This window comes from Heterocephalus glaber, unplaced genomic scaffold (assembly GCF_053883595.1).
Source record: "Heterocephalus glaber isolate CG9 unplaced genomic scaffold, H.glaber_assembly_v1.0 deba00001497, whole genome shotgun sequence".
NCBI lineage: Eukaryota > Metazoa > Chordata > Mammalia > Rodentia > Bathyergidae > Heterocephalus > Heterocephalus glaber.
The window spans coordinates 69,384,790-69,445,628 of record NW_028258320.1 but is presented as its reverse complement, the minus strand read 5'-3'; the positions used below and the strand labels follow the sequence as shown (position 1 = coordinate 69,445,628).

At 39.3% G+C, this 60,839-nt stretch overlaps 1 protein-coding gene and 1 pseudogene across 7 annotated transcripts; one reads left to right on the top strand and one right to left on the bottom strand.

Moving 5' to 3' along the window:
• Positions 1-17,708: 17,708 nt before the first annotated feature.
• LOC147825743 (uncharacterized) lies at positions 17,709-22,431 on the bottom strand (annotated as a pseudogene). Its single transcript, XR_015440463.1, has 3 exons — positions 20,740-22,431; positions 20,379-20,468; positions 17,709-19,330 (listed from the first exon to the last, which is right to left on the bottom strand). The product of XR_015440463.1 is annotated as an uncharacterized LOC147825743 (transcript).
• On the top strand, positions 21,112-60,603 carry Fhip2a (FHF complex subunit HOOK interacting protein 2A). 6 transcript variants are annotated; one of them, XM_021253374.2, is made up of 18 exons: positions 24,944-26,015; positions 28,376-28,454; positions 32,435-32,610; positions 32,955-33,124; positions 35,802-35,906; positions 36,353-36,475; positions 41,351-41,638; positions 41,817-42,013; positions 43,229-43,343; positions 43,821-43,897; positions 43,988-44,180; positions 44,366-44,535; positions 44,891-45,034; positions 46,796-46,886; positions 49,381-49,524; positions 56,730-56,870; positions 57,200-57,303; positions 57,398-60,603. In XM_021253374.2, the coding sequence occupies exons 3-18, from the start codon at positions 32,547-32,549 to the stop codon at positions 57,501-57,503; spliced, it is 2,232 nt and encodes a 743-aa protein (XP_021109033.1). In that variant the 5' UTR covers positions 24,944-26,015; positions 28,376-28,454; positions 32,435-32,546; the 3' UTR covers positions 57,504-60,603. The 6 variants fall into 6 exon arrangements, with proteins under 6 accessions (XP_021109032.1, XP_004838926.1, XP_004838927.1 ...); XM_021253376.2 differs by lacking the exon at positions 32,435-32,610 and adding an exon at positions 31,863-32,148 and having other exon boundaries at positions 24,945-26,015; XM_021253373.2 differs by lacking the exons at positions 24,944-26,015; positions 32,435-32,610 and adding an exon at positions 21,112-21,258 and having other exon boundaries at positions 56,751-56,870.
• Positions 60,604-60,839: the final 236 nt, after the last annotated feature.

Sequence of the window (60,839 nt, the reverse complement as noted above, 5' to 3'; positions counted from 1 at the left end):
CTGTGTCCTTGTGCTGTTCTTAACAATCCTCGCCCGTGGCTTACTTTCACTTGCAATGTGTCTTTAGTATTGTAATTAACCCTTGGCTCCCCACAAGTCAGTACTTAGAATTTCGCCCCGCACACTTCCTATTCTCCACCAGTTACATTAACTCCTTGTAGGCCACCGGCTCCCGACAATTCCTTTTATAATAGCATCCAAAAAAATGAAATATCTAGGAGTCAATCTGACAAAGGAAGCAAAAGACCTCTACACTGAAAACTACAGCACCTTGAAAAAGAAGATTGAGAAGGACATAAGAAAATGGAAAAACATCCCTTGTTCCTGGATAAGAAGAACCAATATAGTGAAAATCACCATACTTCCAACACTACTATATAGATTTAATGCAATGCCGATTGAAATTCCAACAATATATTTCACAGAAGGAGAGAAAACAATCCAAAAAATTTTTGGAACCAGAAGAGACCTAGAATAGCAAAAGAAATTTTAGGCAACAGAGATATGGCTGGGGATATTACAATCCCCAACTTGAAACTATACTACAAAGCTACTGTGATAAAAACAGCATGGTATTGGCAAAGAAACAGACCTAAGGATCAGTGGAATAGATTAGAAGATGCAGAAACAACTATAGATATGCTCAGCCACCTCATCTTTGACAAAGGAGCCAACCATACTCATTGGAGAAAAGATAGCCTATTAAATAAATAGTGTTGGAAAAACTGGATTTCAACCTGCCAAAGATTCAAACTTGACCCATGCCTATCACCATGCACTAAATTAAGATCAAAGTGGATTAAAGATTTAAATATTAGGACAGAAACACTAAATTTGCTGGGAGATAAGTTAGGTAGAACTCTTGAAGACATTGGTATAGGAAAAGATTTTATGAATAAAACCTCAGTGGCATGGGAACTAGCACAAAGAATCAACAACTGGGACCTCATCTTATTAAAAAGCTTCTGCACTCCAAGAGAAAAGAGACCAAAAACAGAGCTAAGAGACAACCTACAATGTGGGAAAAAATTTTCAGCAACTGTACCTTAGACCAAGGACTACTATCTAGAATATATAAAGAACTGAAAAAAATCAGACCCCCCAAATTCAAAGACCCAATTCAAAAATGGGCATCTGAAATGAACAGACATTTCTCAGACAAAGATGGAAAAGCAGCAAATAAATATACGAAAAAATGTTCAACATCACTGGTTATTCGAGAGATGCAGATGAAAACAACACTGAGATTCCACCTCACCCCACAAAGAATGGCTGCTATTAAGAAATCATCTAATAACAAATGCTAGTGGGGGTGTGGGGAGAAAGGAACCCTTCTCCATTGTTGGTAGGAGTGCAGACTGGTGCAATCACTGTGGAAATCAGTATGGAGATACCTCAAAGAACTAGTCTTAGAGGTCCCATTCGACCCAGGTATCCCCCTGCTGGGTATCTTCCCAAAAGAATTAAAAGAATCTTACCACAGCAATATATGTGCACCCATGTTTATGGTGGCACAGTTCATAATAGCAAAAGCTTGGAAACAGCCCAAGTGCCCATCAACTAGAAACTGGATAAAGAAGATGGGTTTTTTTTTATATAAAATGGAGTACTACTTAGCCATAAAGAATGAGAAACTACAGACATTTATAGCTAAATGGATGCATATTGAGGCCATCCTCTTAATTGAAATAAATAGGATACACATGTGTAAATACTGAATAGTTTCTCTAGTGTGAGAAACTGAAAGTGTAATTAAGGATACACATGGATGAAATTGCCTAATAACATATTTCTTGGATTGTGTTTCCATTGTGTGTCATATGACTGTATCGAAATCTAAATTAAGGAGAAGTTTGGCTTATGTGGAGTCTGCTAACTAACTGGAGTTTTTTTCCCAGATCATTATTTGTTCAATGTTGGTTTTGGGGAACTTTCTGAAACAAATCACATCCTCTGGTGTCTTGTTGGTGCTTGAGATGCTTTTTTAAGTTATATGGAAAAATGTTTAAGTGCTCTTCAGTTTTGTTTTGGTTGCATTCTACTGTATTTGAATATTATTATAGTTTTTTTCCCCCTTGCATTGTTCTTCTTTGAGTGATTTTAATTTTGTGTGTGTGTGTATGTTTGATAATAAAGTTATTTAATAAAAAAAAAACTTACCAACTAAGAAAAGCCCGGGTCCTGATGGCTTCACTGCTGAATTCTACAAGACATTTTGAGACTAATTACTGCCACTACTGTTTAAACTTTTCAATGAAATTGAAAGGGAATCAATACTCCCAAACTCATTCCTGGAAGCAAGCATCACCTTGATCCCCAAAGCAGAGAAAGACTCAACTGAAAAAGGGAACTATAGGCCAATCTCACTAATGAACATAGATGCAAAAATCCTTAACAAGATACTGGCAAATAGAATGAAGAAGGTCATACACACTGAGCAAGTGGGATTCATCCCACGGATGCAGGGATGGTTCAACATATGCAAATCAATAAATGTGATACAGTATATCAATAGAGCCAAAGACAAAAACCATATGATCATCTCAATACATACAGAAAGAGCATTTGACAAAATCCTACATGCATTTATGATAAAAACTCTCCAAAAAATTGGAATAGAGAGTCTCTCCCTCAATCTGATAAAAGCCATCTATGAAAAACCAACAGCCAATATCATACTAAATGGTCAAAAACTGAAATCCTTCATACTAAAATCAGGAACAAGGCAAGGATGTCCACTATCACCACTCCTGTTCAATATAGTTTTGGAAACATTAGCCACAGCAATTAGACAAGAGAAAGAAATAAAAAGAATATAGGAAACAAAGAAGTGAAATTCTCATTATTTGCAGATGACATGATACTCTATACAGAAGACCTTAAGAACTCCACCAAAAGTCTTCTAGACTTAATGAGCAAATTCATTAAAGTAGCTGGATAAAAGGTCAACCCACAAAAATCAATAGCTTTTTTTTTTTACATGAAAAACGGACTCACTGAAAGAGAGAGGCAATCAATTCCTTTCACAATAGCATCCAAAAAATTGAAATACCTAGGAATCAACCTAACAAAAGAAATCAAAGACCTCTTCTCTGAAAACTATAGCACTCTGAAAAGAGAGATTGAAGAGGATATCAGAAAATGGAAAGACATCCCTTGCCCCTGGGTAGGAAGAAGCAACATAGTGAAAATGGCCATACTTCCAAAACTGCTACATAGATTCAATGCAATCCCAATTAAAATCTCAGTAGCATACTTCACAGACTGGGAGAAAACAATCCAAAATTCATTTGGAACAAGAAGAGACCTAGAATAGCAAAAGCAATTCTAGGCAATAAAGACAAGATAGGGGGTATCACAACCCCCAACTTGAAACTATACTACAAAGCTACTGTGATAAAAACAGCATGGTACCGGCAAAGAAACAGACCTGAGGACCAGTGGAACAGATTAGAAGATGCACAGACAACTCCAGACACATTCAGCCACCTCATCTTTGAGAAAGGAGCGAAACACCCTCACTGGAGGAAAGATAGCCTCTTTAATAAATGGTGCTGGAAAAATTGGGTTTCAATTTGCCAACTAGACCTATATCTCTCACCATGCACTAAACTAAAATCAAAATGGATGAAAGATCTAAATATTAACACAGAAACACTAAACCAGCTAGAAGAGAAGTTAGGTAGAACTGTTGAAGACATCGGTGTAGGAAAAGATTTTATGAACAAAACCTCAGTTGCCTGTGAACTACCACAAACAATCAACAAGTGGGATCTTTTTTTTTTTTTTTTTTGGTACCAGGGATAGAACTCGGGTCCTTGCGCTTGTCCAGCAGGCGGCGAAACCACTGAGCTAAATCCCCAGCCCATGGGATCTCTTCTTATTAAAAAGCTTCTGAGCCGGGGATTTAGCTCAGTGTTTCCATTGCCTGCTGCACAAGCGCAAAGACCCGAGTTCGATCTCCGGTACCAAAAAACAAAACAAAACAAAACAAAAAAAGCTTCTGCACAGCAATAGAAACCACCAACAGTGTTAAAAGACAACCCACAATGTGGGAAAAATTTTCACCAGCTGTCCCTCAGACAAAGGTCTACTATCTAGAATCTATAAAGAACTTAAAAAAATCAGACCTCCCCAATTTAAAGACCCAATCCAAAAATGGGCACCTGAAATGAACAGACATTTCTCAGACAGAGAAGTAGAAATAGCAAATAAACATATGAAAAAATGTTCAACATCACTGGTCATTTGTGAGATGCAAATGAAAACAACGCTGAGATTCCACCTCACTCCAGAAAGAATGGCTGCTATCATGAAATCAGCCAATAACAAATGCTGTCGGGCTGTGGGGAAAGAGGAACCCTGCTCCACTGCTGGTGGGAGTGTCGACTGGTGCAACCACTGTGGAAATCAGTATGGAGATACCTCAAAGAACTAGGATTGGAAGTCCCATTTGACCCAGCTATTCCCCTGCTGGGTATCTTCCCCAAAGAATTAAAGGAATCATACCACAGTGATATATGTGGACCCATGTTCATAGCACCACAATTTGTAATAGCTAAAACTTGGAGGTAGCCCAATTGCCCATCAACTGGAGACTGGATAAAGAAAATGTTGTTTTTTAATAGAATGGAGTACTACTCAGCCATAAAGAATGAGAAGTTAGAGACATTTATAGCTAAATGGATGCACATTGAGGTGATACTCTTAAGTGAAATACATAGGACACACATGTGTAAATACCGACTAGTTTCTCTAGTGTGAGAAACTGAAAGTGTAAATAAGGACTAAAAGGTATAATAGATAATGTAAAACAGGAAGAAAAGGTGCAAAGGGGAAGGGGAAGTGGACAGGGTAGGGAAAAAGAAAGAAGGAAATGGAATTAACATGAGAAAAAAAATGGAAACAAAGTCTTTGTAAATAGGGAGGGGCAGAGGGGTTGAAGGGAGGTCTGGGCAAGGGTGAAAAATAAGAACCAAGAGAGACTATGTAAAGGTGCAAATTTCCAATGATGAAAGTCATTATATTGTATACCTTAAATGTACCAATAAAATTAATTTTAAAAAAATAAATAAATTTTGTTGAATGAATAGATACAGTCTTTAAAAAAACTATTTGTAGGATTATTTAAAAAATCAAAGGAATTTACGAACAAATTTGCTTAGGAACATCTGAGGACACAAATTTATATTTTCCTCATTTTATGATTATGAAAGCTGAAATTTTGTGATACAAAATTTCAGTTGCCTACTGATCACTAACCTTTTAAATACAAACTATGAAATGGTATTTTTTTCACGGACCAGTTTAACCCATGCTTAATTAGCTGGACTGCAGCCGGGAATGTGCTAAAATGTCAAGGAAGTGAAGATTATCTGTGGCTCTTAGGAGTTTAAGTGGTATGAGGTAATTTTCGGCAAGTCTATTTTTTTTCAAGTATAGTGAGAAAAATAGAGGAAAACATTCAAACCTCTCCCAACTACTGGGGCTATATGACAGGAAATTAGCATGCTGACTGTAATTAGGAGTCATTGGACATATATCTGAATTTTTGTGAGATTTGAGGAAATAAGAACTGTGAACACCTTTGACATTAATTTTTTTTTAATGGATGTTCTGGTGAAACCTAGCCCTGCTCTCCTACTTTTCTAGTTATAATCTTAAGGAAATAAAAATTTAAAACATGATATAATTGCATTTTTGAACAACAGAGACAAAATTATGTTAAAGGGTCACAGCAACTTTCTTTGACACAGTCATGTGCATACAAATTGCAGACTCTGTAGCACAGAAATCGAAGCCACAAAATGCCTTTTTGGCAATCTGCCCTTCTCTGAATATTACATTTAGAGGTAAGAGGCAGAAACACAGACACTGCATCCTGTCATTGATTCACTGCACAGGAAGGTCAGATTTATATTGAAGCATTAAATGGCATAACTAACACCAGGCACTCTACATCATTCCTGTCAAATGGTTAAAAGAAGCCAAGCACAAATTACATTTCTTGTTTTACCATTAAGCTATTGCACAAATTTGAGTATATCAATCCTCCCAGAAATTCTGGCAAAACGCCATAAATATGCTTTATAAATGCTTATGTCTTCCTCTCTGGTAGGGACACAGAAAATATTTACCCTGTGGAATCTTTTCCTATATTTGTTTCCATGAGGAAACATGGCTCAGTTTTCTTTTTATTTTCCCTATGACAAATCAAAACTATGATCTATTGAACATTCTCAGGTAGTTATTAACAACTCCTGAATGCACATGTGTGCAGTCCTAAGAAATCCAAGACATATAGGATATGGTGTATGCGCTGGGCTAGAACATTCACTTCCAAGTCAGGAGTCCTATGTTCTCACTTCTAATTGGCTACTAACTAGCTTTATCACTTTGCATAAATTAGAAAACTTCTCAGTATTATTGATGTATTGCTGCTTAACAAATTACTCCAAGCACAATGGCTTTAAACAACAAACACATATGATATTGCTGTTTCTGCAGGTTAGGAGTTCAGTCGCGTCTACCGGTCTAGATCAAGGATTCTCAAGAAGTTACAATGGAGTTGGCAGCTAGAATTCCATCATCTGAAGGCTGGACTGGGCTGGAGAATCTGCTTCTAGACTCACTCATATAGATGTTGGCAAGAGGACTCAGTTCCTTGCCCTACGGGCCCCTTATGGCATGGCAACTCACTTCCCCCAAAGTGGCCAAGCAAGAGTGAGAAAGAACTAGTCAAGGGCTGCTATAGCCTTTACAATCTGATCTTAGATGCAACACACTATCGGTGCTGCTGAGTTCTACCTTGCATGAAAATTGACTGTGATGTTCTACGGGAGAACACATTGCAGGAGTGTGAATACCGCTGGGCAGGAACATGGGGGTGGGCATCTTGGAGGCTGCCTCCATGCTCTTTTCCTCAGTTTTCTTATCTATAGAGTGAGGTCTTTGACACACCTGATTCCAGCTTACCAGCCATCTTTCAGATGTAGTAAAAATTTCTACTCCCTTTAGCTTTCAGCCTTTTGACTGTACCAACCACCACACCTCCTTGTTGCTGTAGACTTCTTGAACACCATACCCTACCTTCTCACTGTGCTGTGATTTGGCACCTGGTTTACAGTTGTCCTCCTCACAACAAGTCCTGACATCACCCTAGTACCTCCATGTCCTCACAGGTGACCCATCCCACCCAAAGGCTTTAGGTTCCTTGACCTCCTCCTATCCAGTGCCTTTCTCATCCATTCCATCTCATCATGCATCCCCATACCAACATCCTGAATCTGTCATCATCAAAACTGTTTAACTTCATAAACAGTAAATTCAATCTCTTATTCTCTCACATCTTCCTATTCTTCCAGGTATCTAAACAGCTAGTCCCTAGAGATGAATCCCCAGACTGTTGAACTCCCAGAAAATGGTCACATCTACATTTTCTGTATCAATTCCCTCCTGTCTTCACTTTACCTACACTTCAAATTAGACTTCAAAGTCCATCACGTGACCTACTTTCTGAATAACTCAGTGCCTTAATCTCACAACCCTTTCACACCTGCCTGGAAAAACCCTGGTCCTGACTGATTTCAAGTGATGACCTTGTATCTTCTCTACTGTCTACAACTAAGTTACTAAAGGCTGCTGCAGAAAATCATCTAACTGTATAGATTGCTTACATGGTGGGTCAGCCAGCTTGTTATCACTGTGATGAAATACCTGAGAAAAATAACTTAAAGGAGGAAAGTTTCATTTGGGCTCAAGATTTCAGATGTTTCAGTTCATGGTGAGCTGATCCCATTGTTTCTAGGCCCGTGGCAAGACACGTGTCATGGCAAAAGACCATAGCCCATGGTGGAGGAAATTGGTCAGTTGAGCAGTGGGACCGGGGGCGGGGGGGCACAGGGACAAGATATCAAGATATAGTTCTCAAGCTGACATTCCCATGACCCACCTCTTTCAACTCCACCTCACCTCCTAAGTTTCCAATCCTTCTCAGTCATGCTAAACCCACCGATAAAATTAGAACTCTGAGGATCCAGTCGCCTTTCATGGCACCACCTCTGAACACTGCTGCGTTAGGGATCAACTCTTCAACACTCGAGGTTTTAGGGGACATTTCAGATCCAAACCATAACACAGAGTCATCAAATTGTGAAGCTGCCTATTAGTTCCCATTGAATGTTGTTTCTCTTTCTCCCCCCACCCTGTTTTCTTCCTCCCTTGCTCCCTCCCACAAAGGCTTTCCTACAAAGGCTATTTCAAATATTCTCCACTTTCCTCAAAACTCAACACACACATCCATCCTCATTTGCTCCTTTGCTTCCCCAAGAAAACAAAAATGCCTCAGGAATTCACTAGGTGAAGACTGGACCCTTTCTTTTCCCCTATTAAAATTTCATTCAAGGGCCAGGGATTTAGCTCAGTGGTTCTGCAGCCTGCCTCACAAGCTCAAGGACCCGAGTTCGATCCCCAATACCAAAAAAAAAATTTCATTCAACACTTCCCCTTATGATCTGATTCCAGTCCCTCCACCTGTGCTCAAAATTCTATTCTCTAATACCTTCTCACAAACTCTGATTTGTGAGAACAACTCAGTGGTATTACCACACTGCCAGCTTTGAGCAACTACTACATCTACCTAGTTCCATAAATGTGCAGCTGTTTTAAGGTCTAGTAGAACCCAGACACTAAAACTCTTCTCAGAGTTTCCTTAATATCATTCAATAAAGACAACAGTATAATCTACCCTGAAGACTGGTTACTACCATTAAAAGATTGTAGTATGGAAGTTGGGGATGTAGCTCAGTGGCAGAGCACTTGCCTAGGAAGCTTAAGGCCCTGAGTTCAATCACTAGCAAAACACACACACACACATACACACACACACTAGTAGTATATCTTAAGTGTTTAGATAGTACTTGGCACTGGCTATTGTAATTACTATTGTTGCAGGATGGTCAGAAAAGACCACCTAGCATGATGTTTTTCTCCTTTGGCTCTTCCATCTCTAAATCTTAGAGCACCTCTGCACTCAACTTCGAACCTCTTCTCAGCCCTATCTATATTCATCCCCTGGGTGACCACATCCAGGATCAGGCATTAAAAATTCTTTTTTTTGCTACAGGGGATCCAACTCTGGACCTTGTGCTTGCAAGGCAGGCAGTGGAACCATTGAGCTAAATCCACGGCCCAAAAATTCTTTTTAAGCCCTGTGTAATCTCTAATTTATACTTCCAGCCCTGACCGACCTCTCCTGTGAGCCTTAGCCTGCTGCATCCAACTGCTGCTTTAGCGGCTCCACTAGGACATCTAATGGGCATCATACAGACCTGAAAACACAATTCTTGATTTCCCCCCTCCAAAGACCACCCCTCTCCCGTGTTTTCCATACTTCTAAGTGGCACCAACATTCAGAGTGGCTCAGGTCAAAAAACTCTGCATCACCTTTGATCTTGCTGTCTCCCACATCCATATCCAATTTTTCAGCAAAGCCTATCTGCTCTACCTTTGAAATATATCCCGAATCCAACTGCTTACGATTACTCCCTCCTTTCGTCAAGTGACCATCATCTCTCACTGGATACTGTGAACCTCTGATCTGGACTTCCTGCTTCTTGCCTTCCCCGAGGGATATTTTCCACACAGAAGCAGTCAGAATGATTTTTTTTTAATGTAAATTGGTCAGGAGTGGTGGGTTACTCTGGTAGGCCCACAGCACTCAGAAGGCTGAGGCAAGAGGCCAGCCTGGGCTACATAGCAAGTTCAATGCCAGCCTAAACTATATAGCTAGACCTTGTCTCAGAAACAAACAAAAGCATAAATTTAATGTTTTGTGTAAAACCAGTCTCACGCAGAAGGAAATTCAAAGTCTTTATGCCCTTGGCCTGTGGTAAGATCCTAGGGCAGTAGTCTTAATAGGGATGACACTACCATACCCTAGCATGTGCTTGGAAATTTCCAGAAGGCCACAGTATTCAGGGACAGTGCTGAACATCCTGAGATGCACACGATACACCCACAAAAGTAGCAATTATCTCTCATCCTATATGACTTTTAAATTTCTAGCTGGGAATTCATATAGGCGAAAACCCCATTTACCATTAGTTGAGCATTTAGTATGCAATAATATTTCCAGGAATACACTAGTCTGTAAATTAAGGGGAACTGATACATTATTTTGTTTGTAACATTATCCAAAGTTGCTCAGCACTTTGGAAAATCGCATTATTCTTGACAGCACCACTCATTATTTGCATCACTGGCCCCATATCTGAAAATATTTATAGCTGCCGCTTCTATGCTGATTTGCATATGGCTACAAACATATGACTGTTTCATCGTGTTCTTTATTGTGATTGAGTCTCTATTACACACATAACTGTCTTAAATCAGCCCCCAAACTGCTCTTCTAAGCTCAGCTCTGTGGTCTGAGTGGAGGACTCTGTAAGCCAGGGTTCTCTTTTGCTGGGCAACTGTCTTTGGTTCTGCTGCTGGGACTGCTAGAGGATCGGTGAGACAGAGGAAGGGAGACTGGGGCTGCCTCTTCCTGTTGTCCGCTGCCCTTTGCGGTGTTATTATTACTTCCCTCTGGCTGCGCCTTTGGCTCCATTCTCTCACAATTTTTGGCAATTCCAAAATTAACCTTCAGGTGGCCCCCACCCCGAGGTACCGGTCGGTACCCCTTCCTAGGCATAGGCGATGCCTCCTCCCCGCTTCTAGTTTCTGCAAACGCTGGCTTCTTCCTGCTGTTCCCCGAAGGTTATCATCTCAGAGCCTTCATGTCTGCTTATTTGTTTTTATCCTTCTAAACCCCATGCAATGCGTTTCTGATACTGAATTCTCTCTGCTAAAATGACTCATGTGGTTTCTGTTTTCCAGACTGCCCTCTGACCAGTGTGGTTCTTGGTGACAGAGTGGTCCCAGGGGATTTAGGATTGTTTGGAAAATCTTTCACCTGTAGTTGATCACTCCTACTGAAAGAAGCAGCTTGGAAGATCAAACGGCTATTGCACTTGACTGCATAATAGCAATAATCTGTGGGCTAGAGTAGCTGTTTCTAATGACCCTGGAGAGATTACAGAAGAAAATGACAAAATCATAGCTTAAAATTTTCAACCCAAGTCACAGAGAGCTAGAAAGTACCTACAACGACCCTAAACCGATTATAGCTAGAGTCAAACCTGCTGAAAATCAGACCCCAAATTTAGTTGTCTCAGTTGCAAAATAAGTTGAATTCACTGGTTTACCATGTCTCTCTCTCTCTCTCTTTTTTTTTTTTCTAACTTGGGACCTTGCGTTTGTGAGGCAGGTGGCGGAACCACTGAGCTAAATCCCTGGCCTGGTTTACCATGTCTCTTATACTATACTTATGACACTGAGGAGCGGACCTGAAACTCGGAATGGGGACCTTCAGGTAGAATTGCACAACATTGAAAGTTTTGAATGCCCAAGTCTCTCTGAGCCTCTCTTGCTGGCAGAACGAGCCTGACTCTCCTGGGTCTGAGGAGACTGGATTACTAGATTTGCTTAAAGATCCTGTACAAGATTCCCCGGGGAAGTTGCCTTGCAAAGAGACACTTATTCTTCTCAAGATCTCTCTGATCACCCCCAAATGACTCTAGATTTATAACTAGAGTCCTATCTCAGCATATTTCAAGGAAATGTGTGCTCATATTAACCCAGAACCACATACCATATATACTGGTAAAATTTCCAGATTTTTCTAATATGTAGAGAAATAAAAACCCAGGAAATACCTTGGAAATGAATTTGGAGAGTGTTCCTCCAGAGAGGAAACAAGTCAAAATTAGATCAAGCCAAAATATGCTCTTGTGAATGCAGTTACAAGTGATTCTAGATTTAATATGTGTGTGGTAGTATAGCTGGAAGGGGCTCTGTTTGGCTGCTTGATGAACTTTGGACTCAGTATTATCATGAAGTGATGAGATGGAACATCCTTGGCATGAGGAATACACCACAGGTCCAAAAGGAACAGAAGGTGAAGCTCAGTTGTCACCTGGCCATGCCTCCCCACCCCCGACTTCAGAGCCACTTCAAGAAAGCTGAAAGGACATGTGTGCACCAGGCCATGAGAAATGTCCTAGTGAAGCCCAGTGCCGGCATCTTTCAAAAGCTCCAGAGCGATGGGCAAACTGGATTCGGTGCCAGTGAAGTGACTTTTAGTGGAAGTGAAAGTCACAGAGCCAAGGGGCAGCACCTAACCACCAGGAACAAGGTAGGAGAAATTAATGTAACGACAGCACAAATTTACTCCAATGTAACCAGAAGCTCTTGAGCTGGCAAACCATAGATTGTGATGCATTCAGTAATTAAATACATGGACAGACCCGGGATTTAGCTCAGTGGTTTCACCGCCTGCTGAGCAAGCGCAAGGACCCAAGTTCAATCTCCGGTACCAAAAAAAAAAAAAAATACATGGACAGCCTACCAAAGTGACACTTGATCGGTACAGCTGTAAAAATTCTGGTGAGTGGAAACCTAAATCAAGTCACAAATTAGTCTTGGCCCTTTAACGGGTGTTTAGACGTTGGTTGGCTCATGGACCTCTTGGATGATGGAAAGACTAAGTGCCCTTGGAAAAAGACACTATGATAAAGCCACAAGAATATACTGTAAATCTTCCTCCATGTGTGCTCCTTAGGAGCTTGTGGACAGTTACTAAGTTTACTGGACATATTTGTTACACTTCCATTAACATTTCATCAAAAAAAGGAAGATCTTTGGGTTTGACAGGGTTCAGAAGTATTGCTCTATGTGATCTGACTCTTGGATAAATATTCAACTCTTTTTTCCTCCTAATCAAGTCTCTACTGCAGCTACACTGGCTTTCCTCAGTTATGCCAACTCTTTCCTACCATAAGACATTTGTACTTGCTCTTCTCCCTGCCAAAAATGCTCTTCTCTTTCCTATTCACACAGCTATTTTCCTCATTTATTCATATGACACCTCCTTCTGGCCATCTAATTGTCTGTCTGTCTGTCTGTCTGTTTATCTATCTATCTTAATGGTGGGGATTTAACTGAGGACTTCTCACAAGCTAGGCAAGCATTCTACCACTGAGCTATATCTCCAACCCTGACCACCTAATTTAATACCTCCTGCTCTATTTCTCCTCCTCTACCTTCTTACTAAAATGCATTCTCTTCCCAGTATGTACTGCTACATGAAATGTTTTTATGTATTTGTGATTGGTCTTTCTCACTAGGATATAACCTCTATGTGTTTGTGTATGAGTGTGTGTTGCTCAATTAAGAAATGAATATTCTATATATGCTTGATAACGTTACTCTGATGAGTAAAAATTCCTCCACATTTATTTTGCACTTATTACTCATGTTATTCAAATATCCTATATCTTTGCTTATTTTTTGAGCTTGATTAAATGAGGAATGAATTAAAATCTTCAAGTACAATAGTTGATTTATTTCTCCCTGTAGCTCCGCTTTACATATTTTATGTCTACCAATAAGTATATTTATGAGCCTAAACACTATGGCTTTTGGGGAGTTTTTCTTTTCTTTTTTCTTTGAGACCTCTGTGAACTCACTATGTAGTTCAGGGTGGCCTGAAACTCACTATGTAGCCCAGGCTGGCCTCAAACTTGAAGCAGTCCTCCTGCCTCAGCCTCCCGAGTGCTGGGATTACAGGCATGTGCCACTATATTTGGCTAACACTATGGCTTTTTTTCTTTTTGGCACCAAAACTTGGGACCTTGTGCTTCTAGGGTTTTTGATATATTTTACCAGTATTTGATTATTTTATCAGTATTTTATATCTTTTATTATCTTTTATTATCTTATATCAGTATTTTATATCTTTTATTATCTTGCGATGTTTTACATTTTTAATTCTATTTTGTCTAAAACGATTGTTATCCTGGTATTTCTTTGATTTATATTTTTCTGGTAATCTTTTTCTAGTCTTTATTTTTGCCTGTTTACATTTAAAAGTACCTCTTTTAGAAAATAGTATTATTCTTGTTGGGGTTTTTTTGGTACCAGGGATCGAACTCAGGTCCTTGCGCTTGCGAGGCAGGCAGCAGAACCACTGAGTTAAACCCCCAGCCCTTAGAGTATTATTGTTAAAATCCAAACCATGCATCTCTGCCTTTTAATTGGAAAGTTAAATCAATTTACATTTATTATAATAGAAAGATCTATTCATTTTTTATTTTCATGCTTTTTGTAGAATTTTTTTTTCTTTCCTACATTCCATTGGATTGAGAAAATTTTTTTGTATTGAATTTGAAAGTTGTACTTTATATTTTTATTTTTCTGGTGGTTACCCAGAATGAAACATTTCATTTCCCAACTTTCCTAAACAGTAGGTGTGGTTATGCAAGTAAGCTCTGCTCCGTGAAATGTAAGCAGAAGTACTTGTTAAAGGAGAGAAAATAATCTGTTTCCCTTGCTTTTTTCCTGCTACTCTGCTAAAATTGGTACACAGAACTCAGGCACAATATGGGACTGACGTACCTCTTGAGTATGGCAGACTGGATAGGGGTGTAGAAAGTTAAGAATGTGTTTTCATGAAGTCCTCCCTGCCTACCAGGCAAACTCCTTTTACTCTACTTGAAAAAGAAAAAAATAAGGTTAAGGCACTTATTAGGGATTTTTCTGATATCCGCAGCTAGACCTAACAGGGGACTGGTCACTTCCTGGAGTTGCTTCCTTTACTGTAAATTCCAAGACTATCGGGAGGGGAGGTGTTTCTTAAAGAGTGAGTCTACACCAACGTTGTGGCACTTGGCCTCCTCTCTAGGCTTCTTCCACCCCGACCCATCCTCCCGGACTTTCTCAAAAACAGAGCCCGAGACAAAAATCTGCCTGCAAGCAGTTTATTTCAGATCACAGGAAGTGAGGATGTGAGGCGAAGAAGAGGGAAAGAGGGCTGAGGATATAGCTCAGAAGTAAAGCATTTGCTAGCATGCATGACGTCCTGGGTTCGCGGTACTGCAAAAATGGGGTGGGGAGGGGGAAGAGAAGAGAGGAGGAGGCAGAGGAGCCTAAGAGGGCAGAGCTAACACTCCGAGCACTTCTCAGAATCGCTTCTCAGAATCATCCACCAGGGCAGGATCCTGCAATAGTCGTGCACCAGGCTTCTACTCCCACTGGCTAAAGTTGCCCCAGGGGGTGCACAAGCCGCTGGGCTTTCGGAGGGGGGCAGGCCCTCCCAGACAGCAGGGTCTGGAGGCGAGCCCCCATACAGTCTGAGCTCGCAGGGACCCGGCCACTGCCACTGCAGCTGCCTCCGGAAGTGGGCAGAGGGAATGTGGCATGGGGCACCAGTTTTCACAAGTTTTACGTGAGCTTCCGGGATCCATCGGCTTCCCGCTTGTTTCGGTGTCAACTTTAGAACTGCGTTCAGGATGGACATGAAGCTTGTAATTTTCTAATTCACCATCATACCTTGAAGTAGCCTTTCAACTTTGGAGGCTTTCTTCTCTCTGAACTCTTTACCATATGCTTTCCTATCTCTGGCTGCTGTCTCTGAGTTCCTTTTCCATTTCCCAGTCCTTCAGTGCAGCCAGTCTTCAAGTTTGTGCTAATTGTCTTTTTTCTTCGACTATACCATTTATGGCATTTATTGATTTCAATTACTATCTTTAAGAAATGATTTTGATTTTTGTTATCAGCTCAGATCTCTCTTCTAACTTCCCTATCCAAACATATCTCCCAAACCAGTCATCTCTACAAAGATGTATACAGATAATCAGGTCTAAGATACCAAAAAATTCCTATTACTATTCTACATCTCCATACCCCCTATCTCCAGTAAGGGCATTTTCATCTAACCTCTTCAAAGCCAACAACAGCTCTGACTTCTTCTCACTCATTCCTTAAATGACCTGCAAAATTTGGTAGATCTTATCTCATTTTTCAAGTCTATCATCTCCTTCCTAACATTACAGGTTAATAACTCCTGCAGGTTATAATCTTTCGTCTGAACTTTCACAAAAGAAAAAAAAAACAAAAACAATACCTTTCCTGTCTTTACTTTTTCCTCTTGCCAAATAAACTTTGGGGTTGTGAAGACATTCATCTTAGTCAAGAGCTTTTACAAAGTTTGTTATGAAAGCTTTTGTCCTTCCTCCCAAACTCTCAATTTCCTGCTCCATAAAGGGGCCGTCTTTCAACACTTTGAGGGGACTCATTATTTACTTCCTATCTCTAAGTAACATGCGTATGTTACTTTGTGATATTTCTCTTTTAAGCAGTATCTACTGTTTCCCCACCACAGATGAGGATGTAGCTTTTTGCACACAAAAACATCCACTCCCATCACTTATACACCCTTTCATCCTCCCATTATAGCAATACCATAGCTTTAATTAGATCAGTATTCCCTGTTTACACCATTATAGTTATGTAAATGATACATACAGTTAAGCCATGAATGCTACTATCACTTGTTGCTGCAGAGCTGGGGATTTAGCTCAGTGTTTTCGCTGCCTGCTGCATAAGCACAAGGACCAGAGTTCTATCCCTGGTACCAAAAAACCAAAACGAAACACTTGTTGCTGCAGTGTAACATTTTATAATTCTTGGTGTCAATGATCTAGCTTTTTTTTTTTTTTTTAACTTAGTTTTCTTTGTATTCTTCACTAATGCAACATCAAACTTGTCCCTTGTCTGAAAAATCTGCTCACACATGTTAGATACACCATTTCTCAGCTTCATTATCAGGAATTCTCTCCTGGAACCTCTAATTTCATCTAGACTGGTTCGCGGTTCTCCAAGCTGTGTTGTTGCTGAATGCTTAATGCCACTGTAATTCTTTATTCTTTGTATGAATATTTTGGTTTTTTCTCATTAAAAGTATGGTAGGGCCTTTCTTTGAGCCCAGAGTTCTGAATCGCTTCCCTTTTGGCTAAGATCAAGTGAACCCAGAGTTCTGAAATTTAACAACAATGTCCACTAGAGTGAGTTTATTTTCATTCATTGTTCTTATATTTAACTGACCCTTTCAATCTGGAGATTCCTATCTTTCAAATCTATACAATTATAAAGAATTATCAGTTAAATATCTTCCTCCCTCTCACTGCCAATTATTCACTGGACAGGCTCTCTAACTTTTTCTCATTTTTTATTAGTATGTACATATTTGTAGTTCACGTTTACTTTCCTGGGAATTGGAACACATCCATAATACATCTTATTTCCTTTTCTTCATCCTGTTTCACCCCCCCATCCATTTTCTTGAGCCCCTTCTTTTATTAATGTTTGAAATACATAATATTTACATCCCTTGATACATGCACATTAACACGTCTCATTTTTAAATCTTTTTTCCTCAAACTTTCTTCCCTACCTCATTTTTTTGCATTATCCTATGGGAAACACTCTTAAATTTATTTTCCATCCTTTTGTATTACTTTTTAATTTCTGTTACTATATTCTTGATTTTTACAAGTTCCTTTTTAATTCTCTAAGTGCAGCTTTTTAGAAGTAAATACCGTTCTTGTTCTATGGATGCAGGATCTTCCTTTATCACTTTGAGAATACTGATAGCTTTTCCTTGTTTGATTCTTCATCTCTCCATGTTAGTTCAATTCAAGCAACCATATGTCTTTCAAGTCTCCCTTCCTCCCCTCCCTTCCCCTCCCCTCCCTCCCTCCTTCTCATCCTGTTCATTTGTTTTGGTCTCTGTCAATAATGTTACAAGCTTTCTTCTCACTTTAGACCTGTTTTATTTATTTATTTAGGTGCTGGGGATCGAACTCGGGACCTTGCGCTTGCCAGGCAGGGGGCAGAACCACTGAGCTAAATCCCTGGCCCTTCATCTCACTTTATATGATCCCAGGGCGCCTGATCCTACTGAGGAAAGTTGCATGATAAAATCGACTGGAAGCTGTGTGCATGTCCATGGACCTGTCACTGGGGGTTCTCCTTGTCAGTATCTTTAGGTCCCATCTCTTGAACTACTCAGACTCTTCAGAGGAGAACATTCCTCTCTTCCACCTGAGGGATCAAACTGACAAGCTATTCTGAAGGATAAGAGGACAATGAGGTGGGGCTGTTTTTCTCCACTTTCATAATGCTTACTTTCCCTTCATCCCCTCCCGCCCTCTACCCCCAGTATGGAACTTCTTTCTTCCCTGGGAGTAAGACAAGCGTGACAAACAACCTTACAGACTAAACAACTGTCAGTCCATCCTGCTGTTTTGGGTCCCACTTTGACCACTACTCCCAGAAGTACCTAATGCTAACAATTCCGGAGCCATGACAGGTTCTGTGACACGGTCCTACATTGCTTTGGTTCCTGGATTTCTTCACTGTTGCCTTAAGATTCAGCCTTCTTGGGGGACGGGGATTTAGCTCAGTGGTTTCACCGCCTGCTGCGCAAGCACAAGGACCCAAGTTTGATCCCTGGTACCAAAAAAAAAAAAAAAAAAAAAGATTCAGCCTTCTTAGTTCAGCCACATCAGCTCACATCTTTACAGATAGTTTCAATTCCTGAAATTCTGTTGCCTTTTAACTTCTCCCCCAACTTATTTGTCCTTTTGTGTTTTATCTTGAAAAATCCTGTTATTTTTCGTCACTGTGACAAATACCCAAAACCTACCAATTAAAGGAGGAAATTTGGATCGCAGTCTGTAGAGCTTTTAGTCCATACTTGGTTGGCTCCAAGGCAGGGCAGCATGGCAGAAGGAAGACAAAGAGCTCCCGGGATGGCAGTGGGGAGGGAGGGTGGGAGGGACAGAGGGAAAGAAAGAGAGAACCAAGTTACCCCCTCTTCTGACTAGAATCCCACCTCCTAACAGCAATTCAGCTATAAGCCCCCACAATCCAATCACCTTCCAAAAGCCCCACCTATGAACCCATGAGGCTTTGGGGGAACATTTTAGATATAAACCATAACAAATCCTTTTCCTTCATTTCAGTGGGGTTTGGGAAGCGAATGCCGCTAAACTCACCCACATACTTAAAGTCTAGCAAAGTTGGGAAGCAGGCATCATCTAATTCTTGTTTTATCTCCTTTTTCAACTCCATTTTAACTGGGCTTCAGTTTTCTAGGGTTTTCTGTGTCTTCATTGATTAAACTTACTTAATTTTGGAAAAGAATTTAACAAATTCATTCCTTCTGTGGTATTTTTATTTTAACAGGTACTAAATTTCTGAATTGACTTATGTTGAAGGAATAAAGAAATGAAGTTCTAATCGAGAAGTTTCAGAGAAACAAACCCACTGGTATGTGCTTTGGAGGCGTACAGAAGCCCTTTCTTGTGTTGCCTCAAATCACAATTTGCTGAGGTAGGCTGGACTGTTCCCATGCATTAGGCTGGCAGGGATGTGTCGGGCCAGCATTCTAGGATGAGAATAAGAAACAGGAATATCTGCTCAGTTACAATTCTAATCCAACCTGTATATCCTGGAAATTAGGTACTAGGTAGATGAATCCTTACCCTAGTATTGATATCAACCTAGAGCAAAATATAGACTTTATGTCTAAAATAAGTGTACAATGATAGGCATCAAATGCAAACAACTCAAGCCTATTTTAAATAGAACTCCTTATAGAATTAGTGGTTACAAGGCATTAGGAGAAAACAAAATACCATATGAATGCATGACAATTAGGCCGAGAAAATAATTATGGTAAATAATATGACTCTCCTAAACAGTGTGAATAGTAATTATAAACATTATGTATTCTTGGTAGAAGCAGGAAGAAGGTGCCAGAATTTGGTAAGGAGCACATTTCAATGTTTAGCAAATGATACCTAGAAGCTGGACTACAAAAAATTTAGGTCAATTTTACCTGCCACTGAGTACAGCAGGGATATGAACAACAAAAACAGGGGGAAAAGACTAGTTAGTCTCCTTAAATCTTCATTCCTGGCCCTATTATTTTATACTAACAAGGGTAAAAACAAATGCTTATGCATCTCCACTATGGACTAGGCACTGTTAAAATGATTTACATTTATAATTAATTCTCACAACCACTTCAGGAAGTGCTATTCTCCACTTTGTACAGATGAGGAAACTAAAGCACAAAGAGGCTCAGTGATTTGTGGTGAACAGCAGAACTAGAATTTGAACTGGCTACCAGCTTCTGAGCCTGCTCTCTTAACCTGCTCCATAGGGTTATGACTTTTTCTATCTTTTCTCTGTTAAACTAATGCAATTACGAATACGTATTTTCATTGCTGGTTATGCCAAATCAGCTTATCAAGAACTTGGGGGTCCTTTTGGCAAAGCAGTACTAGCATAAAACAACACAAAGGACTCCAAGACAGGCACATTGTCAGGTCTATCAACCTCACCTAAAATTGCCCAGCTGAACTGTTTCTTTGAGGCTTGACTAATTTATAGTTGTATGGTATTTTTAAAAGCTTCAGTGTAAGCCTCACCTTGTACTTCATGATGATAAGTCTTAGGCATTTTGTAGAATCCTTTCTGACTCTTCTCCTCACAGAAAATGTTATACTGAATTGCTGCACCTATCAAACATGTAACAAATTATTATACTGAATTATTTAACTGAACCATCATATTACTTGTCTATTTGGGACTTCCTGTTTCAATGCTGAATACCAATAATAACCTATTCGACAGTTAGCAAAGCCATCTCATCTGCATTATTTGATTTGTTCAAATCAACATTTAAACCCACTGTTCATGTTTGCTTTAGGAATACGGTTTTTTCTTACTGGCCTCCCAAGTTCTTAGAAGGACTACTGTATGCGTTTCCTTACGAATTCATCATATTACTTCTAGCGGAGAAAAACCGTGACAGCGGCTGAATAGTACAGGAACCCAAACACCCGGGTCCTGGAAGCCTGGAAGCCCAGTAGCGACGACTCCGCCCCGCAGCCCGAGGCGAGGGCCGGCCCGGCGCCCCCTGCAGGCCGCGGTGCGCAGCGCGGGCGGAAGGAACCCGAGCCTCCGGCTGCCACGGTGTCCGAGCCGCCGCCGCCGCCGCCGCGGAAGCCTCCGGGGCCGAGTCCGCGCTGCCACCTCCCGCACCCCCGCCGTCCCCGGCCCCGCGTCCGCCGCCGCCCGCTGCCGGCGGGCCGACACTGCAGCGGCCAGCCGGCCCCGCGTCGGCGCCCCGCTCGTGCTGCTCGCTCGCTCGCGCCGGCCTTCACTCTGGAGCGGCCCCGGCAGCCGCAGCAGGGGCGGCGGCGGCTGATCGAGGAGCTCTCCAGGTCGTCCCGGGAGCGGCTGCTGCAGTCCCGGGATAGGATGTTCTCCAAGTTCACCTCCATCCTGCAGCACGCCGTGGAGGCGGTAAGGCCGTGCGGGCCGCGGCGCTCGGCGGGCTGGGAAGGCAGCGGCCTAGCTCGGCGGGCCGGGAGCGGGGAGCGGGGAGCCGGGCGCGGGAGCGGGAGGCGAGGCCCGGGGCGGCGGGGCGCGGAGAGGCGAGGCCCGGCCCAGAGCCCGCCCTCCCGTCGCGGCGCCGGGGGACGCCGCCCCGCCGCCTGGGTCTGGAGCCCCCGGCTCGCTGACCCTTAGCCCCCGGGAAGAAGGGCCGGGGTCGAGCGAGACAAAAGAACCGCGGGGTTGGGGTTTGTTTGGCTCCTGGGCCGGGGTGGAGGGGCGAGGTTGGCCCGGGGAGCTCGGGGAGGATGCGGCGGGCCGGCTCGTTTCGTAACCGTGCCGGCCCCTGTCCCCCGGGCCTGGCGGCCCAGCTCTGCCGGACCTGATCGATGGGCCTGCGCTGGGAGTTCGCGGGTCCGATCCAGTTTGCTTTCGACAGCTTCCACGTAGAGACCATCTGCTGCTTTTTTGTCTTAATTCTCTTCCAGGACGCTCTAGGTTTCTCCTACAATTGTAGGCTCCTTGGAGGGTTAGACGCCAGCAGAGAGGCACAGTATTCAAATGTCTTAATAAAGGAGAAGAAACTGAAGAGAATGCTTTGCTGCTGTTTTAGTAATAAGAGGGATAGTCGCCTGACTTCAGTTGTTTGCTGTGTTCAGGGAGAAATGCCCGAATTGAAAAATGCATTCTGCAAAGAAACATTACTTTGCTTATTTTAAAAATAGTATTCTCTTTCAGTGTTCAGGTTATGGGATATAGCACTTTAAAATCCACAACAAAATGAGTTTCTCATGTTCAGGTAACAAAAACAGTTTTATTTCGGCTGTGAAAACAAAGCTTTAGTGTACTTGTTATTTAAGTGACACTTGGGAAATGTTTTTAAAAAGTTTAGCTCAAGGACAGCCCTTTCAAGAAAGAGTGTCAGGAATGAAGAAGAGTTGTTACCCATGAGATGACAGTTGTAGACAAACTTTTAGTGTTACTTTCTTATTCACAGTCTGCAGCATCATTATATAAAAGAATTTAATCAAAATGTATAAGAGCAGTAATATTTAGATTTTTATATTCTTTAAAATGTGAATCATTTAACCTCTAACATTGAATATAGCTTAATATGAGATAATTGGGAATAAAATTCTATTAAATTAGTTATAGCCTTTACCTATCAGGCTGGTATTTACAGAAATGTGTGCTTGGAAAGGTGGTTTTGCTACTCTCCCCCCCCCCCCCCCCCCCACAGACTGAGTTTTGCCCTGAGGCCTGTGTTTTCTGTCCTCATAATCTTTTTAATCACTGTGCATATTATTAGCATCTATCAAATCATACACCTAAATTGTCTCTGCCTCTGTTATATCTGGGCTCCCCACTGTGCAAAAGTTCAGGTGGAGTCTGTTCACCTGGTCCTAGGAATTAATGCTTTGCCTTCAGAAAAGCGGTGTTTTCATCAGTAGTTTTTCCAGCTAGTGTTTCCCACCCAGTTCACTAGGGGAGGAGATAAATCTCACAAAATGCCTTCCCTTTAACGTTCTCTCCTGAGAATGAAGGTAGATACAATGATAAGCCATTCTGTGGTATTTAAGGAGTGGTTTTTCATAACTGGAGATTAGTTTCCAGTTATTGTGTGCCGTAGTTTTTTACATGATGTTTTCTTCTATCAGCTGATCTTATTATTCCTCATTTCATGAGCTTTTCTCTGTACTCCATTTCTGATGCAGTATTCCAGGTGCTGTAGTTCCCCAGGTTGGAGGTGGGAGGTGACATTGTGCCTGGAGGGTGACATGGCCTTTGTTCAGTTGTTGCTGTGAGTCTGGGGTCAGGCTTTCCCACCCTTTTGCTGTGACCACTTTGTAGGTTTCAGTGTTCACTTGGGTCAGGCTTCACATCGTGTTTTTAAGGTTGATCTGATTCATATTCATGTAAATGAGGTCAGGTGATGAGTTGTCCATATCATTTAGTGGTTTCTGTTCACTTCCTGTTGACTTCTTACCCAGAGGAAAATATAACCAAGATATTTTCAAAGCTTAGTATTTGAAAATGTGTTATTAAGCTGTCATACTACATTAAGAGTATAGGAGAAATCCATACCTTGATCAGAAACAAGAACTGTAATGTAATTCTTGCCTCCCTTTTCAGAAAGGACAGTTGTCCCGAAGTTTAGAAAAGACTGGCTGTTAGGAGTCTTACCAGATGAATGTGTTCTGTTCTCTACTTGCCGCTTGTCTCAAGTCTGAAGTCAGGCCTCTCTTATCCAGCACTCTAGGAAGCTGAGGCAGGAGGATCACAAGCTTCAGACCAGCCCGGGCAAATTAGTGACTTAAGACCCTTTCTCAAAATTAAAATAATTTTTTAAAGGTTTGGGGATGTGGCCCACCACAAAGGTTCTGAGTTCAGCCCCCATCACCACCAGAAAAAATCCCAAAACTCTGAGGTTAACTTGTTTTAGCACAACTCTTCCAGAGGGTAGATAACCTTTCCACTCAGCACTCCTTAGTGTTTAGTATCCTAGTCCTGGCCAGGTGATTGCCACGGGCTGTTTCTTCTTACATTCCAGCCAGTCCAACAACCCTGGCCCTGGCTGTCGATTTATTCTGGGAAGGGTAAAGGGCAACATCAAAGAAGAAAGTTTTATGCATTTTAACCATTCAGTGTGAGTCATCCTTTGGAATTCAAATACGATCGATGTTCTATCCTCAAATAATAGAGTTAGTTAATCAAATTGTTGAAACTAGCATTTCTTCTACTCTGCCTGGGGAATTAAACCTCAGACTTACACGTAATGTTTTCTTTATCTCTTCCCCAACCCTTGTTGAACCCAAGACCTTCCCACAGAGCTACATCTCCAGCCCTTTTTAAATTTTTTCTAAGTCATTAAATTGATCAAGCTATGCTCAAACTTGGAATCTTCCTGCGTCAACCTCTGGGATTACGTGTGTCTGCCACCTGTTCATAATGTTCCCTTAAATGTGTTATTGTCCAACAAGTGATCTCTAACTTCAGTCCTTCTCTCATTCAGCAAATGTTTTATGAGCTACAATGAAAGCATAGCACACAGCTAAGGAAACAAGGTACCAGATATCTGTGTCCTTGATCACAGTGCTTTGCTTTGGGAAACTAAATACATAAGTTAAATCATAATATAAGGAATGTACAAGAATCTGACCTGACTTCTAGATTCAGACAGAATACAGCTCTACGTGTCACTTCTCCACGTGGACAGTTGCCAAATGTTTGTACATTCCCATTTCCTCGTTATAAAGTGAAAGTAATTATGATACCCCGCATGATGGAACTGAGAGTTTCCAAGTTCTTGTGTACGGCAGGCAAAGAAGTGCAAGTGAACATCCAGTGGCGAAATAAAAAGCATTTCCGTTTATTGGCACTAATGAGAAAGTGTGCTCCGGGCAGGTCCGTCCGTCTGTCCGTCCCTCCGTGACAAGAAACAAAAAGGGGGCATGAACAGAAAAGTGAGGGCACCGCAGAGGAATCCGATTTTAAAAGGCCACCTGGGGGACCTCTCCCTGGGTCTCGGCCCGGTAAGATTGACAGAAATGATTGACAGGGTGCTGAGCACCTTAGCGGCACCAAAATACGCATGCCTGTCCCAGAACTCACTCTGATGGAGCGTCATACCTGAGATGCCATTGATGGTATGTATGGACCTTTAAGGAAGTTCCAGAAAAGGTTACTAAAGGTTAGGCTCTAAGATCTAACAGCCTTGTGCTCGACCTGGACCTGGTGCTTTAGAGTTCTTGGGTCTTTGTTATTCTTATTTTCTGTTTTTCTTAGGTGGAAAGGGATTGGCCCTGGGTGTTGCCCAAATTCTGATGAATGTAGAGGGAGTGGTCTCCCAGCCCCATTTGTGCTATCTGTATTAATTAGATCCATTTCTTAGAGTTGCTGTAAATGTTTTAAGGTGTACAGGAAGTGCTTAGTCCAGTACCTGGGATCTAGTAAGTGTTTAGCAAATGGTAATCATTGTTGCTAAATTGACTGGCTCAGCCAGGCCAATGAGGTCTGTAGGAGGAAAGGAGCAAGCACTCTGTAGGATTTGGAGAAGGTTCTCTGGAAGAAATAAAACCAGCTAGATTATGGAGAGGTAGAAAAGTGAGGGAAGGCTGGGTGTGCTGGCACATTCCTGTAATCTCAGCACTCTGGGAGGCTGAGGCAGGAGGATTCCAAGTTCTAGCCCAGCCAAGGCAATTTAGCAACTTAGCCAGACTGTGTCAACATTTTAAAAAATTTTTAAAGGGCTAGGGATAGAACTCACTGTGAAGGCCCTATGTTCATCCCTAGTATGAAGGGGAAAAAAGGAAGAAAGAAAGTGAGGCAGTTAAAGCAGAGGGGGCTGTTAAAACACTAGTTTTTATCTGAATTATCCACGTAGGTCCTTCTGTATAATGGGCATTTTGAAGAAAGTCCCAGTTTCCAGTTAAAAGCTGTGTTTCCTAGGCATGTCAGTGAGCTGCTTTGGGACTTTGATAGGAATTTGTTGGGAGAATTTAAGACCATGTAGTCAGCGTGCGCAAACTTTGTAGCCTGCCCATGGTGTCATGGTGAATGCTGAGCCGTGCGATTCTTCCCTTACTATTACTGAATACTTTGTGCCGTCTCTGAGTGGGAAAGAGGAGACTGAATGCTGAAAAAGAGGACACCAGCCCAGCCCTGACACAGTTCACAATCCAGTGGAGGAGGTGGATGGACTGAACAGTGACCAAACTGGAGTGAGGGTGAGGAGAGTTCAGCAGCCCGGTGCACAGTGCCAGGAAGGGAGGGGCCAGGCTCGGTCAGGTGTTCGCGCCCGCCTTGGCTAGACAGAGCATGAATTCTAAAAATTTAGTCTCTGTGCGGTAAAAGTTAAATTGTTCCTCTTATTACTGATTTGCGCATCTTTCTTTGTTAAAAATTTTAAACCCAGACCATAAATGTATTTCTACACTGATAAAATAAGTAATTTGCATGTTAGAATTAGTCCAAAAAGCCAGGTTTATTAGGAAGTCTTAAGTAAGGACATCTGTTAATGTTTGCGTAAGGTTGTAACTAAGCGAAATGAGCAATGTGAACTGTTTAGCGGCCTTGCCTGGGAGAGAGGCAAGGTACTGAGGAGTAACTAACTCTTTAGCTTTGAGCCGACCGTAACCTACGGGGAAGGTCTCCGCACCTTTTCGGGGTGACACACCCTCAAAGCACATCCAGTCCCACTGGAGAAATAACCTGGAAAAAAGGTGCTGTAACTCTGCAGTGACCTAGGTGGTTCCCCTGAAACAATTTAACAAATCACTACATTTATGCTTGAAAAAGATAGATACGGGTCTTGAAAGAGTAAATTCCACTTGTGTTTGCCCCACTTATTTGTATATTTAACAATATAATGGTAGTCTATAAAAGCTGGAACCAAAAAAGTAGGGAAATTTTGGATATTTTGAAAATAATAGCCTACTTAAAGATTTTTAACCAAAAGTTTCAGAGTGATTATTCTGTTTTCTCAAGTTAATACATACTTTCATTCTTAATTTTCTTCCTAATTTTTCCTCAGTTTCCCATAAGTCTCTCTCTCTCCATGTTCTCCTTGAAGTATAATAGTCCCAAAGGTTGTAGCTCCTCCCCCCCCCCCCCCCCCCCCCCGTACCAGGGATCGAACTCCTTTCTTACAGTCTTTTAAAAAGATTTCACAGCATTCCCCTTAAAAACAAGGTGGATATTTATATTTTCTTGATCCAGTTCCATTCAGAGTGATGCAAATGGGCAAGTGTTGAAGAGTTAGCATTAAGATGTTATTTGCTGAAAATTTTTTAGGGCTTTTTAAAGAAGTACACTTCATCTTTTGTATTGAAACACTTAAGATGTATGTGACCAGTGTTTATACTTTGCACAGTAGTTTGGAAATTGTCCTCAGGGTTGTCAACTTGGAGGTCACTGCTAAGAAGTCAGGCTGGAGTGAGGAGGGTAGATCGTGTGTGGAAGAAGCATATGAAAATGGAAGATTACTCTGCCATATCTTAGGTTCTCAGAATAGAAACCTGTTTTCTCTAAACTCAGCGGGGTCAGCTCCGCTTTCTGACCAGAATGGATTGATTGTGTGTTTTTTTGTTTGTGTGTTTTGTTTTGTTTTGTTTTGTTTTGGGGATTGAACTTAGAACCTTGCACTTGTGTGGCAGGTGCAGTGCCACTGAGCTAAATCCCTGGCCCTTAGAATGGATTGATGACATTAAGAATAGGGGACTCTCACCTTCACTTGTTTTAAGGAAAAGAAGATGTCCGGAGGTCTTTTTCTATCCATTTAACACACATTTAGTTTGCACTGAGATAGCTGAAGAGATATAATTTTGACCTTAAAATTTCTGAAGGGAACTTCAAAGCTTAAAATGTAAAACATGTTTGACTTTGTGGGATTTAAATTGGTAGTGTCTTGTTCGTATGGTTAGTTATTTAGCTAAAAATATGCACCGCCTAATCCAGGGTTAAGTAGGAAAAGATTTACATTGATACGTCACTGAAAGTAGAGAACACAATCTGATTGTGACCTTGATTTTGCCGTATGTTGTAATAGTGGTGATGTGGAACTAATTGCGTGGCAGCATTTACTGTTTTGTCTTTCAAAGTCCTAGGTACAGAGATCTCTGGCTATCAGTAATTTCATTTTACTGATACTTCAGTAATAGAATATTGGTGTGTTTAGATTTAACATAATTACTTTTTGGGGGCTAGGGATTTAGCTTAGTGGTTCCGCCACCTGCCTTGCAAGCGCAAGGACCCAAGTTCAATCCCCGGTACCAAAAAAACAAACAAACAAAAAACATAATTACTTTTTAAGCCACATAGTTATTGGGAAAAGAAAAAAAAGCCCAACACTGTAGTTTAATAATAATGTTGATAAATGTGTATATTCTCCTTCATAATAAATCATTTTTTTTTCTTGGATTCCTTTTACTTTGTTTCTCTTTAACCTCTGATAGAATCAAGTTGAAGTTCAACCCTTATTTTTATGCTGCTTTTGCAGCATAATGGGCAAATACAGAGTTACACTTTATGGGAAACTTTTAATGACATGGAAGTAATTGTTGTGGTCCTTTTGTGTGTGTTTATGTAGCTTGCACCTTCTCTTCCTTTACAAGAAGATTTTGTTTATCACTGGAAGGCAATTACCCATTACTACATAGAGACTTCAGGTAAGTAACAATGATTAATATCAGTTCATTAAATAGAGAATTTGTGAATACTAAAATTTATTTCAAAGTAAGTTTTGAAAGTTATTTTATATGTAACTTTAAACAATTTTAATTTAACTTTTCGATTCATTTTATTTATTTAAAAATGTATCTGGAGAGCATCTACTATGTGTCAGGCATTGTTCTAGGCACCAGGTATAGAGTAGTTAGTCACACAGGCAACAGCCCCCCTGAGAGAGCTTCTGTATTGATTTGGGGGAAAGCAAACAGTTAGCAGACAAATACAGGAAGTGTGTCACCTGAGAAATGTTAAGGGGGAGGTGAGGCAGGGGAAGGGGGGAAATTCCATAGTTGGGAGATGGATATGGTCGTTGGCTAGCTCCTTTAGATAAGAGAAAGCTACAGTGCTCAAAGTGACTTCTGAACTGAAATCTAAAGGTGAGAGGAACCAAGCTTGCTGGATAAGTGCGAAAGAGTGCCCCAGGGAGAGCCTGGAGTACACAAACCCCAGGGCTTGGGCTTGTAGCCTGCTTGGAGGATACTGAGAACTACAAGGAAGCCCTGGTGTCCACAGCAGATAACAGAGGAGAAACCTGGCGGGAGATGAAGTTAGATACCACGGGGGAGGTACGGATTCACACAGGGGCATGTAGCATGTAGTCCGTCGTAAAGGCTTGGGCTTTTCTCTATACCAAGAAGCCTTTGAAGGGATTGGAGTGGAGCTGTAACACAGTCCGTATATTAATGCAATCACTTTGGCTTCTGTGAAGAAGAAATTGAAGTAAAAAGGGTTAAAGCTGGCAGAACAGTTAGCGAACTATTATAGTGGTCCAGACAAGAGATAATGATGGGCTGGGGGTAGTGGCACATGCCTGTAATCCCAGCTCCTGGGGAGGCTGAGGTAGGAGGATCACAAGTTCAAGGCCAGCCCGGGCAACTTAACAAGAGCCTGTCTTAATAAAAAGGGCAGCGGATATAGCTCAGTGATAGAGCCTGCCTGGGTTTCTTCCCTAATAGCGGGAGTGGGGGAGTAAAAGAGAGCATTAGTGGTGGCTTAGACTGGGTAGAGCTGAAATGACTGTATTCTGGACGTATGCTGAAGGGAAACTGTTTGATAGGTTGGATACTGGGTATGTAGGAATATGAAAGCAACTAAAGTTTTAAGTCTAACGAGAGAAGAGTTAGAGGTGTCACTTACTGAGTACTTGGGAGGAACAGGTTTGGAAGAGGGTTTTGGACGTGTTAAGTTTGAGGTGCCATTGACCTATCCGATTGGATAAGTCAAGGTGGAAACTAGATAGGAAGTGAAGAGTTATCATTACATAAGAAGGATTAAAAGCTATGAGATTGCAGGAGATTATCTAAGAAGGAAGAAATAAGATGTTCAGGAACACCTTTAGATTCAGTGTTCAGAGGTCGGAAGAAGAGAACAGTAGCAAAGGAGCTACTTTTGTCCAAGGTGGAAGATAGCAAGAGAGAATGGTATGCCAGAGAAGGGTGAGGGATTAATCGTATCAAATGACACTGAAAACTAAGAATGGGTCACTGGAGTTAGCCACAAAAAGCTCATGAGTTGAGTTTCCTGGATAAAAATCCATTTTAATGACAGGGAGGAAAGAAAAGGTCTAATTAGGAGAAAATGGAAGGAAAATGTGTGCATAGACTGCCTGCCATCTTGAGTGTCGGCGTAAAGGGGAACTGAGGGGGAAGTGGCAGCAAGAGTTTTGAAATATTTTTTAAAGACATAAGATACTGCAGTTTGTAACTCGATAGGGACAATCTAGTAGAGGAAACGACTGACGCAAGAAAAAGATGAGGTGACCTCTCATTTATCACACAAGATGGGAAGCAGAAGAAGAGCATAAGGGCAGGGAGTCTAGATGTCATGTTTCTCTCAGTGAACGGGAGGGACAGGAGAAGCCATGGAGTGTGAGGAAAGTAGGTCAAGGGGGCCAGACTTTTCCTGTGAAGGGCCAGGTAGCAAACATTCAAGGCTTTGGCCATATAGTCACCTTTGCAACTGTTCAATTCTGCTGTTGTAGTGCAAAAGCTGTTGTCAACAAAATGCAAAACAAGGAGAATCCTTTGTTCCGATACAGCTTTATTCTCTAAAAACTGATGATGGCGGAATCGGACTTGTGTGCTAAACTTTGGAAACCTCGGAAACGGACACGTGGTACCCTGCTGTGTGGCACTGTGGGCTCCCCTGAGGAGTGTGCAGCGAAACACCAGCGGGTGTTCCGATCAGACATGTGCCAGCTGACAAAGGAAAAAAGTGGGAGTAGTTGAAAAAAGTCTTTCTATTTAAGCAATAAATAAAAGTTGGATAGAAAGACATTCATGAAATGTAAAATACGGTTTAAACGTCATTTGATGTTTAGCCAGCAGATCTACAGAAATGTCTTGTAAGAGGAGCTGCCTTTTCAGATTACTCTTCTTAGCTCTTACAATTTTTTCTTCTTCTAGGGTTTTAAACACACAAGTTCTTGTCTTCAGAGGTTTTTTTTTTTCCATCTAGTAGCAGAAACAAATTGTGCATTACAGTGAAGCGACAAGTGACTAAGTCTGAAGTGTCAGGTACAGAAAGAATGAAGAAGGAAGAAATAGGAACAGGCATTGTCTTATCTGGGCTGTAAAGGATGAATAGGAGTTTGTGAAGTAGATAAGGAGGTTAAAGACATTTCAGGTAGAAAGCATAGCATGTACAAAGGCACGGAAGCATTGATGGTTTAGAAATACTGAGAGTGGACAACAGAAGTAGATCTTGTCTTCCAGGGAGTTAAGATTTTAATCCTGTCAAATTAAATTTACAGTTAATGTTTTTCTTAGTCTTAAAGATCTGGTCCTTTTTTCCCCATAAATAATTGTATTCAAACCAAAGTTGAGCATTCATTCTTCCTCAGCCAAAGTAGTGGTAGTTAGTGCTGAAAGGGAAAGAGAAGGGAATTTTATTTTTGGTATCAGGAATTGAACTCAGGGCCTTGAGTGTGCCAGGCAGGCGCTGTGGTGCTGAGCTACATCCCTGGCTTGAGCATTCATTCTTTCCTGAAATGTATATGTATGTGTATATATATATATTTGCATTTACAGGGAGAAAAACATATTTTAAAAAGTGTATTATAACCGCCTGTCTCACAAGCATAAGGTCCCAAGTTCGATCCCCGATACCAAAAAAAAAAAAGTGAGTTATAATAGCAGACTTACAAATTATCTTTTTTTAGCAGGAGACTCCTCATTTTAGAAGAGTAATAAGAGAGCTAAGAAGTTAGTCTTTCTTGAATTTTCACTGTGTGCTAATGCAGTGGACTTTCCATATATTATTTTACTGTGGTCATCCAACACGTATACTGTTGTGTATTAGTTCTGTGTTATAGGTGTTGATGATGAGGCTTGAATAATTTGTACCAGGTCATCCAACTAAAGGTGACAGAGCCGAGATTGGAATCCAAGTTGTCTAACTCCACACCCATACTCTGGACAACTGTCTTGGACCCTGTCAAATTAGATGTGTATGTCCAGCTTGGAAATGAGGATGACCCTTCCATTTCCATTATTCTCTCTGTCAAGCTGAGGATCATGATTTACTCGGTGTGCCTGCACGCGCACATGATCAAAGCAGCGTGTCAGTGAACAGCCTAGTAGGATTGTTGTAGCAAACTGCAAAAGTACCCAGTAAATGCTGCTTCAGCCAGAAGTAAGAACTTGGGATCTCCTAATGAATTTTATGTTTAGTTTATAAAACTTCACAGTTTATTAAGAGCACTTTAACTCTTATACAGTAAGGGAAGGTTGATGTAGTTTTCAAGTCCACATGTGGTATGTTTCAAAATAGCAATAAACTTTTTATTTTTAAAAATCTGTAATGTTCTCCCAAGAAGCAACTTTGAAACAACAGACTTTGGAAATAGCTAGTGTTAATAAGAGGAGATGGCAGAAATTTTAATAGCACGTTTTCCTTTTGGCTCCTTATATTTTCATAGATGGGAAGAGAGTGAGAGCATTAAGTGGCTGACTGCCCAGTGCTAGAAAGTACTGTAGTAGAATGCAAAAACGGAGCCAGTCCTGTCCCTGTATCTTGGGCTACTCAACTTAATGTTCAAGAACAACCTATATCTATACCAAGAGACTGAAAATTCAGATCTTCTGAACTGGCTAAGTAAAAAAAAAATTTTAAGTTATAAATATATTTTTTAAAACTTGATATTTACATGTATTTTTCTTATCATGTTCCCATTTCCCACATAAGTGGCTTTTAGTTCTAAATTATTATAGATGAATATTAGCTAGAATATATTTCAGAATATTGGGACAGATTTTGAATAAGAATATGGCAAAAGCATCTTCTTAATTCTTGCAAAGATAGTACAGTGTAATAACACCTCATGTAACTGTTGTTCGGATTTTCTCAGTTTGAGACTAGGAAAATGTAGGTGGTATTTTTGCACAAATAGGCACTTTAAGAATATTTGAATGTTTGATAGATATTTTTCTATTGTTTAGATGATAAAGCCCCAGTGACTGATACGAACATTCCATCCCATCTGGAACAGATGTTAGATATACTGGTTCAAGAAGAAAATGAAAGGGAATCTGGAGAGACGGGGCCATGTATGGAATATTTACTCCATCACAAGATCTTAGAAACATTATATACCTTGGGGAAAGCTGATGTAAGTTCCTAGTCTACACCATGTCTGTGGGTATGTAATAGCTGCAATAATGCCTTAGACATAAAGAAACTGTCATGTATTTTTTTTTATAGAGGTACATATTGCACATGGCATGGTTCAAGTTAAGTTTGAGGGAGCAGCTTGAGCAGCTTGTACAAAACTCTGACATACACAGAGATAGCAGAGTTCCCCAAAAGCGATACTTGGGCTGTTTAGAATTTCATTGTAAACCTCTATGAAAATATGTGCAAGTACATATGCTCAGAATCAAACGAAATGAAAACCTAGTGACAGTTGGGCTACAAAAGTTATTTTTCAGTGTTTTGAAGAATGTCACTGTTTATTCCGATTTTAAGTGAACTGATGAGTAGAATCAATTCAGAGTTTTAGGCCTAATGAATTTTGAAAACTCTTTGAAAAAGCTCATATATAAATAATATTTTGTGCCACAAAACTTTCAAATTATATTCTTGTATTGCTTAATGACAGGAATATGTTCTGAAAAAATGTGTCATTAGATGATTTCATTGTGTGATCATAGTGTGTGCTTACACAAACCTGGATGGTAGAACCTTCTGCCCTGAGGCTACACACATGTACTGAATAGTAGGCAGTTCTGACCCCACAGTAAGTATCTGTGTATCTAAACATATCTAAATATAGAAAAGGTACAGAAAAAATAGGTGATAGGAATTTTTTGGTTCCATTATAACTTATAGGACCATCCTCATATATGCAGTCTGCTTTTGACTAAAACATTGTGTAGTACATGACTGTACTTAAGAGACAAGTTTTCAAACTACAAGGTATGACTGGAATGTGCAGTGAATGTTTAAATTAAAAACATTATTACAGTAAAAGATATATTGCCATTAATTCCCCTCACTTTGAACACACCTATCCCATTGTTTGTACTACTTTCTGAAGCAGTTCCAGAAGTCCTCTTTTGTGTATCTTTAGTCGTGCTGTCATGGCTGCCTCAAAGTCCTGAACTGATTCAAAATATTTACCTTTCTTGGTCATTTTGACTTTGAGGAAGAGCCAGAAGTCATACAGTGCCAGATCTGGTGAATAACATGGATGAAGACATACCATAATGTTTTTATTTGACAGAAATTGCCATAAATACTTTTCATGAATTTGGGACATGAAAAGACACAAAAGAAGACTTCCAGAATTATTTCAGAAAGTGGCAAGAACAATCGGATAAGTGTGTTCAAAGCAAGGGGGAGTATTTTGAGGGGGGATTTATGGCAATGTGTCTTTTATTGTAATAAATTTTAAAAATTTAAACATTCACCATATTTTTTGTTCACCCCTTGAATTTGATAGTGTGAGGGAAGACGAAGAACTTTGGTTCGAGGTTAGGAGGCCTGGCTTCCAGTCGCAACTTTATTAGCAGCACCCTGTGACCTCTGGTTAATCTTTCTGTTCTTTAAAAACATTGAAGTGATCGCTAATGAGTATCCCCTAATTCAAAAAATCTATTGTTCTTTTCTGTAATTTTCTTTAATACATTTGAAAAATCAAACTAAAATTAACGGGTACATTTAACATCAAAGAGATCTGTGAATAGTATTAAAAACAATTTCCTTTTAACTAAGTCTGTAATGTTCCAATTCATTTTTAAGTCAGATACATTGCACTTATATTTTTCTGAACAACAAATTTGTTCCCTAATAACTTGCAATTCATTCACTTCCTCCCTTGTTTGTCCTGTTCTTTGGAGAGATTATGTAACATAAAATTGAATAAGTATTAGATGATTTTTTGAGCCCTAAATTAATAATTGTACTAGTAGTAACTGTATTTTGACATAGGTGATTGTAAATATTATCAGTGTTTTATCTAAATAATACAAGATACTTGCTAGCTCAAAAAATATCGGGTTACAAAAATTATTTTTATAGTCCTTAGATCATACTATTTCCAGTTAGCATGTCGTTATGATACTTTGGAAATAAATCCTTTTGTGACTATTTTATATGTGCAGTGGTATCCACTGCTTAGTAATAGAGTCGATAACCTTCCTGATTCATACTCAGTCCACAGTGAGAGTGAGAGAGAGAGAGAGAGAGAGAGAGAGATTTCTTTTACTCCTGTGTGTAGGTGATGGAAAGTGTTGATCACCTGTCATTAGTATAAATAAGATTCGGCCTTTGCTTGGCAAGGAGGAAGTTTCATGTTCACCTAGCTCTCACCCAGTTGACATCGCCTAAAGCACTCTCTCGTCTCTACCGCATGTTATCACCATGCTGTTTGTAATTACCAGAGGCCATGGTCTCACGCACTATATTAGGGTTCGAATGTATAACTTTATTTCCAGAATGGCAGCCATTAATGTTAATTAAAATTTTTATTCTGCCAGGCATGGTGGCTTATGCAGGTAATACCAGCACTTGGGTGGCTGAGGCAGGAGGATTCCTGTGAGTTCAAGGCCAGCCTGGGCTATATATAGTGAGTTTAAGGCCAGTCTGAACTACATAGCGAGGCCCTGTCTCAAACAAACGAACAAACAAACAAGAAACAAAAAAATTTTTTATTCTGATAAAATCATTAAGTGGCCAATTTTTACATTGCCTTGAGGGCTACATTTATAAACATTGTTTAAGCTTTCGAGTAAGCGTGTTTGTATTTTCTGTTCTTTGCCTGTTTGGTTTCCGTTGGCTACTTCCAGTGTCCTCCAGGAATGAAACAGCAGGTTTTGGTGTTCTACACTAAGCTTCTGGGGAGAATCCGGCAGCCACTGCTTCCACACATTAACGTGCACAGGCCTGTGCAGGTATTTTCTTCTTCTTAGATGAAATTATTTCACTTAATTTCTTTTAGAATAGAAGCAGTTTTATATTATTTTTATAAGACTAAGATTAATAAAAGAAATTATTCTAAAAATAACATGTAAAAATTAGCAAATTCTAGAGCTTTCCTTATGCATGACTGTATAACATGTACTTCATATCTTTATAGTTCTGTTTAAAGTTTTATATATTAATTTTCTTTTTACTTTACCTCCACGACTTCGTGAGGAAAGTTTATTGTATACCCCGTTAACTGTGGATAATGAACTTGAAAATTTTATTACTAGTAAATTTACTTACAAATAGGTGATGGTAAATATTCTTAATGTTCTGTCTAATTAATACAAGATATTTCCAATATTTGAAAATTTTAAATATAAGGTAAATAGTTATTTACATATATTTATAAGTTTAAAAAATATTTTGGCAGAAATTAATTCGACTCTGTGGTGAAGTGCTTGCAACACCAACGGAAAATGAAGAGATTCAGTTTCTCTGTATTGTGTGTGCAAAGCTGAAACAGGATCCCTATTTGGTTAATTTTTTTCTGGAGGTAAGCTATACATCTTACACTTCAAAGTGTGCTTATTCAGTTTGTTATGAAAATTGTATTCTGTAAATAATCTTAAGAGAAATTACATTTTGCAAGTTGTTGCATGGTTTGTCTCACTTCCTAGAATTATTTTGCACTGAAGATCATTTGACTCTAAATTGAGATCTCTTAGGGCAAGAAGATTTTCAAAGAATACAGACGAGCCAGATATTTGGGGAAGTGCTGAGACTGGACAGATACAAAGCCAGGGGTTAGAAAGACTGTGGCTGTATGGAGAACTCACAGGAGATTGTGACCTGGCCTGTTTTTGGGCGGCTGGAACTCATGTGTGACAGGGACAGTCCGGTGTGGGTGAGGAGGGTAGGTACAGCTGTAATAATCACAGTTAACTCTGTAATTAACTCTCCGACCTCATCCGGCACTTGGGATTGTCACCAAATCACAGTTGATATTTTGGATTTGACTTCCAGTTTTAAACTAGAAAATAAGTTTTGTTACTTTTTGCTTTCATTCACTTTCTTTTTCTAATGGTGAAAACATTTAGGAGTATATTAGAAAAGGTAGTTATGGTGTGTTTGTCTTTTTAGTTTAAAGACTTGTCTTTTTCGTTTGTCTTTTTTTAAGCGTTAAGGTGTAAGTTACATATTCATTCTTTTTGGTCTGCAGTTCTGTGATTTTTGACAAACACAGCTATGTAAGTGGCACCACAATCAAAATATACAGTATTTTCATCATTGCCCCTTTGTTATCCTTTCCTGTCCCCTTGCCTGTAGCAGTCACTGATCTACTGTTCCGATAGTATTCTCTTTCCCAGAGTGATACAAATGTGCCATTTTGCTCAGTGCATTTGAGATTCCTTTGTGATTTTGTTTCCGTTATTGGTGAGTCTTCCACTGTATGGACAGCGCTGCAGTTGTTTATTCCTCTGACGGGGGACTTTGGGGTTGTTGCCAGTTTTTGACAATTATGGAAAAAGCCACTAAACAGTCACATGCAAACTTTTGTTTGAATTTAGGTTTTCATTTCACTTGGAAAAATGCTTAGTGGCGGGATTATCAGGTTATATTGTAGATGTATACTTATTTTCGTAAGAAACCGCCAAACCGTTCTTCTGTAGTGGCGTTGTCCTCTCACATCTCCTCAGCAGTGTATGTAAGTTCCTGTTCTATTTTCTGACCTAGCACTGGGTGTTAGCAGGGTTTTGTTTTGCTTTTTACTGTTAGCCATCCTAATAGATGGATTTGTCTTCTATTTCACGTTTTAAATAAATAATAAGGATCTTATTATTATTATAATGCATTGTTGGGGAAGTACATTAGCAGCCCAGCTACAAAACTGTAAATTTAAATTTGTAGTTAGTGTTAAAGACAGCAAACACCCGTTTTTCATGATGTGCATCGTATTTTGTATCTTATTTTGCAACTTTGCTTCAAAATTGTTCTCCAAAGCCTGAGGTGGCAGCCTTCTCCATTTTTCTGAGAGGATAGGAGTGTGTGGATGCTCTTGACGTCTGTTATCACAGCCTCCCTAGCACTGGAATTGTTTGTGTGCGCTTCATTTTCTCTTGCTGGTCAGTAAGCCCCTTGAGCTCAAAGACTCTACCTCATTAATCCCCACAGCTCCTCTAGTATTCCAGATTTCAGGTTTCTACAGATTTGTTAATGAGGGTAGCATTATAGTTCTTTTGGTTTTAATATATTTATAAGAAACGGATCAGTTTGCCAGGCACGGTGGTGTAGGCCTGTAATCCCAGTACTCCGGGAGACTGAGGGGGAGGACTGCAAGTTTGAGCTCAGTCTGGGTAACTTAGTGACTTAGCAAGATCCTGCCTCAAAATAAAAAAATGAAAAGGGGCTAGGGGGTATAGCTCAGAGTGGAGGCCCTGGCTTCAATCCCAGTACCACAGGGGAAGAAAGGAAGCAGAGGAGGAAGAGAGAGAAGGGAGAAGAGATCAGTTTGGTTAAATACGAGATTTTGAGAATTTCCTTAGATGCCTTAGTGCAATTTAGATGCGGAAGATTTTCCCCAAATTTGATGAGTTTCTTTCTCAAGGTCTCTAAAACTTCCTTCAGAAGTATATAGCCAGAGATCAGAAGCAGAGGAAATTTGCAGGTCTGTGTGTGTTAGTGGTGAGATACACCTTGTGTACCTGTCTTCAGAGAAATACTCTCATTTAAACCTCACGACAAATAGTGACATGTCAGGCTTGTGCTGCGTATTATAGTACATGTTTCTCCAAAGCCTAGAGTGGCAACGATCTCCATTTTTCTGAATGGTTAACCTTGTTCATGTTTTTAATGTCAGTTGTTACAGTGTCCCTTGCATTGGAATTATTTGTGTACATTTTATTTCTCCTGCTGGTCAATAAACTCCTTGAGGACAAGGACTCTCTCATCAATCTTTGGGTCTTCACAGCTCCTCTAATGTCTAGCACAAACTGTAGTAACTGCCCAGTTAACTCCTATTGAATGAATAAATCTTCAGAGAATGCAGTTTTACTGCTTTAAGTACAGATAGTAATAAAATACTTTGCAGTTCTCATGCTTTTGTCCCCTGAAATCTAATGTTTGTTCAGTTATATTAGTTACCATGTGCATTTACTCTGGGTTAAGTATACAGTATATGGTAGATCGGTTAGAAATAGTCTTTGCTCAGAGAAGTTTACAGTCTGATGAAGATGGTAAAGTGAATGTTCAGATACAGTGATCTAAGGGAGGCTAAGGTGAGAAGCATAAGAAGTTTGCAGTGACCGCCGTAAGTGTCCATAGCATGAAGATAGGACATTTGCTTGAGGTCATCAGGGAAGACTTCATCGATAGAGGTCTTTGAAATGTGCCTTGACAGACGTTAGGTAAGAATGCATGAACATGGGGAATGGAGTATGTCCAAGAAACAGTATAATTTGGATATATGCCAGCCCAGACAGACAGGAGACTAGTTGTTGTTAAGGCTTTGAACCACAAGATGGGTGTTTGCGCTGACCTGTAGACAGTGGGGAGCCGCTGACAGTTTTTGAGCAGGGATGTTGTTACGTGACGTTGTCTGTGCTGTAAGAGATGACATTTGGTGGCAGTATTTTTTGTACAGTGAGTTCCTTTGACAGGAGAGAGAAAAGTGGGGAAACCAACCTGAAGGTGATGGATTAACCCCGACAAGAAGTAACAAGGGCTGCAACTAAGTTGAAAGCGGTAGGTTGAGCTGAAGGGGGTTCTACTGCTTCGGGTGTAGAGGTAGTCTCTCTGTGGTCTAACTGCTCAGGTCCAGATCCTGAACTCCAGTAAGGAGCTGCTTAGTGGAAAGAAGCGAGTGAGCTTGGAGAGCGTTTATTTTGAGGGGAAGATGATAACTTTGGTTCTGGATGATTTTCATGATACCCTGATGGAGATAATGAGCAGGTATTTGGTAGTGTTCCAAATCTGTGATTTGGGAGGGGTGTTCAAGACATTCAGGAATGATGTCCACAAATATGTGGGGACCTGTGAGGTCGCTCAAGGTAGAAGCTAAGTGTAAGAATTAGGGCAGCAGTTCTTCCTCACCTAGGGAGTTTTTCAAAATGCAGATTTTTGGGCTCTATCTCCAGATAGTCTCATTCAGAAGATCTTGATGGGACCTGGAATCTGTTTGTGTTCTGTTGTGTTTTGTTCTAAATCAAGCCCCACAGGAGACTGAGGTGCTGGTCTTGAATCGCACTTTGAGAAACATTGGCTGAAGGAGTGGTTCTTCCTTTTGTTCTTGAGACCCCCTTCCAACAATATTATTAGTATTTTTAGATGGAGTAAAACGTTTTGCTTTCATAAAGATGATGCTGTGTGCCTGCCCTGCAAGTGCGAGGACGCGAGTTCGATCCCCAGTCTCAAAAAAAAAAAAAAGATGCTGCTGTGCAATTGACTTTCGAAGGAACCTGGCAAAACATTGTTTGGAGTATTCATTGAGTTTCATAGAATTGTTTTCTTTTAATGTGCAAGCTGTAAGCTCAGTCGCTCGAGGAGCTTCCCCCCCCCCCCGCCCCACTTTTAAAGCAGTAGGAAGACTTACAATTACTGTGTTATAACTTTGGAAGTGGAACCCTGAATTCATTCAGCCTTTATTTAATGCACCTCTGTGATGGGCACAGCAGTGTGACAGGCCCTGTGGAGAGGCTGGTTCATGATGAATTTTAACTTGTGTGTGTGAGATCTGATTTTGCTCTTATGTCCAAATAGAAAGTAACATACCTTTCCCTTGAAACTGATCATTTGCCTCAGTTAGGACTCTCTCTGTGTTTGGTTTGTGTCTGGGGTGAGGTACACTAGTATTTCAAGCAAATCTTATCCTCAGACACAAACAAAAATATCCTCAAAGTAGCCTTTTGTGTTTTTATAGAGCAGAAACTTACAGAAAAAAAACTTAGAAAAAGCTCTTACATATTTAAAAAATTTGGTGGCTTTGTAGAAACCTGAAGGCTAAGCTTGGCAACTTTTGACTTTAAAGTATTTTTGTTGATAAATTTCCCTCCGCCGACAATCTTAGAAAAGTTAACATTGAGATGATATATTTACAGTAACCTAGGGACAAGGAAAAAACTGAAATTGAAACTTCTCCCCACCGATGTTGCTTTTAGAAGTAGTAAATACTGTAGTAATCCAGACTATCACCACTACTTAGGGTTGGTGTAAACACTGTAGTTATTATGCAGAGGGTCATTAAATTCTTTGCAATTTTAAAACTGGGCCTAAAACACGGTTCATTAAAAGTCTGAATGTTTTCATTTGCGGTAACACCACTCACCGCTATCTTAGGTGTGTGGAATGTTAATTATGGAAAGATCCATTGAGTGTCACTTCTGGTGCATAGAGTTCTTAACGTGAACCTTATGAAACATGTACTCCTCTGCAGAACAAGTTGAAGTCATGGGCTTCTAAAGGAGCACCAAATAAAATTTCAGAAGACGCTTTAAAAGGTCAGGATTCCTTGTCAGCTGGTACAGGACAGTCCCGAGAGCAGGAAGAGCTGTGTGCAGCTGCTGGAGCCGAGCCCGCAGAGCTGGAGGACCAGCCCCCATCCGACGAATTGCCCGAGAGCTTGGGTGACCTCAGTGCCACTGCCCTGCCAGAGGCCTCTGTCGTCCGTCCAAACCAGGATTATAATTTAGTGAATTCTTTATTAAATCTTACCCGAAGCCCTGTGAGTCATCATCTTTACTTTTTTTCCCCCAACATAATCACAATAGCATGCATTTAGAATGGAAAAAAATCTTTTAATATAAAAGATTCAATCCTTTTATATTGAATTGTCCTAAACAGTCTAATTGCTTCTATTTCTATCTAATTTAAGAATTGAAGGGCTGTATTTTTCCCCTTAGGATGGCCGAATAGCCGTGAAAGCATGTGAGGGCTTGATGTTGTTAGTAAGTTTGCCAGAGCCCGCAGCTGCAAAGTGCCTTACTCAGACCACTTGTTTGTGCGAACTGCTGACCGACAGACTCGCCTCCCTGTACAGGGCCCTGCCTCAGTCCGTGGATCCCTTAGATATCGAAACAGTGGAAGCCATTAACTGGGGGTAAGTATCATTCTTGTATTTTCCCGTAAAGCTGACTTAGTATACCTACCTTTTAAAACAGTAGAAATCTTTAGTTTTGAAAAAGGCAACACTGCTAGAGGTTGTCAAGTGGGAAGATTTCCTGAGGCTTGCACTGAATTTATCATTCAGTGGTAACACATTGGTGTGGGAACAGTCCAGCTGTTATGTGCTGTAGTTGAAGTACTTTTATTTTGTCCATTATACCGATCGATTTTTAAGAGCTTATATTAAGACCAATAACTTTACCTGGTTATTTTTATTAAAAACAGAAATCCCTAAAAGAGGGATCTCCTTTTTTTAGAAATAACGTCCACAGCCTCTGAACTGTCTCCTGTGTCCTGTATATAGCCTGTGTGTGTGTGTGTGTGTGTAATCTCTCCATTTCATTTTTTAACCCCCTTCCCCCACCTTTTTAGGCTCCCTTACTTAATTCTCATGGGAAAATACAGTTATTACAGGACATTTATAAGTTATTAAAAATATAAAGCAGCATAAATAAAAAAATCATAATGCTGGGCCAGGGATTTAGCTCAGTGGCACCGCGTCTGCCTTGCAAGCACAAGGTCCTGAGTTCCATCCCCGGTACCAAAAAAAAAAAAAATCATAATGCTACCACCTATAAACTCCTAGTATTTTGACATGATTACTTTTTATTGTTTTTCTCCAAATATTTAGCCCTTTTTTTTTTGCTTGTTTTTCTGTGGTATTTTCTGCCAACATCTATCAGCCAGAGCCACTTATTTACATTATGGCTGTATGGCTGTATTGCATTTAAGGCAGGAAGAGCAGCTGGCCAGTCACTTTGTCTTTCTACAGATCCTCCATTCCTTTTTCTTCTTCCTTGCATCCCAGAAGCTGAGAACCTCCATCTTTTCATTGCAGTTACTTGGTCAAGTTTATGGCAGAATTATGAGGAGCTGTCTAAATGGTTTTCTCCTGCTGATCCATTCAGTTTTAGTCTCTCTCTTCCCTCTCAAGAAATAAAAATGATTTACAACTTTTATTTAAAAGGCTTTCTCTTATCTTTGGCTTCTTTTATAAATCCTTTTTTGATTGTCACCCAGCATTGCCTTTGTGAATATATTATAGCATGTGTACTGAATTCATTTGTGTGCCTTCATTTTTCTGTATGTACTGAATAGGACTCATGCTTTTAAATAACTGTGGACTTAGCATTTCTTCCCTGTCCTACAGCTTGGATTCATATAGTCATAAAGAAGATGCTTCAGCATTTCCAGGAAAACGAGCCTTAATTTCATTTCTTTCCTGGTTTGATTATTGTGACCAGCTCATTAAGGAAGCACAAAAGGTTTGAATATTTTTGTTACCTACTGATAATTTTAAGATTTAAGTGTCTACTAAGTGAAATTTGACTACTTAGTTTATATCCCCAAATATGTTTTAATTGTCTTAAGATATTATGTTTGATAAAATAAATAAAACAAAAATCAGGTGTGTGCATTACAATTCTGAACAAATCAAAATTCAAGTTCTTTTATATCTCTTTATATTGTATTATGGTACAGTGCTCCACAGACATTGACTTTACAACAATGACTTCTCTCTAGCTCTCTTTGGGAGTATGTTTCTGAAATAATTTTTTTGGTACTGTTTCTTTTATTTGGGGGAATTTAAAAAAAAAAGAACCCAACTGCCAACATTTAATCTAGGTTTGTGGTCAGTAGGCAGGTTTTGTCCTCCACACTTCCAGATGTGGAACTGATTTATTGATGTTACAGATTAATCTCTTTTCCACTAACAAAATGATGCTAACACTGTATTTTAGACTGCTGCTGTTGCTCTTGCCAAAGCTGTTCATGAGAGATTTTTCATTGGTGTTATGGAACCTCAGTTAATGCAAACGTGAGTAGCCTCTTTCCTTAAAAACAGAACAACAAAAATACCACTGTTGTTGTCCTATTTCCCCACTAATTACCTGTTTGTTGTGCTCAGTTCTGAGATGGGTATTCTCACATCAACTGCTCTGCTTCATCGCATTGTTCGGCAAGTAACCTCTGAAGTTTTGCTTCAAGAAATGGTGGTTTTCATCCTAGGAGAGCAGAGAGAACCAGAGACTCTTGTAGAAATTAGCAGACATCCTTTAAGACATAGATTAATTGAACATTGTGATCACATATCTGATGAGGTAAGCTGTGTAGTGATTTAATATTGGGCTTAGAGTCTTTGAAATCCTGACTTTAACATACTTGTGTTTTAAAACCAACTTCGTTGTTTTATGTGGCTTTACAAATTAAAGGCATGACTTACAAGATGGCAAAATGAACAGCTTATTTGAAGATATTTCTTAGCTTTTATCAATTTTGCTTTCAGATAAGCATAATGACACTGAGAATGTTTGAACATCTTCTACAAAAACCCAATGAGCACATTCTTTACAACTTGGTCCTAAGAAATCTTGAAGAAAGAAATTATACAGAATGTAAGCCTCTGTGTCCAGAAGACAAAGATGTGGTAGAGAATGGATTAATAGCAGGCGCAGTGTAAGTTTTAACCTACCTCTGGGAAGTCAGCATTCACAGGGTCAGGACTTTCCCTCCTTTTAGTTCTTGCCCTTATACTTTTAAAAAAAATACCTCCAATGGCTTGAAAAATTTTAGGAGTAAAATTTAGATGCCCTGATACTACTGCCATCATTTTAAATTGCAAGAGATTTTTCTGTTCATTCAGCCTACTAACAAAATTAACATATCCTTGCTACTGTTAGTATAAAATGGTGATTTATCTATTAAATATATACACTAGAAAAATTATGTAATATTTTCTCAGAACATAGAGAATCTTTTGGTTTAGAAAATACCATAATAATTTTTTTATACATCATTAAATTAAACTTAGAGATCTGGAAGAAGATCCATTATTTACTGACATTTCACCAGATAATACTTTGTCAAAACAAGAGTGGCTTAGTTCTTCACCTCCCATTACGCCAGACCACCCCAAGAATGACGGAAAGACTGAAGTCCATAAAATTGTAAATAGGTGAGTTGCTGTATAAATTTAACTTGCATCTCTTTTACTTCTTTTTATAATAGAGAGAGCTCTGCTCCTAGTTTGTGACAGGAACATATTATGAACTTGGCCTTTTTTTTTTTAATCCTGATTCTTTTATCTTGATTATGTAGCAAGTGATAGCTAGGGAACATTAGTTGATACCCTGAGAAGAGCTCTGCTTAATAAGCAGTTTTTTAAAAATCAGTGGTTAAGTAAACCCTCAAGTAGCTCAGTTGTTTTTTTAATATAAATGACTTAATTTTAAGTAATTCCAATATAACGATGTTGAGAATTGCCAGTTTGACAAATTATGCTTATTACGCATGTGTGCTAAGCACAGGGTTATTGCTTTTATTTTTAGTTCATGTTTTTACTTTTTTTGTGTGTGTGTGGCAGAGATTGAGCGCGGGACCTTGTGCTTGTGAGGCAGGTGCTGGAACCACTGAGCTAAATCCTCAGCTCTACTTTTTTTTCCTTTAAGGTGCCTTTTCTGTGGCAGTTTTCTTTTTCTTTCCTTTGCAGTGCTGTCACTGATATGCCTGTGTCTTACAGGTGGTATTAAAAAAATTACATGTGGCTTGAAATGCAGATTATGGTACATAAAAATATCTCAAGTTCATTTACTTAAAAGTCAGTTTCCAGGGCCAGGGGTTTAGCTCAGTGGTCTGCCGCCTGCCTTACAAGCACAAGGTCCCAAGTTCAATCCTTGGTACCAGTAAATAAATAAATGAATGAATGAATGAATAAATAAATGAATAAAAGTCAGTTTCCCGAGATTAACACATGTGCCAATCTGTCATTGTGCAGCAATCTTAAAAAAAAAAGTCTTTCTCAGGCTTCTAGTTTACGTGGAATCACTACTTTTTTGTTGTTGTTGTTAAATTCTTTTATTGGTACATTGTAGGTATACAACACAATTACATTTCTCATTGGGAACTGTACCTTTACATAATGCATCTTGGTTCTTATTTTTTCCCGTTCCTAGTCCTCCCTTCACGCCCTCCACCCTTCCCTGTTTACAAAGACTTTATTTCCATTTTTTCCATTTCTCATCATTTTTTCCTTTCCCTTCCTTCCTTTCCCCTGTGCCTCCCACTACCCCTACCCCTTTGGACCTTTTCTTCCTGTTTTACATTATCAATTATTCATTCTAATCATTGGTACACTTTAGGTATACAATATAATGACATTCATCATTGGAAATTTGCACCTTTACATAGTCTCCCTTGGTTCTTATTTTTCACCCTTGCCCAGCTCTCCCTTCAACCCCTCCAGTCCTCCCTATTTACAAAGATTTTGTTCCTATTTTTCCATTTTCTCATATTAATCCCATTCCCTTCTATCCTTTCCCCTGTCCCTCCCACTTCCTTCCCCTTTGCCCCTTTTCTTCCTATTTCACATGACCTATTATTAGTCCTTATTTACACTTTCAGTTTCTCACACTAGAGAAACTATTCGGTATTTACACGTGTGTCCTATTTATTTCACTTAAGAGTATCTCCTCAATGTGTATCCACTTAGCTATAAATGTCTCTAATTTCTCATTTTTTATGGCTGAGTAGGAATCAATACTTTTTAATAAAACCTTTAAAATAGTGGAAGAATTTTTAGTCAGTAAACTATAATTTTATTTTTCAAGTTTCTGTTTGTATTAAGGCTCAGCTAAACTTAAGATATCACATACAATAGATATAAAGATATTATGAGAGTTATTTCTGTTATTGACTCTGATGTCCTTTTTCATGGAAGTTTTCTTTGTCTGGTACCGGATGACGCAAAATCATCCTACCATGTTGAGGGCACTGGATATGATACCTACCTCCGAGATGCTCATAGGCAGGTAAGTGACGTAACTGCTTTTTGGAAATGAAATCTATGAGTGTATGGACACAAACCTCTTGTCATATTGCCTAATTGTCCACAGCCATGACTGCAGAGAAAAGAGCCCTCACTCTTTAAAAAAACCGAGACCTGAGCTGTTGTTACTAGTTTCCTCTTGTGCGGGTGACCTTGGTTTGCATTTCACTGGGCAACTCTCTCTCAAGATTTTTCTGTGCTCCATATATTTCTTGTTTCACTCTTAAGTTATATCTCACCTGGATCCATTTCTTCTGCTGATCCAAAATGTGGTACCTGGTAATTCTACCACCTAGCCTTGCCCCCAGTCCACAGCCCATTGCCCTTTCTCCCTCCTCCCACACCCTTCTTTTCCTTCTTCCTTTTCTTAGTACTGAGGATTGAATTCCAGGCTTTCCCCGAGCTAGGCAGGTGCTCTGCCTCTGAAGTACATCCCTAGCTCTCCCTTAGCATCCATGCAGATGGTGATTCAGTGTTGTCTCACTCACTCCATCTACCTTTCTGCCTCACTGGGACTATGTTCTCAGACGTCTGCTCTTAATTATTAAGTGGTCTTTCCTTTGTCCCTGGCATTATCTCTACATCTTTTGCACCCTTTATGTTATCTTTATTGTTTTAGGCTTATGGAGTAATCAGTCTTTTGAGGGTGGGATTCATGCTTGAGTTGCCGTACAATTGTACAAAATCTGTAGCTCAGGATTCTATACATTTTGCAATATCAGTACCTAGTATTTCTTGAATAAATAACTGGAATAGACTATTTCAGAATTGGAAAGTGAAGTCCAAAATTTGAAATTTATAAATTTTGAAAATTTTCGCATGAGAAAAATATGTATTATATTTTTATTTAAATCCTTTGGATTGCATCTAGTTAATTCATAATACTTTTAAGCCTGAATTCAAAGCTTACATTAATACATGAATTACTGGAGTCATGAGATAGCAAGTAACATTACCATAATAACCCAGTAAAGGAAGTAAGAATTTAAAAAAAATCTGTCATTACTACCATTTGAACTTTTAAATTACTTATTTTTTTTTGTAAAATTTCCCTCATTGGCATTTTTTGATTATAAATACAATTATGATTGTTTCAGAAATGTTAGAAAACAGACAGGATAGAAATTTTAAAAACTATTACTTAGAGGTCAGAATTTCAAAAATGTTAAATTTAAAACAATTTATTAAAAACTAGGGGGCTGGGGATTTAGCTCAGTGGCACCACGCCTGCCTTGAAAGCTCAAGGTCCTGAGTTCGATCCCTGGTACCAATCTATATAAAGTCACATCCCAATTTTTTTTTTGGTACTGGGTATCGAACTCAGGACCTTGAGCTTTCAAGGCAGGCGTGGTGCCACTGAGCTAAATTTCAGGCCCTGAAGTTGGCTTTTTAATTGTTTTAAACATATTTTTTTAAAGCTGAAAGTAATGCTTATGGTGAGAATATATTGTTTTAATTTCCTGTAATTTTCAAACTAGAGAGGTCAAGGAAATTTTGCTGTACTGAATGAGGAAATTCTGAAAAGGGAAAAGATGGAAGAAAATACCTCTCTAAATTTCTTTTAAGTAAATTACATATTGAGCCTTTAAAATTCATTTTTATTATGAGATATTCTTTTGCTTTTAAAAATCCATTTTTCAGTGATAAGTATCTCTACGGAAGAAATAGTTTTTATTATTTCCAGTCTGTCATATACTAACACTTTTGTAAAATAAAATAAAAATGAATTACTAGGAAAATGAAGGAAAAGGACAAAATGTAAGCCCCAGTTGCTTTAGGGTTAGATTCAGCAAACATACAGTTACTCAGATTGCTATGAAAGTTCTAGATGCTTATTCTTTCTTTCTGCACTCATCTCACTGGTGATGGTTGAGGCCCGGTGCTGGCCTGTGGACCATCTTTGACCAGCACTCCTAACGTCTCACAGCAGCATGCCCAGGGTAAGTACGTCCTAGGAACATCAAGCCTCCTCAAGAAATGAGCAGCATGCATCTATTGGGATCATTTGAGAACTTGGCTAGGTCTTTGTTTTATAAATGTGCTCCATCTCTGTTATGAAAATGATAAGGAAGAGAATAAGCACAGCTTAATGGGAAGTTTTTTTCCTTCTTTTCTGTGGAGACAAGGTCTCGCTGTATATTGCAGGCTGGACTCATTCGATCTCAGGGCGGTCCTTCTGCCTCAGGCCTAGGTGTGCACCGCCATGTCCAGACTCCAAAGCGAGTACTTCAGTGACGTGAAAATACTCCTTCTTTTCCCCGGCACCTTATTCTCATTCCTGCCAATCCTGATCCTCCCTGTGGCCCTCTTGCCAGGCGCTTAGCCAGCTCTCTCCCCTCTCCTGTGGCTCCTCACACGTAGAAGACGTCCTACGTTCAAGTGGTTCTTTATGCCTGTTTGAGGAAATTATTTCTATTTTATCTTCATTTGTTTTCTGGTAGTTCTTTGGTGATACAAATGCTTTTTTTTCCCCTTAGTTCCGGGACTACTGTGCTATCTGCTTAAGATGGGAATGGCCTGGGTCTCCAAAAGCATTGGAAAAGTGCAATTTAGAAGCAGCTTTCTTTGAAGGTCATTTTTTGAAAGTTTTATTTGACAGAATGGGAAGAATTCTTGATCAGGTAATACATTTTAAAATACTAATTTTCATATTTTATTACTATTCACTGATATAATCTCAAATCTTAGTTTAAATTTTCAATGAAGTATTTTCATTCTTAGTTTTTCCACCAGAGGACTTCTTCCTAAGGCTTTATTGCTAACAGTTAGTGGGGTTATGATGCATTCAGAATGTTAAAAACATTCATTTGGCCTGGCAGCTATTGCAGAATGTGCATCTTCTTATTACAGGCCCTCATTTTAGAGGTAATGAGTGCTTCCCTTTATGACTAACTTGGAAAAGCTTTCAGTTAGTATGGCTGGTTAGTATGGATACAGATAGAGTAAAACTTGTTAAGCTCAACTCAGAAGACCCTAAATGTCATTTCAAACTGAATCCTGAACACTCTGGTCTCATTAAAATTGTGAACTCTGGGCTGGGGATTTAGCTCAGTGGTTCTGCCTCCTGCTTCGCAAGTGTAAGGTCCCGAGTTCGATCCCCAGTACCAAAAAAATCGAAAAAAAAAAATTGTGAACTGGCTTCCTCAGACAAAGAACTTGTGAACAGTGTTCATTTTCATGAGGGAAAGAAAGGGAAAATCAAGAAGGTTCATTTACTTCAAAAGTGGATGAAAATCACCATCAGCTGATATGTTGCTATGCATGTCATCAACTATTAGGAGAATGAATTTGGGATTAAAAAATCCCTCCCTCCCTCTCATTGACCAACAGTGATGATAGTGAGGTGTACACTTGAAGCAAAATCAACGGCACAATTCTTGTCTCAACATAGAAACTGATAACTAATTGGGAATTAATTTAAAATTTGTATATCAAAATGCCTGCTCTTTTTTTTAGCATTTTAAATATTTATGTGTGCATAGGGAGTTATAAAAGAAATTTACTCCGTAAGTATGCTTTCTTCAGTAACCAGAAAGTCAAATAAAGAAAATATAATTTAAGAAGTGCTGCTTGAGGTCAGCCTTCAGTCAGGGCCGTTCCCAGCATCAATAAAGATCCAGGTCCTCTTTTTTCTTTTAATTTCCAAATATCATGTGCTGTGTTTCCAGTGTTTGTTTTAAAACCAACAGCTGAAGTATGCAGGTCTGGTATTAATAAGTGTGGGCTGTGCATCTTGGGTGTTTAAATCTCCTGGGTGGCCGGAATTCATCAGTTGGTTATGGGTTTTTGTCACCCGTTTCCCAGGCTTAGTTTGAATCTGGTTGAGCTAATAAGCAAGAGATACTAACAGTCAGTATCAAGTCAATAATTTTTAGAAATTTTGACCAAGAGCACTGAAAAAGAAGCCAAATTTAATTTAATTTTTTTATATTTATTTTTGGGGGGCAGGGTCTCGCTATGTAGCCCAGGCTGACCTCAAACGCACAGCAATCCTCCTGCCCCAGCCTCCCGAGTGCTGGGACTACAGGTGTGTGCCACCACACCCAGCAAGAGCCCAAATTTTTAAAAGTAGTTTCTGAATCGAAAAATCCACTGAATCATTATCACAATTGAGCACTTTTCCTTAGTTTTTGAGTGCTGACACAAAAGGATGCTTGAAGACAGAATGTCCTGGGACGAGCTGATGCCTGTGCTGTCTGCATCACTCTCCCTGTAACCCTGTATCATGGCCAAGACAGATTTCTAGTACTGTTTCATAAGTGAGGAATCCTTAATTTCAGCTGTAGGACTTACAGCCTGGAGCCTTTTGTTCCTTAAAACTTAGGATTTCCAGCCTCTTTGGGAAGAACTTCCTACAGCCTGATCTTAAAGATGATGTGTGAGTCCTTGTGGGGCTCAGTGTGTTTGGTTTGGTTTCATTTTCTTCCCTGTTTTTTGCTAAGTATGGTGTTTGTCGGTATTTTCATAGGGTGTGTCCCTATAGAGTCAAGGTAACCAACCTGGGATTAAACATTAAATATGGATAGTTCACAGAGGAGGTAATTTCTTCATGCATAATTGAGAAGTTATATCATTAAGTATTCATGACACAATTGTGTTGTCACAGTGTTAATTTTTTTTTTAAATACTGTACAATACAGACATTTAGTAGTTCGTACCTATGGTGATTTCGTAGAGATAGTAAAAAGCTGACATCCACAACAGAATGTAAAGACTACCAGGACAGATATAATAAGGGGCCAAATCTTGTCCTGCTCTAAGTGTGAAGAGGTTGAAGCTGGATGGGTAATTTAGCCACTTGTCACATTTCCTTACTGTTAAAGTGAGGTTATTATTACTTGTCCTAATTCCCTATTTAGATTTGCTTGAAACAATTAAAATAAATGAGCAAGTTAAAATACTCTTAAAAATACAAATTGTTTAAAACAAATATTATTAGAAATAAAGTTGATTTAAATCTTAGTTTGACCATTTGTATAATTAGGCTTTAGTGGAAGAGTTGACTGTTGGTGACCTCACTGTCCTTGTAAGTCAGAGGTTGTTATCTCAAAGTTCAGAGCTTCTAATCAATGTGAGTTTAGTTTAAAATGGCCCAATTCCATTTGGCATGTGAGATGTACTGCATAAAGTTCAAAGTAAAGGGATCCCAAATAGCAGACATAAACACTTGCTACTAACAGCCCCCCAAACCCCAGCTTGTTTTAAAGTTATTACCAAAAGGTAGAGACCATTTCAGAGTACAGTGAACTAATTCTATGTTGCTGAAGTTTAATTTCACGTTCACAGTATTAAGAACGTGTTTGGATGGGAGGTGTAACTCACTGGTAGAGAGGATTTGCCAAGCCTAATGAAGAGCCTGGGTTCCATCCCCACCACTGCAGGGCACGGTTGGAAGAGCCTTAAATTTCTTAAACAATGCATGATCTAGATTTATGTTAAAATGAATCACAAACCAAAGTAACACCGTACCGAGAAATTATAATCTTAATAGTCATATAGCCTTGTTCCAAGACACATGGTATTGCTGGGCATGGTGGCTCACGCCTATAGTCTCAGCACTCTGGAGGCTGGGGCAGGAGAAGCACTGGGAGTTTGAGGCCAGCCTCAATTACACAGTGAGACCCTGTTTCCAAAAACCAAAAACCAAACCAAAACAACAACGAAGAAACAAAGGTGTTGACATACTTGTTTAAGCATCTGAGAATGGTAGGATTTAGTGACCTAGAAGTTTTTTTTGAAGTTTTTGCTTTTTTAGTACGTGTTTGGAATCATGCAGTTTACAGTCTTCTTGGGGAGTGGTTACAGCTTTTTTTAAAATTAAGTTTATCGGTACATTTTAGGTATACAATACAGTTACATTCATCATTGGGATCTTGTACCTGTACATGATGTATCTTGGTTCTTATTTTTTCCCCTTCCCCTGCCCTCCCTTCACCCCCTCCACCCCTCCCTATTTACAAAGACTTTATTTCCATTTTTTTTGTTGCTCATATTTTTTCTTTTCCCTTCTTTCCTTGCCCCTACCCCTCCCACTTCCCCTACTCCTTTAGACCTTTTCTTCCTATTTCACAATATCAATTATACATTTTTATCCTTATTTACACTTTGTTTTTCACACCAGAGAAACTGTTCGGTATTTACACATGTGTGTCCTATTTATTTCACTAAGAGTATGGCCTCAATGTGCATCCAGTTAGCTATAAATGTCTCTAGTTTCTCATTCTTCATAGCTCAGTAGTACTCCATTTTATAAAAAAACCACATCTTCTTTATCCAGCCTCCAGTTGGGCAATTGGGCTGTTTCCAAGTTTTAGCTATCACGAATTGTGCTCTGAACATGGGTGCACATATATCACTGTGGTATGATTCTTTTAATTCTTTGGCGAAGATACCCAGCAGGGGAATAGCTGGGTCAAATGGGACTTCCAGTCCTAGTTCTTTTTTTTTTTTCTTTTTCAGTCCTAGTTCTTTGAGGTATCTCCACACTTATTTCCATAGTGTCGCAGCAGTCTGCACTCCCACCAGCAGTGGAGGAGGGTTCCTCTTTCCCCACACCCCTGCCAGCATTTGTTATTGGTTGATTTATTGATAGCAGCCATTTGTTCTGGGGTGAGGTGGAATCTCAGTGTTGTTCTCTTTTGCATCTCTCGAATGGCCAGTGATATTGAACACTTTTTCATATGTTTATTTGCTGCTTTTCCTTGTCTGAGAAATATCTGTTCATTTCAGATGCCCGTTTTTGAATTGGGTCTTTATATTTGGGGGAGGGGTCTGATTTTTTTTTTGAGTTCTTTATATATTCTAGGTAGTAGACCTTTGAGGAACAGATGATAAAAATTTTTTCCCACATTGTATGTTGTCTCTTAGCTCTGTTGGTGGTTTCTCTTGCAGTGCAGAAGCTTTTTTTTTGGTACTGGGGAATGAACTCGGATCCTTGTGCTTTCATAGCAGGCTGCGAAACCATGGCCCAGTGCAGAAGCTTTTTAATATGAGGAGATTCCAGTTGTTGATTCTGTGTGCTAGTTCCCATGCTACTGAGGTTTTGTTCATAGTGTTTTCCTATGCCAGTGTCTTCAAGAGTTCTACCTAACTTGTCTTCCACCAAGTTTAGTGTTTCTGTTTTAATATTTAGATCTTCAATCCACTTTGATTTTAGTTTAGTGCATGCTGAGAGATAGAGGTCTAGTTTTAATCTTTGGCAAGTTGAAATCCAGTTTTCCCAACACCATTTATTAAAGAGGATATCTTTCCTCCAGTGAGGGTGTTTGGCTCCTTTGTTGAAGATGAGGTGGCTGAGTATGTCTGGAGTTGTTTCTGCATCTTCTAATCTGTTCCACTGATCCTTGGGTCTGTTTCTTTGCCAGTACCATGCTGTTTTTATCACAGTAGCTTTGTAGTATAGCTTCAAGTTGGGGGTTGTGATGCCCCCTGCCATGTCTCTGTTACCTAGAATTGCTTTTGCTATTCTAGGTCTCTTCTTATTCCAAATGAATTTTTGGGTTTTCTCCATGTCTGAATTATGCTGCTGGGATTTCAATTGGGATTGCATTGAATCTATGTAGCAGTTTTGGAAGTATGGCTATTTTCACTATGTTGGTTCTTCCTACCCAGGAGCAGGGGCTGTCTCTCCATTTGCTGATGTCCTCTTCGACCTCCTTTTTCACAGTGCTGTACTTCTCAGTGTAGAGGTCTTTGCACAGCCTTTTTTAAAATCCCCTTCCTATTCTCTTTCCCTCCCTCCCACCTCCAGTTCCCCATCCCACTTTTTATTCCTGTTGATATTATTAATCTTAGCTCCTGTAATGGCATATAATGTCTCCGTTATTTTCCCTTAATTGAGGTTACTAGGTTCCTATAAATGGCATGTCTTTGTTCTGCTCATCTCCCCCTCCCTCCTCCTCATCAGTGGCACTTTTTTGGACCACTTCCCTATTACCAAGAGATCCATTTCCTGGTCCCCTCTGTCCATCCTTCATTTTTCTCTTTGTTTACACTTTGGCTCATTCAAACCAGAGATACTGTGCGGTATTTAAGCCTTTGTGTCTGGTTTATTTCACTCAACATTGTATTTTTCAGGTGTGTTCATTTTTTTTGCAAATGTCTCAAATCTGTCATTCTTTATAGCAAAATAGTATTCCATTATATATAAATACCACATTTCTTTATCCAGTCACCTGTTGTTGGGTGTACAGGCTGCTTCCAAGATTTATCAATTACGAGTTGTGCTGCTATAAACATTGGTTTGTATGTTGTCAGTGTAGCATGAGGACTTAAGCTCTTTGGGGAAGAGACCTAGCAGTGGGATCGCTGGGTCACATGGAATTTCTAACTTCAGTTCTTTGAGGAATCTCCATGCTGATTTCCATAATGGTTGTACTAGTTTACATTCCCACCCACAACGATGCAGGGTACCTTTTTCACCACAGTCTCACCAGCATTTGTTATTGTTTGATTTCATAATGATTGCCATTCTTTCCAGAGTGAGATGGAATCTTAGCCTTGATTTAATTTGCATTTCTGTAACAGCTAGAGATGATGTGACCTAGAAATCTTAACTACCTAAAATGAATAGTGATACAATTCTGAACGTTATATTTTAAATTATTCTGTACAGAATCTTTATCAAATGCTTGTTATATTTTAGATATTTCATCATTTTTTACCAAATGCATTTTTAAATTGATTTTTGTAAATGGATCCTTTAGTACCTAAAATATACTTTGATGAGAATTCATTTTTTATTATGAGTTGAGTCTTGGAAAAGACTATTGTGTTGCAAATATTATCAAATAGGAGAATATACTCAAGATATTCCTTTATTAGGAATTCAAATCTCCTTGTATTTATCTTGCTTAAGACTATATTTTGAAAAAGAATGACTCGGGAATAGTTGTTATTCTTTCAAAAAGTCCATGTTATGAATCTCAATAGTTGATAAGAAAGACTAAATTTGGAATTAGAGCTAGGATTTTTTTTTTTTTTTTGGTACCGGGGATCAAACTCGGGGCCCTTGCGCTTGCGAGGCAGGCGGTGGAACCACTGAGCTAAATCCCCAGCCCTTAGGAGTGAATTTTGTCTATGTAACAAAACATACTTTCATCAGAGTACCTCTGATTATCTCCTGGCATGTGCCCAGGCATTTCTGAATGCCAAAGATTCACTTCTAATTGGTATTCATTTTGATGGAGGGTTTCAAAGCTGCTTAGTGGGTGAGAATAAAACATTCAGATTCCATTGCTAATAGTAAACTTAGTCTGATCCCCTTGTCACCTCCAGGCATAGGGTCGGCATTTCTTCCTGAAATTCTTTCATTCCATTGAAGAGGGTCTGTGATTTGACTTTATTATACACATGCTTTTGGTACTTGGAAGCCACTGAATAATCTGAGATGAGAAATACTGTTTCCAGACCTACTTTACTATATTTAAAAGATGAAATATCTTTTTAGTCTTAGGCCTAATTTGTCCTTTGTGGTATGTAATTAATATTATACATGGTGTATTGGTGGTTTTTGATGACTTTCAACTATTTCATTAATTCAGCCGATTCCCATAAACATCCTGTTATAGCACATCTTTGTCTTTTCTACATGTTTCAATGCATGTCTTTTACTTTTTAAGTTTAAGGACTGGGCTGTACATGTTTTGACTAAGATGTTGAGAACCACTTTAGTTGTAGATATTTTCACTGCAGAAGAGCATGTGGAGAGGGGAGTAGAATGGTGTCTTTTCCTTTCATAGAAAGACAAATTGAAGTGCTAATTTAAGCACATGATGTGTACATTGTAAATCATACCAGCTGCCTTTCTGTCCTTCCCTCCACACAGCCATACGATGTGAATTTACAGGTGACTTCGGTGTTGTCCAGATTGTCCCTCTTCCCTCATCCACACACACACGAGTACCTTTTGGATCCCTACGTGAACCTTGCCTCTGGCTGTAGATCCCTCTTCTCTGTAATCGTCAGGGTAAGTTTAGTTCTACTGTATTCTCTAGAATCAATAAGCCCCTCCAGTTAACATCTTATCATTGTGTGTAGGCAGTGTCACATGATGGAGAATATTATGCAGCTACAAAGTGATCATTGTACATTCTGAACTATTATAGAATGGGGAAGGAGAAAAATTCATTCTTTTAAATAATACATATAATTTTTATATTTTAAAGACCAGATGAATCCTTGGTCAAAGAAACTGTGGAGTAGGTTCTTTAGTGATAGGAAGGACATTTTTTTCAACCAGAGAATCCTTATATAGCAGATTTGAAGAACTGAGTTTCTTTCTTGTCTCTGATGCAGGTTGTTGGAGAACTTATGGTTCGAATTCAGCGTATTCAAGACTTCACGCCTAAGCTTCTATTAGTTAGGAAGCGATTACTTGGTTTGGAACCTGAAGGCCCTGTGTAAGTCATTGTTTTGTATACTCTTATCCAAAAATGTCACCAAATTCAGTGATCTGCTTATAACTTAAATTGATTTGTCATCTGCTTTTCCCAGAATCGACCACAACACGTTGCTAGAGGGTGTGATTGTGTTAGAAGAGTTCTGTAAGGAGCTGGCAGCAATTGCGTTTGTGAAATACCATGCTTCCTCCACACCATAAATAACATCTTTCAGGTCACTAGGGGAACTGAACTATCATGTGCATTTCATCAGAAAAGACTCGGTTCCACGCAGCCAAGAGAGGATAAAAAGGCTTTTTACATGAACTATTGCTGTGAACTGGACAGAACCTTTAAGAACCTTTTAGGTGAACACTCTGGGTAAAATGTGGGATAACGTTTTCATTGGCTTTATCCTAATGGGTCTCTATTTTGTACATTGCTGAACCCAGGATACAATCAAAGGAACTTCAGGAAATAAGCATTTCTGATGACTATGTGAACTGCCGAAAACTTCCTGAGGTCATGACTTTGAAGATATTTCTGTTATCTTAACATCCTTTTAGGTAGCAAGGCATTTTGACATTCTCTGGGACTCAAATGCTTATATTCTTTTGGATTAATAAGTAGCAAAAAAGTCACTAATTTTATAACTTTTTAAGGTTTAGATTCTTATCAAACAAAATATTTAAAACTGTAAATGAGGAAAAATATAGTTCAGGAACCATCTATGAATTGTTAATTATAATAAATAAAAATGTGTAGAGCAGCATTAACTTTCTTTAGCTTTTCTAAGAATAACAATTTAATATGATAAATTCTTGATTAATATATATTTTTTAAAAAACATTCTTTTACTCTCTTGTGCACATACCCATGTTAGTAATTAATTTTCATCTATGGGTCCCAGTTTAAACTGTCATTTTTGCAACAACATTGAATTTATGTTCATCATTGGTAGTGTTTGCTAAAATAGTATTTTTAAGATAATATGTACTCAGTTGAGGGCTTTTCTTTTTCTCTTTCCCTCTCTGAAAATTGTTTTATGAAATTCTTCATAATTGATTTCTTTTTTTTTATTGAAGTGCATGGTCGTGTCCAGGAAGGCAACAATCAGAATGCCAATGGCCTCTTAATGTTTACATTTTTTTTCATTTCATTTTGTTGTCTTTTGTCTTAAATGATTCTAAAGAGATGAAAGAAAGCAGTCTTTTAAACGTCCTGTTTACATGTTGGAGGGTTCTGAGACACTGGGTGTGATTGCATGAGGCACATGCAGGATGGTCTGGTTTGGCCCCTGTGTGACGCACAGTGGGCTGTGGTAACTTTACATCAAGGAGTTTGCTCAAGGAGTGTCCTTCTGTTCTTTCTTTAAGTGATGCTTATTGTCCTGATATTGCTTAAAAGCCTTTTTTTTTTTTTTTTTTTTTTTTAATGAAATGTTAAGCAGCAGCACTTTCCTCTTTATCTTGCTGTTTACTGGTTTTGGGGGAGATACTGTCCCATACTGTCACATGTGCCATCTTGGGCCATCTTGAGAGGAGCTGTCTCAGCCCTGTGAAAGCCGTTTCAGGTGGCGTGTTGCATGCATAGTGTGTGGCGTGTGCTCAGAGGCACGTTTTATGCTTATCTGCTCATTTTTAGTAGTCTTTCTGATTTATAGTTAGCTTTTGCTATTTATTAAGAACAAAATATCAAGATTATGAATAGTCTCAGCTTTAAAATGCTCATCATTGTTCAAACAAAAGACTAAATTTTTAATTGAGTACAAATCTTTCTTAGCTTGATCTAAAAAAGTCATTGAGTAAAAACAATGAAACAACAAAAAAGGGAGTTAAATGGTGTTCTTTTTGTGATTTTGAATGATGGGAAGCATTATTTAGTTTGGAGTATTTGTTGATCAGTTTATGCAAGGAACACTGCAGCATCTCCAGTCTACTTTGATATGGTTGTATTTAACATGAGGCATTAAGAGATATTAGATATTTCTTAATGCTTTCACAGTGCTTAATGGGCTCAATAGCAATGATGTTACCTCTCAAACCAAATACTCTTTTTATCTTTGACTTTCACAATGGAACCTTATAGCTAATCCATGAAACCAAGCTCAGAAAGGCTTTAACTCATATTTGTGTGTGTGTATGTGCTGCTTCTGAAAATACAGTTTTCCTAAGTTACTGTCATGACTTTGATGTAATCAGCTAAGGCTTAAGGTTTCGTTTGTTTTGCTTTTCTCTTTTCCGTATTTAGTTTGGACCCAGAGGCAGCACAAGTTCTTACATTGAGTTGAATTTGTTAATTTAGCAAAGCATTGTACTACATCACTGGTAGTTTTCTTACTGTCTCTCCGAAGCTGAATATTTCTACTCATTGCTTGTAAGAACAGTGACTAAAGTGCACTGTGTTGGGCAGAAAGTGCTGTCCTAACAATTGATTGCCATAGCAGGTTCCAAACTGAATTTAGTTTTGCTTCACGTTTGTATAACTAGGTATGCACATCTTTTAAAACTTTCCAACAGTGTAGTCTTTGGGTTTACTTTTAGTAATGAGGCACATTCTTTACTTCATAGAACTCAGATTTGTCTTAGCCAATTATCACTGTAGTACTCACAATATAACAGTGTAATGTTTTCATAATGTTTCTGTGCAATATGGAAGCTGTGAGTGGTTTCACAGCTTTTGGGTTTAATTGTATATTACTGTGTGTGTACATGTGTATATATATGTATATATAAGGACCAAAATCCTTAGCTTGCTTACACTGTTGCTAGTGTAAAGATTGTTACACTTAATTTTACAGGGCACAAATTATGGAATTATTTTATAAATTCATGGTAGCATTTCTACAAATTATTGTATTACTATATAATTACCATTTAATTATCAAGTTAATAGGTATTGACAGAAAAAGTTACAGTGAAGTGCTAAAACCACAAATTACATGGTAATTATATTTTGGGTTGTACAATAAATTGAAATGTGCTGTCATTGTGACAGTTAATATGCTAAAACATGATAGATTAGTCATACTTCTGGGCCCTGTAAAATAGTGTTACTGTAATACTTTGTTGACCTCCTGCCTTGTTTACATTAAACAGAGGACAGTTGATGAAGTTTTCTATGAACATTGTGTGGGTCACTGACAGTGTTAGTTACAAAGGTGTGAAATTCATGGGCCATCTCATGGAGAAGCTCTTCCGATGGTGTGTATCCACCCTGTCTTCAGAGGGGGTTGTGATCATGTTCAACTTTTTGTGCTAACAATGCATGCAGGACTAAGAGGGATAATCAAACAATAAATAATGTAATTTAAGCAAATAATGGTCTTATGCTTTTATATCATTGTAGCTGGAAATATTTTATCCACTGGTGAGTCTTAAAACAATGATTCTTAACTCTTTTTTAACCCTAACACACAAAGGGATGTGGCACACTACAATGGGTCACTACAGTATTGATTCCAGGGAGAGAACAACAACAGAAATTAGTATTTGTGGAAGAAGACTGTATAGATTGAAAATTTTCCATGGGTAAATCTCATATATATCTATCCTCCA

What these genes read in the sequence shown, in the direction of transcription:
- Fhip2a (XM_004838869.4), top strand. Translation starts at nt 21,214, where the DNA reads ATGTTCTCCAAGTTCACCTCCATCCTGCAGCACGCCGTGGAGGCG. An exon ending in TTACTACATAGAGACTTCAG is followed by an intron (nt 28,455 to 32,954) that starts GTAAGTAACAAT and finishes TCTATTGTTTAG; the next exon opens with ATGATAAAGCCCCAGTGACT. An exon ending in GAACCTCAGTTAATGCAAAC is followed by an intron (nt 43,898 to 43,987) that starts GTGAGTAGCCTC and finishes TGTTGTGCTCAG; the next exon opens with TTCTGAGATGGGTATTCTCA.